The sequence below is a fragment of the Lygodium microphyllum genome, chromosome 19 (assembly GCF_053477565.2).
Source record: "Lygodium microphyllum isolate KBCC chromosome 19, Lygodium_microphyllum_v1.1.10, whole genome shotgun sequence".
NCBI classification, from domain to species: Eukaryota; Viridiplantae; Streptophyta; class Polypodiopsida; order Schizaeales; family Lygodiaceae; genus Lygodium; species Lygodium microphyllum.
The window spans coordinates 77,728,269-77,789,216 of NC_141153.1; the positions used below are offsets into that span (position 1 = coordinate 77,728,269).

A 60,948-nucleotide genomic window follows, 5' to 3' on the forward strand; every position below is an offset into this window, starting at 1 on the left:
ATTCTAGATTTTGTAATAATTTTTGGATTACACTGTTTGCAAATCTAGGCACAAAGATTGATTTCTCATCTGCATTTCATCCAGAAACAAATGGACAAACAGAAGCCACAAATAGTACCATTCTAGATCTTTTACGTGCATACACTATCTCTAAACCTCAAACATGGGATACTCATTTACATTTATTACAGTTTGCATACAATAATACACCGCACACATCTACAAAGAAAGCACCTTTTGAAGTTATTTATGGACATAGATTATCTACACCTGTTGCATCTTTGTCTAATAGAATACAAAGTGCCGATGATATTGTTGTTATGCATAACACTATTTTTGATGAGGTCAAGGATATGATTGCTAAAGCCCAACAATCATATACCAAACAAGCCAACAAGAAAAGACAAGCCATGAATTTTAAAGTTGATGATTATGTTTGGCTTAGAATAGAAAAGCGTAGACTGCAAAGTGTAGATAGACATCCAGTTGTCAAATTAGCCCCTAGATTCTACGGACCATTTAGAATCATTCATAAGATTAATGACAATGCATTCAAGTTAGAACTGCCATCACATTGGAAAATTCATAATACATTTCATATTAGTTTATTGAGACCATTTAAAGGACAATTACCTATCCACCCTGTCTATGAAAATCCACCTTTACTAGAAGAAGAGACTGAAATACTTGAACCAGAAGCCATTATAGACACTGACTACATGACCACTAGAACTGGCCGAAAGTATTCTAGATATCTAGTAAAATTTAAGAACCATCCTGTAGAGGAAGCACAATGGATGCACGCTAGAGACCTAAATGCTTTCCCCACTCTGTTAGCTCCACATTGAGCTAATAGCAATTGAGGTCAATTGCTATCCCACCCCGGGGGTATGATGCCAGGAGGCATATTCCACGGTGGATTCCGTGAGGTTTTACGGTGGATTCCGTAAACTTAGATGACCGGGGCTTATACGCAAAGAGGATTCTTTGTGCGAGAAGTTGATGGGGACGCCTGTCCTTTTCGGGCGTTTCATTAATTTAGTGTGTACATGGGTGATTCCATAGCGGGTGATTCCGCAAAATGCATATTAAATTAATAAACGTTTATGAGTTTAGAGTGCGCACTCGTAATAAATTAAGGTTAGGATTTATTTCTAACCAGTTGATTTATTTATGTAGCTGAAGACTGCTAGGTATTCACTTTTGTCGGTTTAATTGTGTTATTTTACTAACGATTGTGAATGCTTCAGTTGATGTGTAGAGATAGCAGCAGTGGCGGAGGAAAGAATTGGAGTCTAGCGGGTTTTCGACTCTTGGACTATATTTTGATAGGCGCCACGCCTATATTTTGTTATGTCTATTGAGACATCGATTATTTATTATTATTTTGTATGCGCTTATGCGCCTGGATATGTTATTTCTATTTGGACATTGAGATTGGGCGTGCCAGACTCTATGGGCACCGTCCATTAGCTTTATTTTCCTATTTTTGTAGAAAGCAAACTCAAAAGCTAAAAGCTTGTCATATTTTTGTAATTGGGCTATTATTGAGCATGAAGATTGGAAATATACATTAAAATACATGCTTTGTGAAGCGCTCACACAAGGCATGGGGGGAGATTGAACCCAATTTGTCTCTTGTCTCATGTCGTGCTTGCTTTTACATGGGTTTTTGTGCTAAAAAGTAGAGTACTTTGTTCTTGGGGACCTTCCGGGATTCACCACGTGAGCTATCTGCGTCCGATCTGCGCACCAGAGAGAGAGAGAGAGAGAGAGAGAGAGAGAGAGAGAGAGAGAGAGAGAGAGAGAGAGAGAGAGAGAGAGAGAGAGAGAGAGAGAGAGAGGCTCTAGATCTCCTCCACCACTTGTACCTTGTTGTTGAGAGAACAAAGGGGGGGTGTATGAGACCTATGTGTGTGACAAAACAAATTGAGCCAATGCAGATAGATCCAGGTGTGTGCTTCAATGCCAACGCAAATTGGGCCAACACACATAGATCTAGGTGTGTAGCCTTAGAGCATGGGCATGAAGATTGTGCTAGCACCTCATCACCATGTTTGCACGCAGATTGGGCCACACACACACACACACACACACACACACACACACACACACACACACACACAGAGGAGGAAAAAGAAGAAGAAGGGCATATCCGTTAATCTATCTAAATGTTTTCTATTAAGAGGAGCAAAATATTTTTATGAAATTTAAGTACACTCACTTTTATTGTGACTGGAAGAGGGAGGGTTGAGTTGGGGTCACCTCTACGCCAATACAGACAATTGGAAGAAAAGGATAATTAGAAGGACATGAATCTAAATTTAAAAACATTAACATATGAAAAGAAGAAGAGTAATACATGCGCGTAGGTCCAAAGCAAACAAACCAGAGTCCTCCCTTAGGCTACTTATATTTACAGCATTGCGGTGGTGCCATCATTTTCTATTTTGTAAAAACCCCGTTCAAGAATTGTCGTGCCTCTTTTTAATCATTCTAATGTTCAAGTCTTCTTTCTCAAATCTTCTTTTGGTTTTTTTTTTTTTTTTGGTTAATTTTCTTTTCTTTTTTCAAATCGCAAAAAATTGTCACCATGCCTTCAGGTTCGGGTTGGCAAAAGGAGCTTCGGTGGTTCTCGGCTTGGGACCATGAAGCCCAGCCTTTAAATAATCTAAAGAAAAGATGCACACATCGGATAACACCCCTTCCCCGTTTTCGTTCTCCCGAGTGTGAACCCAATACCGACTATCGAGACAACGTTGCCTTGCTTGAAAGGGCCAGGGCGATGGATATTCCCTGCATCTTTCCTCCCCCTTCTCCTTCCTCACCTCCTTTTCTGCTGCCACACCACGGCTCTCTTGGCTCCCAAACTCATGCGGTGTTGGCTGGTCGGCGCTTGAATTATCGAAGAATCCGTCGTTCCGTATCATCATTCAGTAAGCCTCCCAATCGTTCATAGCATCTTGATTATAATTCGCACCGAATCGGGAATGATCAACAGCATCGATTAAATGGGGTTGATGTATGCCTGGATATCGAGGGAAGTAAGGACTCCGATTCGGAGTCTATCATTGCATAAGTTTTCTGTTTGCTATATCTATAAGCAACAATCTATAAGCAACATGAGAGAGAGAGAGAGAGAGAGAGAGAGAGAGAGAGAGAGAGAGTGTGTTGGGGGGGCGGGGGTTGTATTAATGTCTACAAGAGGCCAAATCAGTTTACGAGACAAAAATAGATACAGCTCAAGGAACTATCATATTTCCAAGTAGAGTAAAGAAAACATAGCTGAAAAGAAATATGTAGCTAAGAAATAATAAATAGTTGGGACAAATGAAAACTAGAAATTCAATTGCCAGTATTGCAATGCTAATATCAGCAATGCTAAATGGGTGTAGAACTAGTATGACAAGGTGCAGAGTTAAGATTATGACAAGGTGCAGAGTTAAGATTATCAAAATCATCCCATGATGTCTCTTATGGGTGTATGCAGCATAGATGAGCTAAAGCAAGATAGATTGGTACCTCAGATGGGGATGTGAACTGGCAGGCACTGAGCGGCACAATCTGTAGGTGTTCCTTTCCCTTTTTTATCCATAGGTCTATTTGAGATGTGCTCTAGACTATCGTATGTGGCTGCATATCTATGTGGCTTCGTCCAAGGTTCTCCCCTCTCTTGTGGATCCATACGTCTATTTGAGATGTGCTCTAGAGTATCATATGTGGCTGCAGCTCTAAAATAGTCTGTAAGCGTGTGCTACTCTACATCCCCGAGGTGCCTTCCCCAAGATCACAAGAGGTGCTCTTTATGTCAATGGATCTCCAAGAGGAAGAGGCCAAGGCAATACTGATATGGAAAGGCTACGACCCTGGATAGTGGTCCAAATGCCTCTGAGAACAGTTTTGGAATTGTCACAGTGCTGGTGTAACCAATGTGTCAAAAGAGCCAACATGTCATCTGGGGCTCCTAAAACTATATGTGTGCACATTGGTTCTCCATTGCTCCTCATGTAGTAGAGACTTGAGTCAACTTGTCATTTGCTACTCTCCTCATAGTGAATCTTTGCTTTGCAAAAGTAACCACCATATAGATATATCTGTTGACTTGCTCTGTAAGAGACAAGAACCACAAGATGTGTTCTGTCAAGGTTCCAACTACTTGAAGAACTGAGAGAATGATTTCTAAGTGTGCTTCTTGTTACCATAAACATTCGTACATCAGCTTGTGAATTCTAAGAACATTGCTAGTATATTAAGGTCTCAAGATATCTGGTATGCGGTGATATCATAGAAATGTTTACATAAAGCTTTAGAGGATCCTGGAGAGGTTCAAATGATCCATTATTTTACTTGATACTTCCAAGAAACATCTTGGCTGAAATGCTGAGCTAAATGGTTTAAAGATGATAATTGCTGTATTACCCAGGGAAACTTTGAACTACATTGTGGCACTAATGGAGATATAGCGTAGAAGATAACTAATTGTGACATGAATTGATTGAGGGTATTTTTCTATCCCTCTAAATGATAGACACTTTGGGACATGCAATTTTCCTCTAAGGTGACTAAAGCTGCCAATGCTTCGGGTTGGGGACACCATGAAAGTAAACTGAAAATGTAATGGCACTTTTACTGGTGTCATTTTGTAACCAACTTCGGAGTCTAGTTCAGGTTACTGTGATTAAAGCACTGTAGTTGATTGTACATGAGAGTACAATGTGTTGAGCCACTAATATTAGGGCTTGAACTGATACATAATTAGTGTGAGCCCATAATTAATTCTTCTCAAAACAGTCCCCCAAAAGCATTTGATGCTGAATTACCAAAAACAAATGGCTTATTTTTGAAGAGTAGGACAAATGCACCAAACTCCTTTATAAACAGTATATTCTTGTGCTCTTAGCCAGGCGACCTTCCTACCAGCTGGTGACCTGATTTCTAGTGCTGCCACATTTGAGTTTCAGCCTCCAGCAGCCTGCCCTTTTGTCCACAACCTCCATCCACCTGCCAGCATTTGCATCTTGCTGCTCTGGAGGTTCAGCCAGCCATTGTCATCATCTGCACCTGCATTTTCTGCTACAGCAGGCCACACAGCAGCCGCCCAGCCTACCGACATTGCCTGGAGTGACGACATCTTAATTGCCTAGATCAGACCTGCATTTACTGCTGCTGGAGCTGTGTTTTGCTGTCATCATCATCTGTCGTCATCATTTGACATCGGTGGATTGCTGCTGCTGCATCTTAGGATTTGCCTCTCGAGTACAACAGACTCTCAAGGTTGTTACCAGTGTCTCTGACACCGCTTAGCTCACCTCATCCCTACTCATCAAGGCATGAAGGTTCAAAGCCCCTTTATAGCATATTCAACATATGGCATTCATTCATTCATTCATCTTTTGTGTTCTCTTTATCTTAAATTCTACATTACACTTTCTGTTTGTTACAAAGTTTGCATTTCTCTATTTTTGCTTGAGCATTTCTTCACATGGTATCAAAGCTGGGTACTCATATAGATACCTAAGCCTTGATCTGAGAGCTTGGCATTGAAGAGAAGTAAGAACGCAAGAGAAAAATGTCTCAACCACAGTCACCAATGCAGACCCCCTTAGAGCCTATTTCTTTGGTATCAACACCCTCTTTCGTGGAGCCTTTGAGGGATTGGTATTGGATATCCCGAACACAAGATTCTCAAATCGAAGGGATCTCACCAAAGATCTAGTTACCTACTTACTCATGATGAGTTTTGAGAGCTTTTGAGGATGTAAATGGAGAATGTGAAGCTAGGGTTAAGCCCTTATGTCACATTACCCCATGCACTATTGCTATCCCTTTGGCATATCATCTTCATGGTTATGCATACAATCCAAGGGAAGGTACATAACAGCCCAAGTATGACACTTAAAAGGATTTGGAACTCCTTAGGTGAGGGGGGCACATTGACATTGGAGAGATGCCATATCAAGTTTTTGGGAACCATTAGATTGGCTGAAAGGTAAATAGGTTCTAAATTTATGTTGTCCTTTTTTTACTTCAGTTGATGTGGCATATCATCTTCATGGTTATGCATACAATCCAAGGGAAGGTACATAACAGCCCAAGTATGACACTTAAAAGGATTTGTAACTCCTTAGGTGAGGGGGGCACATTGACATTGGAGAGATGCCATATCAAGTTTTTGGGAACCATTAGATTGGCTGAAAGGTAAATAGGTTCTAAATTTATGTTGTCCTTTTTTTACTTCAGTTGATGTGTAGGACACAAATGCAAATATTCTCGTGAACCTTAATCCATACTAGTATGTGAATGTAAAAGGCAGTGTCTCAAGAAGAAAAAAATAACATAACACCTCTCATTCATTTGTTGATTTAGGAAATGTTGCTTTGGTGCACACTATACTTTCAATTTTCACCTATCCCACCATATCAAACACATTTTGCTATTGCGCATTTACCTATCTACATATGACACACTTCCACTATACCAAGGGATACACAATACTTAGACACATATCCATAGGGTTTTTCTCTTTATCTATAGCTAGACAATGGAGGTGCATTGGTGGTGGGGCCATGACCATGTCCCCCAAACCAAGAACCTAGGAGGGGCTACACGCAAGGGTTTCACTCCCAAGTGTATCGAGCCCCTAGCACCACCTTGATGGCACCACAATTTGTGCATGTGTCTCATACCTACTGGGCCATCAAACCTCTATCAAGTAACTCGATATTCTATTGTGCAATAGACCACAAGTCACCATGCATAACCATATATGGTATTGCATTAAGCACCGGGCTCCATGTTTGCCTTCCCACCATATCCCCCTCATGTGGCACCCATACTTCATTCCATACATCTACATTTGCCAAGAATACTTTTAATGACTTGTTTCAATGGGGTCTAACTTTACTACCTGGTCAAATTTGATGTGGCATGTCTTGGATTCGCAAGACCTTTGGGACCTTGGAACCCTAGCCACCTGTTGGTTCTCATGCAAGGCTATCTGCTCTTGGAAAACCTGTAAGCACTACTACCGTAGTTGAGTTTATGCAAGGGCTATTCCTTGAATACACTCTCAATTGTGATGCTTTGATTCAACATTAGACCGGGGGGGGGGGGGGTCACTTTATTGATCACTATGCGGCTCAGATCTGTTGGATGTGTGAAGTTATACCAGGGTTTTCACTAAAAAAACATAGAATATACGAACATGATGAAAACACGATAACTTCGACAATAATGCAATAAATGCAAAACACAAATGCAAAATGGAAAAACACAAACATAAACAAAGAAGAGAGAAAACTTTGAAGCGAATGAATCAATGCTATAAATGATGGAAAGAGTGTATACGTTGCTCAAAGGCAAAGTATTGGAGTGTAATATCCACTGGAGATGGATCTCAAGTGCTGTAACCACTAGCGGGAATTGAATAATTCTGAGAATGGAAAGGGCAGCAAGTTGATAATCAAAACATAGTAGTCTAGAGATTGGATGAAACTAGTCTTCCTTCTTGGAAAGGGTGGTAATTCCCTGATTAAGCACTTAATTAGATCAATTAGCGAATGAACATAACTTGAAATGCACAAATTACCTTAATAATCTTGGACATTAGATACCCTGTGGCCTCAAAACTGGTGCCCTTTTTGGTATTTCTTTAACTTGATAGCTAATGGAATGAGTACAAGCTAAGATTCACAATCTCCTTTGCTGTTTCAAAAGCCCCTTTCCGTAGCAACAATCAGCAATCGATTTGGGCCAATTGCCCCTCAATTCTTCACCCATGACTTGCACAAATGGAACCACCAATTGGCCAAGTGTTGCTCCAATTTACAATGAATGGGTTGACATTTGAATTTCCTGACACTTACACAAATTTCAGGTGCGGAATTCAATGTATGATGCCTTTACCAATTGACACGGGTCTTGAGGTGTTTGTAAAATCCTAATTTTTGCAAAAATTTAGGATCTACAATAGAGATCTATCTGCTGTCCACCACATTTGACTAAAATCTAATCCAAAAGGCTGAGAAATGGTGAGAATGACTAAGCATAAGCTGGAGAAGGTGAGAGAATGCCAGAAGAAAGAGAGAGATTTCTGATTTTCATGCGAGAAAGGCCTGAAATCTGATTGCTGCCTATACCAAACAGCATTAAATGTTGTCATCAGCTGCTAGGAGGCCTCAAACTGCTGTCATCAGCTCTTGAAGGTCCTAGAATTGCTGTTGCTTGTATCATATGGCTTGATTCTTGCTGCTCCAGCCTCCAGAAGGTCTTCCACAGCAGAAAAGTCAAACTAGCTACATGTTCTCTCTTTTTTCCTTATCATGAATGCACTGAATCTCTCTCTCTAGCCTCCAGAAACGTTTTTTCAGTATTGTATGGGCATTTTTGCCAAGTGGCAACCTTATAAACCCATTTTCCAGCATTATCCAGTCATTTGATTAATTTTCAGAATTAAATAATGCTGAAAATTAAATTCAACCCTTCTGACCGTGTCCAAAATTAAATGTGCCCATTCATAATTAAATTAGCTAGGCCGTTTGCAACCTGAAGTGGTCGCCAACCTCTGTTGACCCTTAGATTGACATTAATTAATTAATTAATTAATGTTAGTCCCTAGTGTCACCACTGACACCACTTATTGGCCAAATGATTGCCCTAGGGTCGAATCTGATTCCAAATGACCAACAAAACGCAGTCAGCATAACTTATCACAGCTTTTGCCTTTGACACCCATTTCATCCTCGAGGTCCTTGGCCTGTTACTATGGAATATTTGCCATGTGCATCACATGTGCTTAAACAACCTTACACGTTTGATTAATAACTTAATCAAATGTTATCAGCAAGATTAAAGCATCTCAAAATTTCACACCCCCATGACATTGAATTTGGCTAAACACAGTAGTATACCACCCGAATGTGCAAGAAATTGATCATCCAAGGCTGATAATAGTTAAGCAATAGCTAGATAAGGCTGTGCTAATGCGGGGCGGCTTAATCAACCACAATATGCAGGTTGAGATAGGCGTTGGATGAAGGCAGTAGACTATGACAGCAAATGCAAACTCTAGGACACCTCTTGGATGATAGCAACAGGTGGTAGATGTCCTCAATTGTAATTAGAGAAGAGGGTGGCAGCAAATTGGAGTGAAACAAAGGTTCAATAGGTTGCCAAGTCCATGCGTATCAGTTGTGGATCATTGTAGCAACAATTGGAAAAGGTGCCTGATGGAAGGAGGGCACTAGCTGATGGTTGAAATCTGTTGACGATAAAGATGGCCAGCAGAAAAGGGATAGGGCTGAATGAGGGGCAGCTTCTCTACTTATAGATGAGTGGTGTTAAAAGATGACGTGCCAGCGAGATAGTAGGTTTTGCGGGGAGGAACACGAAGTGAACTTGACAAACATGGAGAAGAGAAGAGAAGAGAGAAGAAACTCTGATGAATGGAATGATTGTGATAGAAGGGAACAAGGGTGCCGTAGCACAAGGAAGATGATGAAGACAGCTATGAACCACGAACCGCAATGTCCTCCTGAAGGGGTGTAAGGGTAGTGGAGAGGTTGGAGAGAAGAGGTGACAGACTGAATGAATCAGCTGTAAAGAATGAGTGAGAGAGTGGTCTATAAATAGGCAGTGTCAATCTAGGATAGTGTCCCTTTTTGGGGCTACAAACCCTAAACGCAAAACGCAAAAATGCGAACTGCGGGTGAAGGGTTTCTCAATACCCCCTCTCAGGCCCAAAAAGGGGAACAAGAGAAGAGTGAGGTGGAGATGCAATGCTACATGCTGAAGAATGCTCATGCAGTAGGTGCCACTTCGACAATGTCCCTCGTGGGGAAATTGTTCACTTGCCCAAGCACCCTAGTACAAGGATGATGAAATCATGCAATGCATTGGAGGAATGTCAGACTTTGTGTGGTGTCGAGAACCATAAGAATATGCCCGTACTCCATCTCAGGAGGTGGCTTCATGCTGACCAAGGGACGAAGAAGATCCACCCTGTAAACTGAGATTACCACTTGAAAGGAGACCTTTGAAGATAGTCAGGAGACTGGATGAGCTGTAGAACCCAAAACTCAACCTCGAGAGAGAAGCCACTAGCTCCGTGACTCCATGTTGGAAGGAATACGAAGGCCTAGCTGCCAAGTTGTTGCTAAAATCCCAAGGGTCCTGATCTAGGTAGATCCTCTAGATCCTGGGTATGAGTAGAGGAAATGATTGCTCAAAAGAGAGCCACTCCTTGAAAGTGAAAGGTGGTGGTGTGTGAAGAACGTCATGGCACATAGAGTCTCGCTTTGAAACAGGAGTAGAAGTAGGAGTCCCCCCCTCTGAGGGCGAAGTAAGAAAACCCCCCTCTAAATCCTAGTCTGAGAGAGAGGGAATCCAACCAGACTGCAAAGCATTTGATGACAAAGGAAGTGCTGCCAGTCGTGCCGAAGAAGGTATCTGGGGCTCGGAAGAAGAAGCCGAAAAGCACCCAGAAGTGGCCTCTTGAACCTGAGTGGAAGAGGGTGGGGAAGAAAGAGGCTTAGGATGAGCCAAGGGTGGGGAACAATCGCAGGCTCTCAGGAGAGTGGACTGTGGAGAAGATGTGGGCCATGGAAGCCACTGTACCTGGAAGTGGGTGGGGGAAACCTCCGCGCAGTGGGGTGGTCTCCAGGAGGGCTTATCGCCTCATAAGGTCGTAGAGCCTCCATGTGCTCGAAAGGACTTAGTGCGCATCGGGTGTGGATTATTTGCCTTGAGCATAATACTCCGATAGCCGAAGTAGAACAATCTCTGTGGCCCAAAAAGGAGAGGTGGCACAAAAAGTGCCTGGTGGAAGAGGCATATACTTTGGAGGGGCAGGGAGCAAAGGTCGAAGTTGATAGTCTTCAGTGGGATGATTGTTCGTGATGCAGTAGGAGCACCCAGTAGTTTGGTGATCTATTGTGGAAGAAGCCATGGGTGCCAGTGTGCCTTGCTGAAGAAGGAAGAGGTCAGCCACAAACCACAAGCCACAATGTCCGCCTCAAGGGGTGGGAGGGTAGGGAAGGGTTGGAAGTGGGCTAAACCACTAGTGGTTGGGAAGAACCACTAGTACTTAAGGTGTAGCTGTCGGTTGTGGGAAAAAGCCGCCAGCTGAGGAAAAACAGTGCCGATTGTACTGCCAGCTGACTGGCTGAGCCACAGTAGCAGCCTGTGCAAATGCAAGAAGATAGGGAAGAACTGCCTGCTGTAAACACAGATCAATAGAATGAAGAACCACCACTTGGCTCGATAGAACAACCAGTCTGTAGCTAGTGCTGTCGGCTGGCTGTGCGGAACTGCCAGTTTGTAGCCAGCGCCGCCAGAAGAGCAACCGCGTGAAAAACGCAGGGAGATTGGGTGTAGCCGCCAGTAGTATGAGTTGAGCTGCTGGCTGATAGGAAACAGCTGCCAGGATGCAGGGTGGAGCAGGCCACTGGTAGAAGACAACCGCTAGGGGCTGGGCGGAGTAGACCAGCGGCAAAAAAACAGCCGCCATGAGCTAGGCGGAGCAGGCGGAGGTCAGCTAGGTGCAAACATAAGCTGGGCTGAGCCTTGGGCTAGTTTGGCTGAGCTGCAGGCTGCAAATGCAGCTTAGAACAGCCGCTAAAAAAAGTGTTGATGCAATAGAAGAAGAAGAGAAGTGGATGCCGAACCTGCCATTGGTCTTTGCCTTCATTGGAGTAGAGGATCTTTGCCGTTGTTTGAGTAGACCCAGCTATAATACCATGTCCAAAGATGACGTACTAGAGAGACAGTAGGGTTTGCGGGGAGGAACACGGAGTGAACTCGACAAACATGGAGTGGAGAAGAGAAGAGAAGAGAGAAGAAACTCTGATGAATGGAATGATTGTGATACAAGGGAACAAGGGTGTCGTAGCACAAGGAAGATGATGAAGACAACCACGAACCACGAGCCACAATGTCCTCTTGAAGGGATGTGAGGGTAGTGGAGAGGCTGGAGAGAAGGGGTGATGGACTGAATGAATCAACGTAAAGAATGAGTGAGAGAGTGGCCTATAAAAAGACACAGTTAGTCTAGGATGGCGCCCCTTTTTGGGGTTGCAAACCCTAAACACAAAATGTAGAAACACAAAAACGCAAACTGCGGGTGAAGGGTGAAGAGTTTCTCAACAAGTGGAGCCTCCCAAATTAGGGTTTTGCTTATGAAATGCAAAAACTCTCTATGAACACATTTCTTTTTTAATGAAAGTTTTGGTAATTATATGTTTTGGGTTTGTGTAAAAGAGCTAATTAGTTTGTAATGCATTTTTCGCTCAACACCCTCTCTTAGACCCAAAAGTTGAACCTAAAAGGGACTGTAAGAAAAGCTCAAGCCCGTTTTTACTCCAAGGTTGTGATGATGATCATGCAATGCAAAGGGGAGGTACAACAAGAAAGGGGAATTGATGTGGAAGACAAATGACGAAACTTGTAGAATACCAAGAAAGAGTAGGAACCCCCTTTCAACCATGGATGTCGATGCCAAAGGAGGAAGAGGGGCTTGATATCAGTCTTTGTGTGGTGTTGAGACCATGAAGAAGGATGAAGATGAAGCACCCTAGCTGGAGAAGCTATTGCTGACATAATATCAAGAGAGGTTGCAGGATTTGTCAGAAATGGTGCAGCAATGGAAGCATAAACATGTGCTGAAACACAAGACAAAAGAGAAAGGGAAAGAAATAACACAATACAGATGAGAACTCAGATGTATGCTTGGAAAACAGAATCCATATGTCAGACACGAGATTGTCACATACAATAGTGAGTCACTGGCTGTGTGGGCACTGGCACCGGCTCCTCTCTCCATGAGACCTTCAGGTGGTGAACTAACTGAGGAGGAGCCCAGAATATATAGGCATGAATAATGCCATAAAATATGTCAGGTCGGCCAGCAATAAATGCCATAAAGCATGAAATGATACACAATAAAAATGCCTAAAATATCTATATAATGTGCCTAGTGCACAATACATGCTCAGACTCACACATGAGTTGATATACTCTAATAACACCCTCTCTCAGATCATGGTTGATCTGATACAATACAGTGATACAATAATATATGACTCATCATAGTCCATACAATAGAGAACCACCAAGTAGAACCATGGATACCCCGGCAATGGGTAATCAAGCCACCACCAAGGTGCCTCGGAGAGAACCTGATGTCAATGTCGATCGTACCAACTCTTGAAGATAGAGAAGATCATAGCAGCTCTCAATGTTTGTCAACAATGCCTCTGATGTAGCACATGTGACCATCCTGACACCAATGCCGTAGTGCATAAATGACCATGGATCCCCCTTCTTTGGCAAGACCGCTAAAGTATCCCCTTATGTGAGCTCCAGACGAAAGCCACCCACTCTTTGTTAAGTAATCAGCCCATCATGAACCTAGATGTCAATCCTAGCTCTAGGATTTGAACTTGCTAGACTTTGGTCGATGCGCCAGGGACGTCCCTCTCTGGATCCTGTGTATCTATATAGAAATATAAATGAGGCACGGCTGCCCCATCTCACCACCCTCTCACACTCCCTCTCTGGCACTGGAGAGTTGTGAGGGATGACCTTATCACCACCACTAGAAAGCAGCTGAGGAAGGGGCCACCAAGCCCTTCCCACGATCCGTAGAACATGATCCTTGCCGCGCCTTGGACTTCACCTTGGCAGAAGGATTTAAGTCGGAATCTAAGGTAGAGGATGACTCGTCGGAGGAGTTTGCATCCCGCTTCGTCTTCGGCTCCTTTTTCTTCCTAGAAGTCACTAACTCTTTACAGTCCTTCCGCAAATGGCCTTTCTTGCCACAGTGGTAACATTGGGCCTTTAACTTCTTCGTCTTCAAACCCCTCTCTGAGGCTACAAGAGCCTCACTTGAACATCCATAATGTGACAGAAGCCACCCCTGTAGTCGCAAAGCCGTCTCATGCTCAAGCAACATCGAGGGTAGATGAAGAAAACTGATAGGAGTTGTAGATGTCTGTGCCCGTAAAGCGTTCGCCACTCCATGAAACTCCTAAGGAAGTTTGTAGAGTACTGTACCAACAAGATGTGCCTCTGATAGGGTAGACTGTATAGTCCGAAGCTGTCAACTGCAACTTCAACCATACGTCTAAAGCTGTCCTGCAGGAGGTGACTGCTGGTAGGACTTCTTTGGAAATACACCGAAGTAAGGCCAAGTAAGCACGGGCATCATCCGAATCCCATGTAAGCACTGCTTCCTCATGGTCGTCTTCATCAAAATCAGCTGGAACAAGAGAAGGCCGTTGAGGATATGCAATAGCTCTGCAAACCACGTACCATAACCGCTTTTGGATGAACCAGGCCTTTATCATTACACTCCACGTATGATAATCAGGTCCATGGAGCTTGTCATTAGTGGATGTGAATGAAGGAGCCATCTGTAGAGGGTTTAGAAGAGAAGTAGAGAAAAGAAGGTATTTGGAGAGGGAACATAGCCAAAACACGAGCATAGATTGCAAAAAACAAGAGTTCACATATAATATAACTGAAAATCTGACCAATAGAAGACAAAAGTTGTTGCAAAAAATAAAAAAATAAGTCAAAAATTGCCAAAAATAGCAAAAACGGCTTGATAATGCAAGCGTCCAGCCAAGAGGAGATGCAATGACACCAAAACACAGGTTGAAATGGACACGCAGGTTGTACGGATGCTGACATCAGCAAAAAACGCAAGTAAAACAGGTCGCCAAGTTGGAGCAGCACTCATCTGATCAGCAAGGGTGAAAACAATGCTAAAATCAGCAAGAAAACACAGCAGGAGCACCGATCCTAAAATCTAATACCATGTCAGAAGTGGTGCAGCAATGGAAGCATAAACATATGTTGAAATAAATTGTTGAAACACAATACAAAAGAGAAAGGGAAAGAAAGAACACAATACAGACAAGAACTCAGACGTATGCTCAGGAAATGGAATCCACATATCAGACATGAGACTGTCGCATACAATAGTGAGTCATTGGCTGCGTGGGCATTGACATTGGCTCCTCTCTACACGGGACCTTCAAGTGGTGAACTGATTGACTGAGGAGGAGCCGAGAATATATAGGCATGAATAATGCCATAAAATATGTTAGTTCGGCCAGCAATAAATGCCATAAACCATAAAATGCTACACAATAAAAATGCCTAAAATATCTTCATAATGCGCCTAGCCCACAATACATGCTCAGACTCGCACATGAGCTAACATACTTTGCTAACAAGATCTACCTCAGGAGGGGAAACCTCCATGCTGGTAGAAGAGAAAGTGTCCAAGGAAGATGAAACCACAAAGGAACGATGAACTTCCCATGTCTCCAGCCCAGGAAGGAGCAATGCAAACTTGTATGTTAGTTCTAGATTGAAGTACAAAACCCTACAAAAATGATCAGAATCTGCAAAAGAGAGCTTCATAGTATGATGCTTCAAAACAAAACAAAACAAAAAGTGAAGCTAAAATTAAGAAAATATATATGTGAATGAGTGAGTGTGTGAATGCACTGGAAGACAAATGAAGGAAATCCTAAAGCCTAAGCAGCCTAATGGCATAGTAGCCTTTGGGCCCAACTCATTAGCCTAAGGAACTAACAAAAAACTAGACTAGCCCAGTGTACCCTAAGGGTGCTAGCCTAAAGTGTGTGGCCACCATTGCGCATGGCCATCCACAGGTCTCTACCAATGAAACTCATGTGGAGGCATGGAAATGGTCCTAGGCGGGGAAATGGTCCTAGATAGCGGTGTACGAGTTCCTAGAATGGATACAAAGAGTGCGAATGGAGTAGTGTTAGCAAACCGGTCACCCAATGTTTGTGTGCCACATGTCTAGTGGCATGTGCGCCGGGAAGAGTAGATGGGGCAATAGTAGGAGGCATAACCTTACTCAATTGTCTAGGTGGAGTGGAGACAATCATGGCTTTCTATGGTTTCTTAGTTGGGAGACCCTTGGCCTTGATACAACACTTGTCTACATGGCCTGATTTGTAGCAGTGTGTGCAAAACCTATTCTTTTTAGGAAGCTATTGCCAAATGGGTTTGGTCTCTTTGGTGTCTTTAGTTCCGTCCAAGGAAGGGATGTCACTCAAGTTTGATTTACCTTCCCAACTTGAGTATTCTTGCCACCTCCAGTGTTCTCCTTCATAGAACTAGTTACTTCAGCCCCCTTTGAATAGGAAAATGGGGTCTTCTTGTGGACTTGGTTATGCAGCCTTGTGTAACACAAAAACTAACATTTGAACTCATAAAAGGTTGACAATTAGACAAAATGGTGTGCTGTATAAAGTGGAAGTATTTAGAAGGTAGCTTGTTCAAGAAGAATGTAACTGAATTCGTTGTTTGACTTCGATGAGCCAATAGTGGCGAACTTGGTGAGTAACCACCTATATTTGGTCAACTTGACTTTTTGTTATCCCCTTCCTTAATAGAAAACTCCTATAGCTCATAATCGAAATTGATGCATTGGGTTTGACCTCTTGTCGCATAGTGGTCAAGAAGATGCCTCCAATGATTGAATGCTAGGGAAAAGTTTTATAAATGGGAATGGAACTTAGAAAATAGCCCCTACAAATTAACTCTTCATTTTTTGTAGCATTGCAAGCTCTCCATTGATGAATGTGATCAAGGTGGACCAACATGGACTCTTAACCAACTACTAGGTTCCAAAGACCTTGATTCAAGCACTTGTTGCATAAGGCTAGAAACTACTAGGCCCAAGGAGGAGGGATAGAGGCATGTTAGGCAAAGGATGGAAATCCCTATGGGGGAGTGACCCATGGAGTAAGTGACAACGCACCATAAGAAGAGGATGGATATCCCTACATCTGAGAGGCCGATAGATGGGGTGGTGAGTGTCCAAGGCGAGTGAGGGGAATACCCATTGTAGCTGTCCTAGGATAGACATATGTGCTCACTTGCAGGTATGTGTTAGGCACAATATTAATGGGTGGCATTTCCGCTAATGATGTGGCAAGGTACAAAGTGGCATTCACTTGTGGATAGCTAACATGTGGTGTGGAAAAAGAAAAAGTGATAGGAAAAGAAAGAGATGCTCCTAATGTACTTGATGCAATGGTGGAATTTAATCCTAAGCTACTGGAAACAAATGAAAGAGAACTGGTAGAAGAGAGTGGGATGAGAGGAAAGTATGAACCAAAAATCCCAACTCTATGCTTAAAAGAAACAAAGAATACAATTCTAGGTGCACTTGTAGCTTGTGGGCCGGTGGCAATAAGGGTCCATTGCAGCAACATCTCCTCCACCAAGATTCAATGCATTGAAAAAGTCAAGTTTCATACCAATGAGAGCCTTGATTTTGATACATTGGATGATGCATATTATGTGCCTAGCTTGGGGGGAATCCACGTTCCATCCATCAACTTTGCCACTTATAGAGAGTAGTCTTTTTCACATCAACCACTATTGAAGTCATTGATGTCAAGATTGGTCTAGTGATTGCTTTTGGCAAGGTATAGTGATACATTGAACATGATAATGACAAGATTGGTCTAGTGATTGCTTGTAGCAAAGTATAGCATAATGGCTTGTATCTAATGACCCAGTTTCTATCCTAGCCAGTTGCCATGGGCTTTGAGTTTCATTGCATGCATGGCTTGGTTGTGGCCAATTCACCTTTAGACAAGGAGTGCCTTTGACACTTTCGGTTAGGCAACCTTTGTTACGACTATATGAGTTGTTGGGGTAAAGAAATGCTCAACCACAGAAAACACAACACAATTGTGCGACGAACACACAGATTGATAAAAAAACATAGTTAGGGTTAGGGTAACTCAGAGACAATGAACACGGTGAATAATTATGAATGAATATTGAATAGAATACAATGCTCAATGCAGCAAACACACTAAGCGGTGGAGAATATTGACCTTGAACTCGTGTCTTGAGGACTGGGGTAGAGAGTATCAACTGGAGAGTATGTCGTACTTTGGCAGACCCCCAAATGCAGCAAGGCAGCCTCTGGATGTGTTTGGCAGCAGCAAATGCAGCAGTAGGATGCCTGATGATGTGTAGAAGACATGTTGGAAGCTGCAAATGTGCAAGAAGATGATGATGTGGCATTTGGCGATGCACAAGATCAGCAAAATGCAGCTCTTGGAGGTCATGATCAGACTGGTTGGCAGCAACTTGCACAAAATCCAGCACTTGGATGGCGTGGACAGGCTGGGTGGCAGCAATATGCAGCAAACACAACTCTCCAAGCTGTTGCCAGCTTCAGACGGTAGCAGAACATGCTGGAATGCAGTTTTTGGGGCAGCGTGCAGTAGTAAACATAGAAATCTGGTGATCGATTGTTTGATCAGCAGTGTGGAGATAGCTGGAAACAGTCTGAATCTGTGATGAAAGGCTGAGAAGCAGGTGCCTAATGGTAGAAGACAATGGTGGATAGCTTTGGCTAATCCTCTACATGTAGGGTGTGGACAGCAAAGCTCTAGCTCCTCCAAGCTACTATCCCTAGATTGAACTACCTCTATCCCCAAGAAATAGAATAACTAAGGTTATTCATCTCGAAGGTGGAATAAAGCTGGGCCTTAATATCCACTATAGTAGGAGAATCTGAGCCTATGATAAGTAAATCATCAACATACAAGAGAATGTAGGTGATCCCCTTTGAAGTGGTTTTAATACATAAGTTTGGGACATAAGGGGTAGAATGAAATCCATGAGTCCTAAGGAACTCATCAATCTTGTGAAACTAGGAATGCAATGCTTGCTTTAGATCATAAAGAGCTTTTCGCAAACGAAAGACCTTCTCTTTACAATCTGCAAAAGGTAATATGAGGGTTGCTTCGCATAGACTTCCTCCTTTAAGTAACAATTTCAGGAAGGCACTTTTGACATCCATCTGATAGATTGGCCAACCATGATGAGCGGCTAGTGCAACCAACAAATGGAGTGATGTCAATTGCGCAATGGGTGCAAAGGTCTCCTCATAATCTATGCTATGTTTTTGTTGAAAACCTTGCACCACAAGGCAAGTGTTGTATTTATCCAATGTTCCATTGACTTTCAATTTGGTCCTAAAGATCCACTTGATTGCGACGACTTTCTTGTGGCTCGGATGATCCACAAAGATCCAAGTCTCGTTTTGATCAATGGTCACAAGCTCCTTTTCCATGGCCTCTTGCCATTGAGGATGCTTTAGAGCTTCTTGCCAACTCTCTGGCTCAGAATGTGCTATATAATCTACTATAGAGACATATGCAAATGAAACATTGGTGGGTGCAAGCTAGGCAGATCTTTTAGGGCCTCTCGGAATGGAATTTGGTGGAAGGATCCGCGAATCTCACGTTATTTGTTGGTGTCAATGAGGTAATGTGTCTTGCGATGGAGGCATGGGTGTTGAAGGCTTTGCAAGTGGGTCAGGAGGGCAGGTAGCAGATCTAGCTCAGCACTATCTATGATGTGGAAGGAGGAGGGATCGGCTCTCAGAGGCCGATGTAGTGGTATGTACAATATCCCTCTCATCAAAGACATCTCTCTGGACAATCACCTTGTTTGTTTGAGGATTGAATAAATGGTAGGCTTTTTCCTCAGAAGAGTAGCCTACAAAAACTAGGAGATCAACTCGGGGAGTGAGCTTTCCTATCTTATCATCAAGAGTGTGCATGTAGGCATGACACGGAAAGACTTTGAAATGGGACATGATAGGCTGAGTGCAAAAAAATGCCTTGAAGGGAGTCCTTTGCGAAATTGCTGCAGTTATACATCAATTGAGGATGCATACCGAAGTGTTAACAACCTCAACCCAAAGGCACTCAGAAAGTTATGCTACTGCGAATAGCATACAACATGCCATGTTCATCACAATCCAGTTCCTACACTCTGTGAGTCCATTCTAAGAGGGACAATTGATAGAGGTGAGCTAGCAAGTGATGCCATGCTCTTGTAGAAACTCAGTAACTTGTGGGAGATAAACTCACAAGTAGAATCACTCCTCATACATTATACTCGACGACTAGTCTGATTATGTACAAGCAGCACCTATGAAGAAAGGTAGATGAATACGTCAGATTTATGCTTTAGAAAATACACTCACATGTGTTGTGAAAATCATCCACCATTAAAAAGAAGTACTGTGTGCACTAAGGGCGATAGTGGATGTTGACCTACAAAGATCAACATGAATCAATCATCCAGTATAAAAAAGAACGACAGTGCGCCACTAAGGGTGGCAGTGGATGTTTACCCACACAGATCAACATGAATCCATCTAAGAGGCACCTTAGCTTTGTGTATGGTCTGTTGAGGAAATGATGTGCAATATTACTTCCCTAGCTAATAGACTAGACAAACATCCTTGGACAGTTTTAGATAAGGAAGGTCCTCAACCATTTGACGGTGTGACAAATCATAGAGTAAGTCATACCAAGGTGTCCTAAGTGATAGTTCCAAAGGTGCTCATTGTTCGTAGACGCCTATGTGGTGACTAAACCCTAAAAGTGGTGGAACTCTGAGTCCCTCGGCTATCGGTTGGGAAAGATGTCGAAAAATGTACAAGAGACCAGAGAGATAGTAGGGTTTGCGAGGAGAAACGCAAAGTGTGTATGGCAAATACTGAGAGAAAGAGAAACTTAGAAACACACGAACATGTTGATGATGCACTGAATCATGTTGGGAAGGAAAGCTAATATAGTGGAGTCGAAACTTAGAAGATGACTGCATTGTCCTATCTGAATCAGGTGGCACACTTGTGGGGAATCTGCATAGTGAAGGAAGCGAAACGCAGTCCTTCGAGAAGTGGGCTATCAAAATAATCATTGGAAGGTGAAGGACAGCTGTCAAGGGAATGAATCATAGTCCTCTGATGTCGTCGGAGGTGATGAAGATGATCACGAGCTATCAAGGGAGCAAACCATGGTCCTCAGACACTAGGGAGATGACCTGGGCAACAAATGCAAATCCCAAAGGGTTTTGGAGTTGTATAACGTAGGGAGAGCAACACCTAGATGCTGATGCTAGGTGGAATATGATGACGCCAAATGTGGAGGATCTCCCAGGCTGCAAAACACAAATACCCGGGATGTGTCGGGTTGACGCCAGGGGTGAGAAGGTTGTTGCTAGCTGAAGAATGTTATCGCTAGTTATAGAGAGTTGACGCTAGGCAAAGAAGTTCCAAACGTAGACAGTGTGAAGAGTGCTTAGTGGGACAGGATGTCGTCAGCTGTGTAGGACTGACACCAAGTTGTGGGGAAGCTCCAAAATGCAAAACTTGATGATGGAACAAGGCGCTTGAAGCTGAGAGTGAAGAAGGTGGAAGGCAACCATGAGCCATGAATTGCAATGTCCATCGGAAGGGATGTGAGGGCAATGGAAGGACTGGAGAGAGAAGGGAAGAATGTTGGAGTGATGAGGGAAGAGGGGTGAAGAATGATTGAAGTGGGTGAAGAATGAATGAAATGATGGCCCATTTATATGCATAAGCTGTCTAGGGTGGCGCACCACTGAGTGGGCACCCATAGATGAAATGACCAAAATATGGATACCAACCCTTTTTGGGGCTGTGAGTGCAAAACCCTAAATGAAATGTGTAAACTGAAGAAGTGGTTTCTCAACAAAAGAAATTGGGTTATCATGTAGAGGCCACTAGGTTGTGCCTCGCTGCAAGCAATCACTAAACTAGTCCAAGAGTCTATGCCCTCGGTTGTGGTGGCTATAAAGAAAACTGCTCTCCCCAATCGGGAAAGATACTGAACGGACCATAAGCTCTCCCTATGTTGAGGAACATAATATACATTGTCCAACGAAGCAAGATTCCAGCCCTCATTCAATATCAAACTTGATGCAATCTAGACCATGAATCTTGATTGAGGAGTTTCCACATCGGACATTTTTGGCTGGAAGCTTGGGAGATGAAAATGTCTTGGATGGGGGTCATGTGATGGGTGGTTCCACTAGCCACGATCCAAATAGGAGATCATGTGCTTGGTTAGGTAGAGTGGGCCTATGCGGTTGCCTTGTCTGGAGGTAATTGGGAAATGTGGACTAAGCTTCAAGCCTTTGATGCCTCCATAGAGATGAGATGAGCCTCATGTCCAGCAGACCAATCAGACATGCCCTTTGGAGTTGAGAACAATAGTGGCTGTGATGGCTGACGGTGACAGAGTTGGTCTGGTCTTGCCCTGTTGTCCCTGAGATAGTTGGATTCAGATGTGTATGATTCAGCATACTCGACGTTTGCAAACATCTGGTATGCAAACGTATGAAAAGCCATTTCATACCAGTCCATTTTTTGGGTTTAAAAAAATGGCTCATGACTAGCCAGAACTGTTGCTTTTTGCCTAGCAACATTGTTTCCTGCAGTCTCAATATTCTTTCATGTGGATTAACTGCATGTGCAGCCTGCGTGCCTCAGCCTGTTCGCGTACAACCGACCAATCATCAGCTTGTACACTGTGCAGAACCAAGGTAGCATGTGCAGAAATTCAGATTTAGTGCAGCGTGCTCAGCCTGTGCAAATACAGGGCAGTGTGTGCTCAGCCTGTGCACTATGCAGTGTGCTCACTGCTGAGTGCTCAGCCTCATCCTCTCCCTCTCTCCCATGCTGCTGTGTTGAGTGCTCTACAGCCTAGGCCCTACACAAGCTCTCTCAAAATTCATACAGTCCCCTTAACAAATTCCATAGTCTTTTATGGTTGTTCTTCAAAGTGTAAGCTTTGTTGAAATGTTTACAATTTCTACCAAGGTTTAACTTATCACCCTTATATTTTTTAAAGAAAAAATTAGGGCAACGTATGATTCAGCCCGGGGTTTGAATCACACTTCAGCTATACTTTCATACTCGCACACATATGAAGTATGAAACGTATGTTATCAATATGGTCCCTGATTTTGATTGCCACCACCTTGCCTCCCCTGCTTGGGTTTACCCAACGGAGGGGCTGGGATTTGACTCTTTTGTTTGGGTCGCATGCCTTTGGCTTTGATCGACACTCCTCATCAAAATGGCCTTTGGCATATGCTAGGAGATGTTCAACATAATGCCCTTAGTGGTGCAGTGATAGCCATCTGCTAAACAAGAAGACCAGGCTGATAAGAACATGTGTGTATCAGATGCTGATGGAAAGGCAGCCACACTCCTGCTACTGGTAATGGAGGCTTGGCACCTGCTTTCGGTCAATTGTGGCACTCTTCTCTTCGCAGCGCGTGTTTTGCCCCTCCAAAGCCCACAGCACTACTGCTGCTGCTGTCAAATAGAGTTTTTCAGGCCACTATGTCATCATCTACCTCTAGACTGCTGCATTTTCCTGCTTTCCGCTGTTTCACACTGGTTGGAACCCTACAAAATGGTGAGACATTCATTCTGGCACCCGAGTGCTGGTTGGTTGCTCCATGCAGCATCTGTTCCAAGTATGGCACACTCTACTGCTTATGTTATCAATGACTTTGTTAGTCCCCCCTTCAGCCCACTGCTTGAGAGATGCTGGCTTGTTAGGGTTTTTGCTCCACCTGAACATTGAGCTTTTGCTTCAGCTCTGGCTTCATTGCAGTTGGTTGAGCATTGTATCACTCATTCACTCGTTCATTTAGTTTGTTCTCATTTCATTCCATTCTTCGAGCATTTCCTTTGTTAGTCATGTTGAAACTCAACTCCTACACCTTGTGCACTCTATTAGCCCTAGAATTCTCACTCGTGCTGCTATGGGTCCAGATTCTTAGAGTTCACTTCCTCACAGCCCATTCAGCTTTGGAACATGTTTCCATTGGGGCACATAGATTCAGTATGCAGCACAAATGGGCATGTTCTCTAGTGTTGCACAGCTAGGGCCACCAGCAGCTTTAGTGAAGGAGATTACAATCTACCTTCCACCAAGGATACAAACTAAAGGCAGGCTCTCTTAGTTCACTGTATTTCCAATGGACATAAAATCTGAGGGATGCAATGGATCTGACAAAGCTGAAGTGCATGTGACATGCCAGACTAAAGGCTATCCTACAATTGGCCAGATTTGGCCTTATCCAGTTGGGGGTGGATTATCAACATTGTACCCTTTCTCCATGTTCCTGGTAAATTAGTAATGCATATTGCTGTTTCAAGGTTTGATCTGTTCTTTTTCTGCTCAGCATTCTCTTCTCCCTCTACTGAACTTTGAACATATGAGCAAGGGGTGAGATAAAGGTTCCAATGCGCCCATACACCATGTTGTTAGAGTAGCCTTCTATGCATGCCTTGATGATGGCTTTCTATCACTTGTGAAAATGAATGCAGCAGGATATAGGAGGAGATTTCCTCAACCTTGAATTCTGGATCAATGGCAGCAGTTCCCTCTCTTGATAATTCTTGATCAGGATGATAAAACCAAGTGAATTCCAGTTGGATTTTTAACAACTTACTTTTTGTCTCCAATAATTTGCAGTTACAGTATTTCTGTTTGTTTTTTCCTCCAATTGTGACCTCTAAAGGTAATTCATGAAAAGAGGAAAGGGTTTGCTATTAGAAAGCCCTTCAAGGGCATACAATACCTTAAGAACTCATGTATCAGAGCATGTGTTTTCAAGGCTTTGAAATATAGTCTATTGAATAAGAATGAGAAAGATTTCAGGCATGCCATTAATAGTAAGAGGACCACTAAACAATTTGATCGACTACCAAAATGGAACAGAGTATTGTCAAATGCATGAAATAGGTGGCAAAAATGTTATATGAAACGTTAAGGAGAGCCAGGGTGTGTGTTGGAGGGATTAACAATTCATCTGACTTACACTCTTCAACATTTGTGCAGGCAATGCTACCGTCATGCACACAAAGGATGAAGATTCAACTGTTGTGGTTTACTGTGTTTCATATTTATGTAGTATGTGCAGAGATAAGTTTTGGCAAATCTCATGTTCATTTCACAGCCAACACACACAACAATCAACCTCTCTCGAAGATAGCAATGCATAGAATGATATCATTGCTCGATGAATCGGTTTCAATAGAGGCTTCCCCAGCTCTACTTGGCACTACTGTATGTACAAGACCTAAAAACAAACATATCTGGGTTCTCTAAATCCTCAATAAAACTTTATTATGGGTCAATCAGATAGCAGAAACTTAGAGTAAGATGGGTCATTCTTTGCATTCACTCGAGTTTCTTTTTCAAACATTGTTTCGGTCATTTCAGATGGTACCTGCTGTGAGGATATGTCTGTGTTCAGGTTTGGGTTTGGTAGACTGTATGGTACTAAATGTGTGGTTGGAAGAAATTTGTATCATGTGCCTGAACATATCCTGGATGTGTGTAGTAAATGCACCATAGACTTTGCTAACAGTTAGATTCTTCAATGTTGCTACGAACCATCTTCTGAAGTTAGAATCATTTGTAGGGTGAAAATGTCGACTTTGTAACTGTACAATTCAAAAGGCCTTCTGGAGCAGTGACAACTGACTGGATTGGCGTGTTTTCACCTGCTGATTTCAAGTATGGCCCTCTTCTTTCCTGTTCTAAACTTGCTTCTGACTATCAGATACTAAATCTTGCTTTCTCTATTCTAAACTCATTATTTAATTCTCTTATTGCCATTCAGACATCTCAGAAGGGACTTGTGACTCTTAAACTTTGAACAACATAAAACTGGAGATCAGTAAAATACGAATGATTGTCATTTGGGCTGATTCCAAATGTGTTTCTTTTGCTTGCCCGGGTTTGGTTTTGGAGATTTGAATGCATGAAGCATTCACTTGACACTACCTCATCTCCTTATGTGATGGATGGTTTAGATCACCAAGCATGGGATGTGTTGGCAGCTGAAATGTGAGATGTAGTCTTGGTAGCATCTATCAAAGCCAGGATAGATGCAGCATTCTCAGCCACATATTCCCACCTGGGCTTGTTTGTCTAGAATTATATTTACAGAATGGGGCTTGGCATCACACTTCAAAGTTTCCTTCAGCTTGAGTATTTTTTTAAGTTTATGCGGGAGGTTGTTTTTCAAATCTGTAGATGTGCTTTCAAATGCCCTAAATGCTCGGTCAATTTTCAGTCGTAATGCTGAAAAGTTAGGCTGCAGGGTACAATATACCTCAGCTAGTATGGCTCGTTTGCGTAGACTAGCAGCCTTACATGATTTGATGCAGGCTAACCTTTCCTCCCCAGATTTTGATATGTGTTTACAGGTTGACATCTGAAATGGCCTCTTCGTAAGGAACAAATTATGAGTAGTTGGCTTGCATGGATGATTTGAGAAACAATAATTGACAATCGTCCAATATCTTTGATAGATTGCATCAGAATTACACTTGCAAGCTTCTTAGGGCTAAATAGTTACACACACATAAATGATTCTGAGTTTGCGCTTGGATTGTCACAACTTTGTTTTGGGTTTGATAGAAATTATTTCAATTTTGTCAATGCAGTCTGGAGACTGTTCAGAATTTAGTCAGTGATGATGAAGTGACATAAGAATGGGCAGCAACTTTGTCTATAGATGTTTTAAAGGATGAAATGAAGTATGATTTGTTGCATCTCCCTTGTAGAAAGAGCTTGGGATGGGATGAAGCACTGAATGAACTTTTCTGCTTATGGGAAGGATCCAAGGGGACCACCAGGGTTAGTGAAACATCTATGTAGATCCAACCTGCACACGAGACACAATGCAAGTCATATTCACATAAAATGATGCATAAAGGGATGGGCATTAGACTCATCGTCGTCCAGCTATAGAGCCAAATGGATAGGATTAGTAAGATAACAGCCCAGATTCAGGTCATAAGGGATGGTATCCCATATGAGTGAACCACCAACCCACAGCATCCTTGTGTTCAATGTGATCCCCTATGGGCCTAGAGTCCAAGGGTGGTGCTCACATGAGATATCACATGAATGAGACCTTGAGTCCTATTTGTCAGACACCTTAACTGCCCTAGCCTAAGCTTGTGTTCACACCGAGTCACTTCATGACTCAAGGCTGTTACCAGCATGTAACACTTCCCCTCTTAAGAATCATGGCTGTTTTGAGAATTATTCCCAAGAACAAAGTTATGAAAGTGACTCTAGAGTGAGCGAATTGACTCTCATGTTGCCTCTATGGGAGGTGCTTTCACTTGAGTAAATAATAAAGTATTTACTCTGGGATAAATGGTCCTCTGAGATTGTGTAGTCCTATAGTCAAGAACTTCCTATATTTTAGTGGAATGTATCAAGTAGTCTATGTCTGTTCACCTTGTCCCACATGTTCTTTCAAATGGTTTATAGGATGAGCTTGGATATCCAAAGATAATGCAATGGGTAGGAGACACTACTTCTCAGCTTGGTAATTTGGAAGGGTCCGCAGTTGCTTGAAGATAATTTATAACGTTTACTAGGTACATTCTCAATTGGCAGTTGCTTGAAAATAATTCATGACATTTACTAGGGACATTCTCAATTGGTACTTGCTTGAAAATAATTTATAGCATTTACTAGGGACTTTCTCAATTGGGACAATTTGTTCACCTTATCCCAAGCATTTTTTTAAAGGACTTATATGAACATGGGATAAACTTGGATATCCAGAGGTAAATCCAATTGGTAGGACATTAATTCTCTTGGTGATTTGAAAAGGTCCATAGTTGCTTGAATATAAAATATAACATTTGGTGGTCTTCACCATGACAGAGAAATCTGATATCTTAAATCCTTTCTGGAGATCTTGAGGAGTGGAATGTAGCATGATCATGGACTGGTTTTATACTTCCTTTGCAATTCTTAGCATCTCTTGCATACCTTGCAAGAAGTTAAGTGTGGGTTGCATTTTCACTTCTTTGAGTCCAATGGCAAGTCTGTGGTTCACCTCAATCATAGTGGCAGGGGACAGTGGGATAGGCCCTGGGACATCAGGATGCTCTCCTCCTATACAGTTGCAGAGATGGGGATGCATCATATTTTGCAAGGACATGCCATGATCTGTTGTGACAAGGGGATGGCTGGGAGACATGTTCTGGATGCCACTTGTCAGGGAGGGGACAGGAAGGGATGGCTACCTATGCTGGTATATTTTTGGTGGAGCACATTTATGCATCAATAGTGCCTAGTATGCCTCTATTGCCACGCAGGTAGAGCAGACTTCATCTAGTTGGGATCCAAAAGTAAAGGAAGAGGTGGATGCATTAGTGGCACATCTTTTGTTCCATGATCATATATTCAATTTTGTGCTGCTAGGTCAGAGTACTTTAAAGTGATGTGAAAATATTGGGGAGTATGGCTCTACATATGTATCTCCGTCATCAAACATTATAGACTGTTTTGCTTGACACAGAGAAGCACCTTGTTGAGCAAGCAACATTGACAAGAAATGGGGAAAAATCAGGTCTCATTGATTGTAGATAGTTGGAGTGACATGTGGAAAAGGTCAATTCATGGCACGGTGGCCTATTCTTGTCGGAGATGTATTTCGTGTTTTCACATGATGGTCTGTAGATGCACTTACATCAGAGTGGATTACTGGCATTGAGCTGATTTTTCATGGGATTGTTGTGGGATTTGTCCTGCAAATAAAGCAGCAGGTGCTATCATTGAGGGTAACTGTCCTCATATTACTCTTGCATGGCACAATGCTTGAATAATTTGCTGAATCATGGGTCAAGCGTGCTATTGAGTATGCAACACAAATGGTAACATTGGTTTTGGATCATCAATTCATTTGATCTGAGTTTTCCAATAAGTCTAAGAAGTGTTATGCCACCTGAAATTGTCTTTAAAATTATCATATTTTTATTTTTATTTTAAAGAGGAGAAGATTTCAATCGGTAAATCCCCTTGAGACAAAGTATCCCCAGGCAAAGTAAAACTATAAAACAGCCATGTAAGGGGCTTCTATAACAAAATGTATATCACAAAGGGGAAGTCTATTACAAGCCCCAAGTGAATAACCAAATCAAAAGGTCCATAGTGCATAACTGTATGCAGTTGACAATCAAAGAAAGTGCTAGAATCCCAAGCCATGAGAAAAAAATCTCTCCTTCTCCTCATAGTCTTTGAAATGCCATGTATGCTTTCCCATCTCTTTTGGAGAGTATGGACAATCTTTGTCCAAATCCTAGAGAGAGTCTTTGTAGTGGATATTGTCCAATGAATATATAGCATGGTTGCATTTGGTAGTCCATATTTACCAAGCAATAATGCTAGCTATGAGCTCCCGTTTATGATAGTGCTCTTGTGTACACATTGTTTGTGAGAAATTTGGCGTGACAATCCTGCTCACAGGTTGCCCCAAGACAAGGTAAGCATGGCATCCCTCCCATGTACATTCTCATAACCATAGTTTGGGCCTTTCTCTATGGCCCAAGCAACCATCACCCATTTAGCAATCATAGACTCTACGGTGCTATGAAATACCATCCTAAGTGCTTTCCTCCAAACCTCTAGAGCTTTGTGTCTCCTCTAGTTGCTAGCATCTAACACAAGGAACATGGTCATTGCTCTAGCCAAGCCAAGTGTCACGGGAACGTGAAATTTTAAGATGCTTTAATCTTGCTGATAACATTTGATTAAGTTAGTTATTAAATGTGCAAGGTTGTCTAGCACATGTGATGCACATGGCAATTATTTCATGGTAATAGGTCAATGATCGTGAGGATGTAGTGGATGCCAAAGAAGAAAGTTGTGATAAGTTATGCCAGTTAGGCTTTGGGGGTTAGTTGGTGTCAGTTTTGACCCTAGGACAGTTATTTGGTCAATAAGTGTCAATGGTGACACTAGAGACTAGCATTAATAAATTAATTAATGCCAATCAACAGAGGTTGGGGATTGCTCTAGGTTGCAAATGGCCTAGCCAATTTAATTATGGATGGGCACATTTAATTTTAGGTAGGGTCAGAAGGGTTGAAATTAATTTTTAAGATAATTTAATTCTGAAAATTAATTTAAATGACTGGATAATACTGAAAAATGGGTTTAGAAGGCTACTACTTTTAGCAAAAATGCCCATGCAAACTCAGAAAACGTCTTTGTGGGTTGGCTCTCAGCCATTCAGTTAGTTTACAGCTTGGGGGGAGAGAGAGGGAGCTGCTCGTCCATTTTCTGATAGAGAACAACAATTTGCTGCAGAAGACAGCCATTTGGGGGCCTCAGCAGAGGCAAGGGACAGCAGGGAGACACCTTCCAAGAGTTGGCAATAGCATTGTTGATCATGAGACAACATTTTGGAGGTGCTTGGCAGTAATAAGTGACTGCATTCAATGCAGACTGGAGCAAGCAGATTTTAGGGTTTTCTTGTGAAGAAAATCAGATTTCTCTCTCATCTTGGCTTTTTCTCACCTTCTCCAGTAATTTCTCAAAAGATCTCAACATTTCTTAGTCGTTTGGAGTAGATCTCAGCCATATTTGGTCAAACAAGAGGATTTCTACTGTAAATCTTAGATTTTTGCAAAAATTAGGGTTTGACAACCACCTTGGGACCCTGCCAATAGGAGAAGGCATCATACATTGAATTCAGTACCTGAAATTTATGTAATTATTAAGAAATTCAGATGCTAGCCCATTCATTGTAAATTGGGGCAACATTTGGCCAGTTTGTGGTTTCAATTGTGCAAGTGTTGGATGAAAAGTCAAGGGGCAAATGGCTCAAATTGCTTACTGATTGTTATTAGAGCAAGGGGCTTTCGGAACAGCAAAGGAGATTGTGGAATCTCAGCTTGTATTCATTCCATTAGCAATCAAAGTTAAAGAAATACCAAAAGTGGTGCTAGTTTTGGGGCCAACAGGGTGTCTAATGTCCAAGATTATTAAGGCAAATTGTGCATTTCAATTTATGCTCAGTCATTAATGGTTGTAATTAAGTACTTGATCACGTTTTACCACCCTATCCAAAGAGGAAGACTGGTTTCACCAAGTGCCAACTATTAAAGTGCTTTGCACTAGTAAATACAAAAAAAGTTAATCTTTCTAGGTCTAAAGTGGTCCTCCAATCTCCTCCAGAAGTTAGCAAGGAAGGGTGATGATTTGTAATATACCAAGTGCATTCCAATGTTGAGTCACCGTTGGCATCATGTTGATCCTTCTCATTTGGATCCTTCTTTCCAACCTAGTGGTATATACCCCCCTTCCCCCCCCCCCCCCCCCAACACACACACACAAAAAAAAAAAAAAAAAAAAAAAGGAACATCCCTAGGTGTGTGTGCAAATGGATCTCTCTATACCCACTTTCCAAAGTTTTACTTTAGTCTTTAAAGAGGCCTTCTCTTGCATCCTTAATACATGTAGTTGTGTCATGTATGTCTCAAGGTTTGGGTCTAAGTACCAAGTCCCATCACAATGGGCCACAACCCTAAGTGAGAGTGGATTGCTCGACTGATGTGCTTGGTGGTGAGTGTCTAGTACCTCATAATGATGGTTGTGAGATCTGACTATGATGTATTCTCCTTGGTTGTGGCCCTGGTAGATTGGGACCTTGTGCTCGGTAAAGTGAAATGGCTGTCTATGTTGGGCATGGAGCTTATTTATGCCCAACAGGCTATGGAGGATAAAGTTCCATGATGGAGAGAGAGAGAGAGAGAGAGAGAGAGAGAGAGAGAGAGAGAGAGAGCTCTTGCAAGTACACAACAAGCTGAATAGATTGATGTGATAGTTTTTGTGATGTAAGTACGAGTGATAGGACCTAAATATATAGGTTGAGGTATCCACCTAAACCTTTGACCCTTATGAATGCTAAGTGGTGTAAAAGTTATTCACACCTAAACACACTTCTACACACAATAATGTGTGTTTACATACAAGGATAAATTAATCTAACAAGTCTTTCCTTTGGGTCATTGGTGAATGAACCCATGACACGAAACATACATGAAAGGAAAAATGAAAGGTCTTACCTCAAAGAGGTGGTGTCTAATCCTATATAACGATTCTAGAAAGGAGTTACATAAGTGAGAGAGATGCATTGTGAGGAAGATCATGGCATGGCCTATTGAGAAGCTCAAGGACCCAAAGTAAGATATGATTCAAAGGTGCATGTGCATTGCTCAGAGACTGATCAAAAGCCAACGTGGTTCAAAGGCACTGATCAAATACATGGGTATACCTTTTAGGATCAACTTAGCGGTCACGTAGAAAGAGGTTACAATCCCCCCTGAAATACAGCTCCTAATAGATTCATGAAAGGAAAATACAAATTGTTTTGGATAAAAATCCAGGCAGAGTACCCCACACAATAAGTGTTTGGAAAGGTCTTAGCACATGTATGGCCATGGTCAGTGTCTACTTCAAAACACATTATTTATTTATTTAGGATTTGATTTAAAAGGCATATTGATAGGTTTCAGGATTGTCGAGACAATGATTGAACAGATACATTAAGGGCCTTATTAGAGGTGGTAAGTGTGTTGAGAAATAAGGCATATCCTAAGCCTTATCCTATGGTTGTATTTAGTAAGTGTGAGAGAGGCTGTGTAAAGTGTTTTAAAGGTCAAAGTGTCTATCACTTTGTAAGATACTTGGAAAAGTGGACGATTGTGAAGAGAGAAGAGAAGAATGAAAAAGAAGAGAATGAAAAAAGATTGAGCATCCATATCTATGTCTCAATCACCTTCCATTGTGCATCTACATTGAATTTATCATCTACTTTCAAGGTGGCTTGTCAAAGTCACTATCAAATAAGATATTAGCAATGGTATATTGGGTGTGCTGCTTGTCTTGGTCTTTATCTTTCTTCTTGTAGCATTGATCAATAGTGTGGCTAAGATGCTTGCAATATCGGCACTTGGGCGGTTATTTCTTGGTGTAGAAGGCTGTCAGTGCAATGACAACATCTTTGTTGCGCCTTTCATCATCCAAAAGGATGGCGACCGTTTCTTCATATTTCATCTCTCAAGCCACCTTGAGAGTTGTCATGGTTTCATGGAATTGTGCTTCTTTCATTGAGCTATTAAGAAGTATAGCCTTTTTATCATCATCATCTAGATAGCTTTTGAGAGTGGTCAATTGTTGGTAAAGAAGGCTTAAATGATTGAGATGTTGCTTAAGAGTCTCTAAAGGATTGTAGGAGATACTAAACAATTGCATCTGTACAAATAATTTGGAATTATTAATATCTCCCTTAAATGTGGTTTGAAGGCCATCTCATACCTCTTTTGCCATTTGTGTAAGATCAAGGTGGTCAAGAAAGTTGTCAAAGAGGCCAAGCTTGATGATGGTGAGTGCGCTTTCATTCTTCTTGAGCCACTCTTGATGAAGTTGTGCGTTGCCCCGAACATGCTTTCATATCTGCATCGTATATCATAATATATCATGAACCGGTAGATGTAGTGTTCCTCTATCTTTGGCTCTCTGTCACATAATGGGCATATATGTTCCTCTGTCTATATACCCTCCCATTTGCTTGTCTCAATCCTCAGGTGGTGGGATGAGGTGTGGATCTAATCAATAACTGTGTGCAATCCATGAGGCAATAATCTCATGTGGGGTTGAGCTCTTCGCTCATATCATACGTGAGATCATCATGACCAATGGTCTTTCCGTATGCTCCCACCCATCATAGTATTCCTTCTTTGGTCCATCCTAATCTCCCAAAGGGTGTCTCCTCATGTGGAAGAGGCTTGGACCCCAAATAACTGCCCCATATAGGAGTGTGGGTGTAACCAAGGTGTCGAAAAGCCATAGTTTGGTGTGCGGTTCATGAAACTGTATGTGAGCACATTGCCTCTCCAATGTACCTAAGGCTGCATATGCTTTTGCCAAACAAGCCTTGGAGAGAACTATGGTTCCTTAATGTGACCCCCAAATAAGCATACTTCCTAACCATCTCCATTGGCTCTCCATTGAAAGTAAACTGGTGCTCAGCTCGTCACCCAAGCAGCTGAAGTGTTAAATACCATAACTTTAGTTTTCCCAAGGTTCACCTTAAGGTCTCTATCTCTGCAAAAAGCTGATAATGCATCCAAGTGTCTATTTAGTCCCTCACTGAGCCAAATACAAGTACAATATCGTCTGTATAAAGCAATAATGGTATCAACACTCTAGCTAGGCTGGTTCCGGCCCCACGAGTTCTATCCAGATATTCTGAAATTTCATCTATGTAGAGCCCAAATAGCGTCGGTGAAAGTGGGTAGCCTTATTTCACCCCAATGGTGCTATTGACTGTATTTGAGATGCCGTCAAGTGTCCGTACTCTCCCTGCCATTGTCTCATATAGGCATAGATACTCCACTGTATCTCTACGGGTATATGCCCTCCTAAAGCCAGCGTGGCCTTTTGATCTCAGGCCATGCATCTTGGCCCATTCACTCAATGCTTGTTCCACAATAGAGCCATATATTTTGGCCCACATGTGTCCAATCACAATAGTTCGATAGTTGCTATGTAGTGCAGGGTCTCCACTCTTAAAGAGTAGCACAATAGTATGGTCTGACCAACTAGTTGGAAATCCCTTATAGATTGCCCTATTAAAGATGTGAGCCAACATTGGTGCCAAGATATCACAAGCATGCATGAAGTGTTTTGCTAGTAAGCCATCATGATCTTGGGCTTTCCCATTTTTCAGTTTCCATATGGCATTCCTCACTGCTTTTTCTATGAAAAATCTGCAATTTGCTGGTCTTGAGGTTGAGGGGAGTGGCACAGGCTCTTGGCTAGGAACATCATAAAGTGTGCAAGCATATTCATGCCAATCGTCCGATCTAGTAATATGTATAGGTGGTTGGCTCTCATGCATCCTTTTCCATGGTCTCTTGCTGTCCTGTCCCAAGAACATGGAATGCATTTCTGTTTCTAGTTTGCTCAGGTATTCCCGCTTCTTTTTGCATACCAATCATCCAAAGAGTGTCAGTGCATGCTTGTGTGTACATATGCCAAGTGCCACCTCTCATTGAAAACATGCTCATGTCTCTTTGAACTCGTCATCATACCAGCCATTCTGTGGGGCATTACCTCCTAGAGGCTTATTTGACGGTGTTGGGTATTTCACTCACGCCTCACTTATGCCTACACTCACATAGGAGTGTTGGTGATCAGTACGACACTGGGGCACTTTTTACTCTCGGTAGGAGAGGGTTTTTCCCCCAGACTTATGATATTATTTCGTATGTGCTTATGACACACTTACGGGCACTTACCGTGTTCGGGTGTGAACATCCCCCTACAACCCTAAGGTTTAAGGTTGTACCTTGCACTTTCAGTTTACACTCTTTTAGTCTATTGTATTGGGTGTCGTGCTTCACTCTCTACTGTCTACTGGTTTTCTGTGCTGAGCTTCGATCGTGTCCTCCCTCACATTTGGTTTCAGAGCATTGGCTCTGTTTAGCTCAGGTTCTGTTCAGCTGAAGCTCAGATTCTCCTCAGCTCCGCTTAGCCTCCAGGGAGCTTCTTGCTTAGTACCGACACAGACCTTCAAGTTTGCCACAGCAGCCACCAGTCCGTCAGCAAGTCGCCCTGCACCTGCTAGGCCTCTTAAACGCTTTGTAACAACAGCTCTGCTAGCTGCGACACCTGGTACATGTGATGCCCTGCGGCTGCCCTGCAGCCTTTGCATGAGTCACCCCTGTCCTGGTTGCACTGCCTGTCAGTCACACTACCTGCAACGTTCAGCCCATCTCTTGCAGCTCCTGCTCGCCAGCGACAGTGCTGCCCAGTCCTACAGCCCGTTTATACTCCAACCACCCCTCACCAGCGACACCCGCCTGCTGAGTGCTGCCCGCCCGTTGGTCTGAAGCGCCGCCTCTGACATCGCCTGCGACCTGACCAGCGTTAGCACCACGCTGACCACCCCCCTAACACAATCCGCCTGTGACCAGCGCAACCCACCACTAGCCTGTCATTACTAAGGTATTTCAAAAAAAAACTTTTTTTAATTCCAGAATTAATTTTTGGAAGAGGGGTTTCTACCCACACAGACACAGAACAGAGGATACGTGTCCTGGACACGGTGGATGCAAATTTCTCGCCAAATTTGTTAGATATTTTGGGGCTTTTGTGTTTTTTGAGGACATTGGCACATGTGTTGCAGTTACAGTCACTGACAGACTGTTTTTGACAAACCCGAGGCAAGAAAATTTGGGGATTTTGCTGGTACAGTGTTGCTGAACACTGATTGCACGTTGGACTGCCTGCATAACAGATAGTTTTGACAGAGTGCACCTCTGTAAACTAATTGCAGAAAGTTATTTCCTGCAATTTTTAGAAATTTTTAGATTTCCAGTGTAGTCCTGCTTCAACATTGCTCTTTTGCATTTTTTGGTAATTGAAAATCATGGCAAATAAGGGAGGAGATGTTTTCACCTATATATCCAAGGAGGACAGATTCGATGGAAATAACTATTCACTTTGATCCTTCATTATGAAGAATATACTTGTGGCAAAAAATCTTTGGGATTATGTCAGTAGAGAAGAAGCTCGACCTGGAGTTGTGGCTCCAGCTACTCCTCCTCCAGGAGGACGTGCACCACGAGCACCTCAGCCTGCTCCACTTCAGCCACTTCCCCAAAGAACAACAGCTCAAAAAGCATGGGATACACGGGATGCACAGGCTTTGTCGCTGATTGCATTGGCAGTTCAGCCGGTCAATCATCCCCCACATTCGTTCAGCAGCTTCTTCATGGGAAGCTTGGCTAACTTTGGAGCAGATGTTTGCAGGCAAGAATGAGACTCGCATCTCTTTCTTAAAGAAAGAGCTAGAGACATTGAAAATGGATGAAGGTGATTCTATTCAGGATCACTTGAACAAAATTCAGAACTTACGAGAGCAACTCATGAATGTTGATGAGTATTATTCGGATGCACAGATGATATCTACCACTTTGAACTCATTACCTCCTTCGTACTTGGCTTTTCATACGGCTTTAAACCTCACCATGAGGATTGCCGTGCAGCCAATCACTTTTCTTCAGTTAGTCAGTTTGCTTCTAGAGGAGGAGCAAACACGGAGGAATAGTTGTGTAGATGCTATAGCCTCTGAGCGGGCTTTTATGGCTAGACAGAAGGGCAAAGGCAACCAAGTGAAGAATGCTTTGCAGAGTTCTGGGACTTCTGGCGCATCACAAGCAAACAAAAAACAAGGGGGCACGCAAGCCAAAAAGGAAAAATGCCATTATTGCAAGAAGCCAGGCCACTATATCACTGAATGCAGAAAACGCATTGCCAAAGAGAAGAAAAAGGAGTCAGGAATGTCTGTTTCTGATGCTCCTTCCATTGCTACTGAGTCCGTGTCCTTTGTTGTAGACAGGGACTATTGTTTTTACACATGCAGTTATCACACCTCTTGGGTAGATCGAGCATTCAGCTCTACTGAGGATACAGGCACTTGGTTTTTTGACAGTGGTGCTTGTAGGCATATTATATCTTGGAGAGATTTATTTGCATTTGTTCATGCAGCTCCAGTTGGCAAGTCTGTATAGTGTGCCAATAATGCATCATACCCTGTTAGAGGTATTGGGGAGATTGTGCTCACAGCCATTGATGGCTCTATTCTCCGCTTGTAGGATGCTTTATTTGTGCCAGGCATAAAGAAGAATTTGCTCTCTATCTCTTCTTTGGCACGTTGTGGATTGCATGTCACATTTGATGATGACAGATGCATGGTGAGAGACAAAGAACACATGACTTTGGTCTTGACATGCACTTTATGTCATGGGTTATACGAGTTGGATGCTCTTTCAGTTGATCAGTCAGCGTATTTGACATCCACGCTTACTCCTGCTATGATACAGGCAGAGTAATGGCATGCTAGGATGGGGCATGTGAACTTTGGCAGCTTGATGCTCCTACAGCATACGCAAATGCTAGATGGATTACCTCTACTGGAGAGACCTCCTGAGCACTTGTGCAAAGAATGTATTTGGGAAAAATGCATCGTTTTTCGTTTTCCCATGATGTTGCTTTTTGAGTAACAACCAAGTTGTAGTTAGTGCATTCAGATATATGTGGACCTATGCAGACAAAGTCATTGGGAGGATGTTACTATTTTGTGACTTTTATTAATGACTTTACTCGATTTTGTTGGGTCTACTCTTTGGTCAAAAAGTCAGAAGTATATGATGCATGCTCGGCTTTTATTACACTTGTTGAAAACCAGTCTGGTTGTAAAATTAAGACTCTCCGTTCGGACCGAGGGGGGGAATACATGTCCTCTATGCTTAATTCCCTTTTGAAGCAGAAGGGCATTGTCCATCAGTACACTACTGCTTATACTCCACAGCAGAATGGGGTTGCAGAGAGAAAGAATCGGTCACTCATAGAGATGGCGAGATGTATGCTGAAGGCAAAGAGCTTGCCTCACAATTTCTGGATGGAAGCTGTCATGTGTGCTTGCCGTGTTTTGAATAGATGTCCCACCAAAGCTTTGAAGAAAATTACACCTTTTGAGGATTGGAACAGCCGGAAACCTTCTGTTGGACACTTTTGTATCTTTGGGTGCCTTGCATATGCACATATTCCAAAGGTACTCGGGAAAAAGTTGGATAACAAGGCTATTAAATGCATTTTTATGGGATATAGCAGTGAGAGCAAAGGCTACAGACTCTATGATCGTGTTTCGAAAAAGGTGTTTGTCAGTAGGGATGTACTATTTAATGAAAAATCAGAATTGTCCCTGGCTAGTTTAGACACATATCAGGCTACTTGTGATGTATTTGAAGGGCTGCTGCCCATTACATTTGGTGATTCAGCTCCTTTGGAAAATGCAGAAAATCAGCCATTGGCTGATCTGAATATTCAGCAAAGTGCTGAAACTGAAATTCAGCAAGAGCTTATGCACAGTCAGGAGGCAAGACAAATGCCTAGATGGTATTTATAGACTATGAAAGATAGTCACCTGGATGCACCCATGGCTGGTCGTACTAGAAGGCAAGCTCGTATGCATGATACTGCACATACCATGGAGTTTGTTATGGCAGCAAGCACCCTTGATGAAGAGGAGCCTGAATGTTTTGAGGATGCACAACAGAGTGTGCATTGGATGGCAGCAATGAAAGCTGAATTGGATTCTATCACTAGGAATCAAACATGGGATTTGGTGTCTTTGCCATTTGGGAAGAAAGCCATTGGAACAAAATGGGTCTACAAGCTGAAACAGAATGCAAATGGATCCATTGAAAAATACAAGGCAAGGCTTGTAGCTAAAGGCTATGCATAGAAAAAAGGCATTAACTATGAGGAGACATTTGCTCCTACTTCCCGTATGGCAACCATCAGGTCTATGGTTGCTTTGGCTGCTCATTATGGATGGATTGTGCATCAATTGGATATTAAAACTGCATTTTTACATGGGGAACTTCATGAGGAAGTATATGTACAACAACCCATTGGTTTTGCAGTTGAGGGATTGGAACACTTGGTCTGCAAGCTGAATAAAGCTTTGTATGGTTTGAAACAAGCTCCTAGAGCTTGGTTTGCAAAGATAGATGCTTTCTTGCTTAGCCAAGGGTTCATAAACAGCTCATCTAAGTCTACCCTTTACGTATGTAAAGAGGGGGGATCCATGCTGATCATTTGTCTTTATGTTGATGATCTCTTACTTACAGGGACACATGCTTATCAGATTTTAGCATTTAAACAAAATTTGCAGCAAACTTTTGACATGTCAGACTTGGGGTCTTTGCATTATTACTTGGGCATTCAGTTTATACATGACGCTAGAGGTATTGGGTTATCACAGTCAAGATACATTGGTAAACTTCTTGAGAAGTTTGGCTTACAAGAATGCAAGCCAATTTGTACACCAATGGAACCTAGACTTAAACTGTCATTACATGATGACAATGATTTGTTTGATATACACACATATGCTCCAGCAATTGGATGTCTTATTTACTTATGCAACATTAGGCCATACATACAGTTTGGAGTTTCAGCCGTGAGCAGATATATGCATCAGCCACGAATGTCACATTGTCAAGCTGTTAAGCGTGTCTTCCGTTACTTCCAGGGTACTAGATCTCTTGGATTGCTTTATGCCAAAGGGGGACCATTGCAATTACATGCTTACAGTGATTTTGATTGGACTGGTGATTATGATTCACGTCACTCCACTAGTGGCAATTGTTTTTTTCTTGGCTTGTCTTGCATATCTTGGCTTAGCAAGAAACAGTCCACTGTTGCCACATCGTCATGTGAAGCTGAATACAAGGCAGCTTTCACTACCACAGTTGAATGCGTATGGATTAGACGCTTGCTTGCTGATCTGGATGTATCTGTTACGGAGCCTACTCCTTTGTTCACTGACAGTCAGAGTGCCATTGTAGTGGCACGGAACCTAGTGTTTTATGCACGGAACCCATTGAGATACATTATCACTTTGTCAGAGAGAGGCTACATGTAGGTGATATCAGCCTTGTCTATTGTCCTACCACCAGTAATGTGGCAAACATCTTCACCAAAGCTCTTCCTCGTGAAAAACTTAAAGCATTTCGCAATGCTTTAAATTTGATCTCCTTTGGTGGCGGATGATCCTTGTACTCTTGATCACTCTTCACTCCAGGGGGGTTTGTTGGGTATTTCACTCACGCCTCACTTACGCCTACAGTCACATAGGAGTGTCGGTGATCAATAGGACACTGAGGCACTTTTTACTCTCGGTAGGAGAGGGTTTTTCCCCCAGACTTATGGTATTATTTCGTATGTGCTTATGACACACACTTACGGGCACTTACCGTGTTGGGGTGTGAACACCCCTCTACAACCCTAAGGTTTAAGGGTTGTACCTTGTACTTTCAGTTTACACTCTTTCAGTCTATCGTATTGGGTGTCGTGCTCCACTCTCTACTGTCTACTAGTTTTTTGTGCTGAGCTTCGATCCTGTCCTCCCTCACAGACGGTGTAATGTGTGGGAAAGCATAGGTTGCTGAAGTATGTATTATCTTAGCCAGCTGTCCTGTTAACTCATCTAGAGAGGACTGTGTGTCTAGCTCCCTCAATGAATCTCGCACAACAGTACTGTATATGTGTGAGCTCACTTCCACAAAATCATAACGTGGTAATTTTTGGTATGTGTGACTGTGCCTCATGTATATGCCCATATTGCATTGTGAAAGCTAGAATAGCATGGTCTGCTGCTAATGCTTGATCGAGTTGCTTCCTCTCTCAAGCACTCCAATAGCTCCACGATTCTTGATGCAAGCTCGATTGGTGTGTCTGAGATTCCAAAGCTTTTTATGTGAGGTAGCAAGTTGGGTGATCCAATCAAGTAGTCCACTGTGCTTGAACCTTTCTTGTTATTCTACCACATGAAACCATTAGATCCTAGCCCCATTGTGGCAACCCATTAAGGATGACTAAACCATGTGCACTTCCCAATGCTAGTAGGTGTGTTCCATATTCTGTTCTCTCTCTATCTTGGCTGATCCGACTAATCCCACTTCATCTAATGCAATATCTCTAAACATCTCATTGCTAATGTCATTAAAAGCAGTTTGGTTGCTTTCTGTGTGTGCATTAAAGTCTCCTTCTAGTAAAACATCTCCAATGCTCATAAATCTTATCATGTCCTCATATAGTGGTGTATACGGGGATGCCTCTATAGGGGAAAACTTAGAGTATGCAAGGTGGAAGTAGCATATGGTAATATATGTCTCGAGCCCTATTTGTATGTAACCTAATCCACATGTATCTTGCCTTTGCATCTCTATGTACCACTTGGCCTATATCTTGAAGCTCTTCTCTAAATAGAATTGCCACACCTCTTGATCCCCTCGTCCTTCTAGGCCTCCTAGGCTGAAGGCAATATGTACTTTCCCATCTATATCCCCATGTACATCAAATAGATGGATGTCTTTACATTGGTGTGTCTCAATATACATAGCAATGTCTATCCCTTCGAAAGTATCCTCAAAGTAACTTGCATCTGTCTTAAGGGAGCCATTGCAATTCCATAGTGTGAACTTCAAGGTCTCATAGGCCACACACCTTCATGCTGTCATTTTCTCTATGACGATGATTCTTCCATCTCTATAGACAGCCCATTTACCTATTTTTCATGCCTCTTGAACGTGTGGCATGTTTTCCCTCCTGTGGGTTATTTGAGCTAGGGTAAGGTCTTTGTCTAGGTAGATCTTTTCTCCTTTGAGAGTGACCATCTTGGAGAGGAAGGCTCTCTTCTTTTCCAAGTCTCCAAACTTTAGGATGAGGACTTTTGTTTTTGTGTCGTCTTTCCCGACTCACTAGGCCCCAATGATGGGTACATCTATAACCCCAATTTTGGTGGCAAAAGTTGTAGCATCTTCAATTGGGGAGCTTGTCTCATCCAGTCCAACCACTCTTATGTGGAGTGCGTGTGCCTATCTTCTTGCCTCTTCTTCCAAGGTGGCATTCATAACTTCCACTTTGTTGCTATGCATTCCATTGTTCTTTTTTGCCACATCTATCCATTCTGCACTTTCTTTGACAGCATCCTCAACATTCTCCATTTTCTTTTGGGCGCCTTCCACCACATTTGCATAGGTGTGCATATCCTTTTTTAAAACATCCATTTATTTTTGCTGCTCCGGTGTGATTTGTGGTTCCTTTTGAATTTCTCAGCTTTCACCACCATGCTGGCATCTATTCTTGACTTAGTCTGCATAAGAGCTCTAGCAACCTCTATTTCCATCTCTACTTGGTCTTGTATTTCAGCCTGCTAACATTTTAGCCATCCTTTCGTCCATTAATGCCCGTGTTTTTCTGTTAACTTCTCATGCATTAGTTGCATTTCTACCTCGACCAATTTTTGAAAATTTTCATACGTTGCTTCGTTAACTGTCTTTGGCATTTCCTGGCCCCTGTTGGACCCTGGGGAGGTCATCCATTCCTGCATTTCCTTACATAAATGATCTTAAGTGTAGGGGCCTTTCTTGGTGTATTGAGTGCAGCATCCTCAGCTGCTCATGTTTGACTGCGAGTTCACTGCAGCCTGATTATCTTTTATCAATGTTTCTTCTGCTGGTTTTCCTTCTGCAAGCAACTTCACCACTGCATACAATGTAGTTCCAATGATCACTACTAAATTCACTATTTCACACTGCATACACTGTTTATCAATGCATTCACTTTTCCCTTCTACAGTAAGTTTACTGCAGCATACAATGTTCATGTCATGTATCAAGAATCCCTACTGCAATTATTGTTTCACAGGTGTATAATTGTGTGTCAATGGGTTTACAGTTGCATCAACAGACACTGTTGCATCACTGTTTACACCTGCACTGAGACTTGGAGGCATATGTGGGGAGGGTGTATGAATGCCAGGATATTTTTCTTGGATTCAGAATTATAATCAGATGCTTTCTCCATTTCTTTTTTTGATCAGATAGGAGTGATCATGTGATAATTTTGAAATCAAACATGTAAAGATGTGACCTATATTAGCTTTTGTCTACTGTTTTTCCTTCAGTGGCTCTCTTTGTACATCGGATACAAATGGAACAAACCGAGACTATGCACCTTTCTTGTGTACATCTCCAATTAAGGTTTGGAACCTTGAATGACTCTCTTCTATTTGCAAAGATTGCATCATTGCTCTCCTGAGAAATCAGTCCGATGATTGAAACACACATTTAAATTGCAGTACCAGTATGCAAACTTTTCAAATTCAAGCTATGTTGAGCTTGGAGAAGGATCATTGACTTTCCGCCTTATCAATCAACGAGCAGATTTTTCTTTTGCTTTCTTCACTGGAGGTATTGAAAATGTAAGCACTCATTCAGGAACTTTTACAGTTTTTGTGTGTCAAAAATGGAAAAAATGTCAGAATTCTGGGTTTTGTATTGGATGAAGCAAGAACACTGAAGGTTTGATGACTTAACGTGCTTTTGTGGTTTTTTCTGCATTATTGAGCAGCCTGTGCTACTTGCAGTATCAAATTCTATCAGCTTTGCAAATCCTAAAGCACCTGCATATCCACGGCTTGCACTTACAAAAAATTGGGATGAGGTACTCATTTCATTGATTTGTGTTCCTGCATCCTTAAACCGAGAGCTCTGTCAAAGCCAATGCCTATATTGCAGATTTCTGTCACTTGGACAAGTGGGTATAGTGAGACTGAAGCCTTTCCAGTTGTGAAATGGGGAAGTCAGTTTAGGGACTTAGGCACCATCTCTTCAGCTCAAACATTAAGTTTCGAACGCTCAGACATGTGTGGTGAGTTTTTCTGCTCAGTGCCTGAAGTCCAGGTGGAGATTCAGTTGGATTTTTTTCATTGCATGACTATGTGTGTACAAGGAAGGTATGCTAAATGAACAGAATGTTGTTTGATGGTGAATGCATCCCTGTTCAGAGGGAAACATAACTTATTAATTTCACTTGAAACTGTGCAAACAAGAGTATTAGCTGGGAATTGAAATGGTTGTCACAGTTCTCTTTCTGGAAATGCTCCAAAGATGGGATGAAAGAGGTGGCTTTGAGAAGAGAAGTTTTTGGTACCAGGTTTTCAGTTTCTGTTTGAACCCTCAAGTGACAATGGCACGACTGATGCCTAAACTCTTACCATCAGCTTCTCTGATCTGCATTTCTTACTTTGTGTAAGACCTAAGAATTGACTTCATTGGACATTAAGGCCTACATTGAACTCTTTTGACATCATCACCATTAAGATCTAAATCAAAAAATAGTGTAGCATCCCGTGATACTTTATGAGCCCTAGTTTGGGCATAGGCTCTAAGCTATGCAACACATTGTAAAGTATAATGACTGAGTCAGCTTAGCTAAAGAGGTTTGTGTAACTTTTAAGCGCCTTTCCTCTCTAGCAAGGTGTCACAGACTCCCATGCATTGATGATGAGTCCAGAGTGTTATAAGCCATGTGTAAAGCAAGGTTTTGCATTGAGCACAAAGTGTGTACATCATCTGGCCATAAACAAGCAGCATCATTGAAAAGCAAGAGAGTATCAGCAGTCTGTTTGCATCCATCCTGGCTGCAGCAGTCACTTTTAGCGTTTGTTGGTCCACATTTGCAGATGACTCAACTCATTCCAAATATTTTTTACATCATTACAGTAATTGAATCTGGTTCGGAGCACAAAAGATTATTTCATAGGATAGGAAAAGCTATTCTAAAAAAGAGTTTTGTAGATACTCCTACTGCAGGTTCTTTGTGGATTGGTACTAATACACTGACCAGAGTTGCTTTGTGCACCACATTTTTAGTTGCTTGGTTAAGGGAGGCTCTTTTCCATGGAGAATTTTCCTTAACCTCGGAAAATATCAGAGTCTGGATATCCCCATAAGCTGATGGAGCATGCCAAATTCCATCTATTGCTGACAATGTGGGATCTTGAGCAGCAAGAAGCAGGATCTTGAGAAAAGGCAAGGCAAAGAAATGCTAATGCCAGTCTATCTTAGTGTAAATGACAGCACCAAGTCCACTATCCTAATTTAGTTTCCTGATCTAGTTAGTATTCTTTATAATAACTTTGTAGAGGTCTCTCAGTTATCCTATGGTTTACAGGAAGACATGAAGGTCCTTTGACAAGTTTCTGTTGAACTTCTAACGACAGGGACAATGTAGCATTCGCATCTCGTGGGCGCACTTGGAGACATTGTGGCATTTTGGTCTCATGGGTCCTCCAGCCATAGGGAGAATTCAGCAGCTCTTGTGTAGCAGCTTTGATGGTGTAAGACTTAATGGACTTAGCTGGCTGCAGAATTCTAGCCAGTGAGTTTTTTGAGTTCAATCAAAACAGGATTGCTCAGTTTGGTGATAGATTTCTATTCCATCTAGACTGAAGCTAATCAGGAGGGGTTGTTACATGGTTAGGAAGTGTAGTCGAAGCATATAGCCTTGACCTCAGTGAGAGGCGGTTTTCTCTCTTAAGTGAGGGCAATTGTGAGGTCCAGTCTAATCATGCAGTAGATTGTTCCAGTCTTTGGGATAGTTGGTTGCCATTCTAGAGGGATTCTCTGATCAACCCTCTAGGTCATTCTCTGATGAGAGCAAGAGAGTTACCACACAATGGGTGAAGCAGTAGCAACTCTACATATAGCTCGAGGTTGATAATTCCTTGACATTCCTCAAGTGTAGTTATGAAGTTTTGTCCTTAGCTACCCTCCCCAGTTCATCATGGAGCTGATAGGAGCGGTAGGATTCCAGTGACACTTTAGGATTGGAGTGTTATCCACTCAGTGGGGATAGCCATTCAGTTTTTTGCCCTAGTTGGTTCCATAGTCTTTAATGTCAGTAGGGACCAGTGCCAACAGCTGCATTCCATTGAAGCAGGCAAGAGTTAGGGCATCCCATCTAGATGTGTGCAAAAGTGTGTCAATTCTCCTTAGGTGCCAGGGGGCACAGTATTATCCATGAAGGCATCCTTGGATTTCCGTTGAGCATCATCTTGAGACATATCTGTGAGAGTTGCTGTTGGCATCTTCTCAGAATTCATTTCATCTGCATTCCTTCCATCAGTATCCATGAAAACAAGAATATCACTTTTATCAGCAAGTGATCATATTAGAGCACAGTTTCCCATTGCAATTATTGTTGCAGTTCAATCTTTGCATGTCCCTGTTGCATCTTTGTGGTTAGAGAATTCAACTTTTTGATTACTTTGTACATTGTCAAAGTATATTGACAATGGTATTACCCTGCAGCAATCACAGGTGGGTTTGAAGAGAAGAGCTTGAACATGCACTACAGCAAAGCAGAGAGGCACAGAGATTCACCTTCAGTAGCTTCTGGTCGAGAGCTTCTCTACTTCCATGAGAAATACTGTAGCTGCTGGTAGAGACATTCTCTAGTCCATGAGAAAAAGGTTGAATCATGCCAAATTCCAGCAATGGCAGGCAGAATGAAAGTTCAAAAGGAGTCTGAGCAAAAGAGATGCCCATTGTAGTTTGAAGTCTCCACTCTGTAAAGTAATGGTAGATCAATGATTTTATAAATAAAAGAACTGTTGCGGTGTATTGAAGCAAATCAACATAATGCTCCAGAAAAGGGCTTATACATGAAAGCTCTTCATTGTGGTGTGCATCAATGGCATTTGATCATGTGGCTTGCTATCCAATCAAAGTTTCTTAATCACATTTATGTTGTTTGCTGTATTTGACATACAGCTGTTCTGTTTTCTTTGTTTTGCATGTTTGAAGTTTGTGTGCACTTAAATTTCTGGCTTTTATTTGATCTGCTATGGCATTTATGAATCTTTATTATCACCTCCATTTTTTAAAATATCGAGACACTTCTTCACTCACAACTGGGTGTAAAACATATACAAACTAATCATGAGTTGAGTATATGTTCTTCTTGCAGGATCACCTGCTAGATCAATCGGTTGGCGTGACCCAGGATACATACACACAGCATTTTTAAAAGGCTTAGTGCCAAATGGCAGGTGAGATACCTTCCTAGTCTTTTCTAAATGAGATCATGACAGTCACGTGTGATCTTTGTCCAGGTTGATTCCATTGTTAGAAAGATATCAAACGTGAATAGATTGGTGCCACCAGGGAAGTGCAACCTAGGGATTGGACCCATGCACCTGAAATACTCAATCCACACTCACATCCAACTGGGCTGTGACCCCATTGGTATTGTTAGAAAAATATTGGCCCTAAACCTGGTATAGTGTGTTATTATCCATGAACAAGTGCCAGTTTGTGTACTCAGTAGTTTTGCCACTTCTTCATAAGTCAATCCAAATGCCTCAAGGTTATGTAGTCGCAAGGCCCCCAGTTCTTCATATGATCCGAATGCCACTTAAACAAGGTGACACAATCACAAGGGCATGCCTAACTAGTATGTGAGGCACCTCTTGAGGCTAGACCCACATTTTTCACATGAGCTAGCCTTTAAGCCAAACACATTTAACATCATCACATTTTTTGCAAGTACTATTGTTTAATTTTATGCATCTTAGTGAAAGGTTGAAGAATCTGATGGTCTCAAGAATAGGAAAATCTCTCACAAATGCAATTTCAAAAAGGCGTAAGTAACACCACTTTTCTTATTGGAAGATTTGATGTTCCACACTACATTGTCCATCATATGTTGGGGTTGAGTTTTGAGACATTACTTTTTATAAGACCCATAATTAAAAGTGGCTAATGTCTTTTCAATTTAATGGGAGTTTTTCAAACATTGTGCTCCATAAGTCCCCATCATTAAAGGGCACTCTTGACCTTACAATGTATAATAGGGTTTCTTGAGCTGAGCAAGGTGAATCAAAAGGACCCCAGTATTAATCAGAAGTGATTTAAAGCTTGACATGGCTTAGAATTACAAGTTTTAACATGCAAATTAATTGGATCTCTGGCCAGTCTCTCTACTGACTTCTGGAACACTGAGTGAAACATCCAGTGGGAGATTATTAGAACGTTTAAATGTCTCCCCTGTCTGAGCAGCAGAAAACACTGGCCATACCTTGACAACATCTCGATTGCTGCAAGCACAATCCCATTTCTCATACTGTATATAAAGCTCACCCTGGCTTCATCCTATATATAAAGATCAACCTTGCCCAACCTAGCTTCATCCTGTGGAGAAAAGAATCTTATGTCATGGCTTTGACAAATTTCTGAAGTGATATTCCACTCAAGTAAAGAAATTGACATAACAGATACAGCAACTAATCAGTACTTTAACAATTTCATTGTTGCCAGTGATAACTTTGGATTGACACCCAATAGATATGTCCATACGGACCAGCACAGGCATAGCCTCCACCAGCTTGGATCTAAAACAAATGGTTGAGCAATTTAACAACAAGGTATCCTGATGGGCAATCGGATAGAATTTTTCACATGAGTGCACCACAAGAACAGCAAGATGAACTTTAGCTACAAGAGGACATATGAAGGCCCCAACTGTCTAAGCTGGATAGTCTTCTTCAGATCTGCAAAAGCTAAACACGCTTTGCAGCGTGCCCAACCCCCTACCCCCCCCCAAAAAAAAGGGGGGGCGGAAAAGGTGCACATGTATGCAGATGTTTCCTTTGCACTGCTACAGCTTTGCAAACCTCCTCCACATACCTGACCTCAGCATCCTAGCTTCCACACATTATCAAGGATCAGTTCTCACTTCTACTTTGTCTTTACCTAGGCAAAGTACTTCCATTTAAGCGGCTCTCTTTCAGAACTTGCACCAAAGTCCAAAGGTTTTTCGGTCACACACACATGCGCACAGAAGTATATATTTATGTCTATATAAGGCCAATGTGGCCTATGAGACAATCCAAAGTACATCCATGTCTATCAGTAAAGTGAAGATAATAATAAAACAAGTGGCCTGTGAAACAACACTGAAAATAAGTGTACAATGAGGCAATGCTAGAGTACAAGCATGCCCAGTACTGTCTCATGAGTAGAATGAAAAAGAAGTCCTGATCTGACACTACTGTGCATGGAACTGTGATGGAGACTACCGTCTGTGGCTGATCTCAAGATCTGTGCATGATGTTAGCTATGATAGAGTCTTGACCGGCTTGACTGATGCACCTGGTGGTGAGTCTCCGATGTCTCGTAATGATGGCTATAATCTAACTGTCGTGTGGCCTCCTCAGCATGGTCCTGGTGAACAAGGTCATCGTTCTCAGAGAAGTGAAATGGTTCTATCCAATGTGACTCCATGGTGTGGAATGGAGGGTGTCTGGTAGGGTGGCTCTATCTCTGCTTTTGGCTAGTAGGATCTGTAGGGTCTGATCTATGAAAAAAAGTTTGTCACTGCTCTATGTGTGGGTCCCTCTGGGTGAAATAGCCTCCTGTCTCGCAATGGTGTTGTGAGGCGCCTTTGGAGTAGGAAAAGACCTAGGTATCTCTGGTCCTTGTACTCTATAACACAGGAAAGAGGTCCAAAACCATTATAAAAGAGGCAGTGGTACTGTCCCCGCATGTTACAGTATACTGTACAGCTGCATATGTAGTGCTCCTCCATCTCAGGCTCTCAGTCACAAAGCTGGAAAATCCTATCCTCCACTAGGGTATCTGCCTGTCTCCATCTATAGCCTGTGAGAGGAGGTGTGAACCTGTCCATAGCAGCCTGTGGTCTGTGGGAGAAATGGGTGTCCATTTATAGTAGCCAAATAGTGAATCCATCATCAAAGAGGTCCAAGAGTGTCTCCGATATTGGAAAGAGCCTTCAAGCATGAAAGAAACTAAAGAATAAATGCAAAACTGCTGTTTTGAATTGATTCATGGGAGTCCAACCAAAACTTAGAGGTGATTAGTTATGAAATGACAAGGGAAGAGAGAAGTACAGTATCGGAATGCTTATAAAGATGTCCAGTGAGAAGGTCATCCTTACCCTGTACCAAATGCTTTAATAAATGAATTTTGAACCTTATTATTTTGTTTTCAATTGATTCATGGGAGTCCAACCAAAGCTTAGAGGTGATTAGTTATGAAATGACAAGGGAAGAGAGAAGTACAGTATCGGAATACTTATAAAGATGTCCAGTGAGAAGGTCATCCTTACCCTGTACCAAATGCTTTAATAAATGAATTTTGAACCTTATCATTTTGTTTTTTAAACACCCTTGCACTTAAGGAAAAATGTGGTTAAAGGCACCTTTGCACTTGAGGAAAAATGGGAAAGCCCAAGAATGAAGGCAATGGTAGGCCAGTAAATACATATGGCTAGAGCATGACCAGGATAAAAAGGCCTCTTTTGAGAGAGATCATGCTCAAATTGTTAGTTTAATCTGTTAGAACAGTTTCTTGAAGGGGTCATATTTTAGCAGGGCTTGTCAGAGTATATTTGACAAAATTTTGTGATTTTGCTCTTTACAGACGAAACCTGTTGTCTTGATTGGGATGGAAAGTTGATCAGCATCACTCTTCTGCTGATCTTTAATTGTATGTCTTGTGAACAGATATTTTTACAAGGTAGGGCATCAGCTTGCAAATGGATCCTACGTGTGGGAAAAGGAGCGTAATTTTTCTGCAGCTCCATTCCCTGGTCGAAATTCCTTGCAACAAATTATCATTTTTGGTGACATGGGAAAAGTATGAAATTTTCATGTTTCGGGCATTTGGCACAATTACAGGGCAACATTGCAGGATACTTACAGTCAGCAGTTCATGATCAATCCTCTTTAAAAGTATATCTGTGTGTTGCAGGGTGAGCGAGATGGTTCAAATGAGTACAACAATTTCCAGCCTGGTTCTCTTAACACAACAGACCAGCTTATTGATGACCTTAATAACATTGACCTTATCTTACATATTGGTGATATCTGTTATGCCAATGGGTATATCTCACAGTGGGATCAATTCACGGAGCAGATTGAAACTTTGGCATCACACGTTCCTTATATGATAGCTAGGTTTGATATGTGATTGTATATCAAGAGCATCCTGTCTAATGACTATCTGAGAAGGAAATATAGTGTCTATGCTTGTCGTTTTTTAACTTGGCCTTTCTTTTGCAGTGGAAATCATGAGCGAGACTGGCCTGGAACAGGTTCATTTTACAAAAACACAGATTCTGGAGGGGAATGTGGTGTTTTAGCACAAACTATGTTTAATATGCCTCTCAAAAACAGAGAGAAGTTCTGGTATAAGTTTAGCTAGCTTTCTAGTTTGCTGAGTAATGTTTAGTTGTTTAGTTGTCTGGTTTGCTGAGTAATGTTTAGTTGCATAAATCATGCATGCTTGCGTCAAAATATGTGGCTAATTAATTTCCCTTGGCCAACTAAGCTTGATTCTCGGTTACTTTACCATCAGGAACTTGAGCAATCATAGACACCATAAAGTAGTAATAAAAACCCTCCTGGAAAACAATAAACTCTGTTGTTTTTTCTTTTCACTTTCTCCAATTTGCAAAGTAGTTTTTTTTTGTTTTTCCATTCTGAAGAAAATAAAAGATAGTGATATAGTACAGTGATTGCCCTTTGTACCCATGATGATTGTCTGTGTTGGAATGAATAATTCCCCTGCTGGAGAGGACAGTGATAAGAAGAACTCGCGTGACAAATAGAGAAACTTTTATCGGAGAAAAGCATTAACTGACTAATAAGAGTTGCATGCATTCAACCTCGAGATTTAGAGTCATGGTAGAGTTAAGAGTTTATGTGCACACAGATTGTTATTGTCCTATACTTATCCAAGCACCTTATGACTAGCCTTCACAGAGAGAAGAGATGTTACAGAATGTTGTCAGGGAAACTTTCTTGGGATTTTAATTCAGGCGAGGCTGCATTGTGGAGATAGTGCATTTTGGATTTTGGGTGCAAAGAAACTGGGGCTCTCCGATTGAGTGATGCAACTGCTTCTCATGATAATGATCCAACAGTTAAGCAATGATTATCAAAAATTCTAAGCTTCTGTACAATCCACATGTAGTGGGATGGCAGTCAATCTCTGATGCTTCAAGACATTTTGAAAAGCAGGATCAATACTGTTTAATGAACTTCTATGATAAGCAGATGAGCCACTGTGTAAGACTGACTAATAACAAGAAAAAAAGAGTCTTGAAGAAAGCTCTACTCCATGGGAAATGTAAAAGCATAAAATTCTCAACTTGGTCTAAAATTGGTTGTCCTGTTTTGAACTTACCATTCCATGTTCCTTAACACTACCTTCTTCAGTATACACAGCACAGTTTACCATTCCATGTTCCTTAACACTACCTGTCCTGTTTTGAACTTACCGTTCCATGTTCCTTAACACTACCTTCTTCAGTATACACAGCACCGTTTATTTTTGGTGCAAGAAATAGTCTCTCCTTCGTTTATGTGCCCCAGGGATGCAAAACTGGTTTGTAGCACATAATAACATATTGCTTAATTGTACTTGTGTGCCAGGTACTCTTTGGATTATGGTCTATTCCATTTCTGCATAGCAGACTCTGAACATGATTGGCGAGAAGGAACTGAACAACACAAATTCATTGAAGAATGTTTAGCTTCTGCAGATAGACTCAAGCAACCATGGCTCATTTTTGCAGCACACAGGGTTCTTGGATATTCTTCTGATGAATACTATGGCGCAGAAGGGACCTTTGCAGAGCCTATGGCTAGGGAGAGCTTACAGAAGCTATGGCAAAAGTACAAAGTTGATTTAGCATTTTTTGGTCATGTCCACAATTATGAGCGTACCTGTCCTGTTTATGAGGTTGGTATTTCCTCTGTCTAGGCATGAAATTCAATTGAGGCTTGCTTGAGTTAGCTCTACCTGCAAGGCAGTATATTCGATCCATACATCCCTACAACTAACTTATGTTGCAGCTTAAGGGTTTTCTCAGGGTTATGTTCTAACAGGATAATCCTCCATATGTGCTGCAGAGCAATTGTGTGAGCACAGAGGCATCAAAATTTTCAGGAACTTTCAATGCAACCATTCATTTAGTGGTTGGGGGAGCAGGTGCAAGTTTATCTCCATATACTGAGATTCAAACTAGCTGGAGCACATTTAAGGACCTGGACCATGGATTTGGCAAATTGACTGCATTCAACCGATCAACATTACTGTTTGAATATAAGAGAAGCAGCAATGGAGAGGTCTATGACTCCTTTTGGATTGAAAGGCAGTACATAGACGTGCTTGGTTGTGATACCTTGAACAACTGCCCTGCATACACTTTAGCTTCCAAGTAATTTGGCTCCAGCGAATGGTTTGAACACATTCAGTGGCTTTAATAACAATACGTTGATCTGCCCAATCAACTAAAAATATTTCTGGCTTTCAAAGGAAAGAAGGTGGCATTCTTGTAAAGACAGTTGACCTCTGCATCAAAATAAAATTGCATCACTTTCCCGTGATGGGATGCATGAAAATGTCAAGCTCATCCTGCCTAGAATTGAACCAAGTACTTACAAGAATTGTGAAATCAAAGAGAAGCAAGTTAGTTGACACAGTAGTGAGCCCCTTACCGAATCACCAAATCCATAAAGAGGAGACAGAATAAGAAGCCATGAAAGAGGAGAAAGTGAAGCTTTATAAAGAAGGTGAAGGTTAAAAAAGGCTTCTCGTCCTGCATCTTTCTATGAAGAAACATAAGTGTGTGTGAGTAAAAGAATAGATTAAGAAAGCTTATGAAAAGGATATTTGAGGGCATGAAGCAGAAGAAAAGTAAATAAATATAAATCCGTCATTTTCTTTTCGTTCACACTCTCTCTTTCTTGAGGGCAATTGCATTCAAGCTCACATCAAAATCTTGAACTACATCCACATCAACATGGTGGGAGGCTTCAATTTTCATAAGAAATGTAAGAAATGAGATAATGTTGAGACTATAGGGTGCCATCATGGGGTAATCTTCTCAAGACCCATGCATGATTTGTAATTCTTTGGAGTATCATTGAAGTCCAAACCTAGCAAATAAAATCCCAAATATGTCTGGCACCTAGTCATGAAACAAAAAGATGAGATGCAGTTTTCACACATGTAGTGCAAGATATACAATGTCTGCTTGCACTCTTGGGCCACCACACTATATCACTAGAAGTGAGGTCCCCAACAAGAACTCCCCAAACAAAGATCTTGCCGTAATATAAGATCTTTTGACTTTCATACCTGTAATAGTCCATCATGCTATTGTGTGCACCTATCTATTCATGACCACACCTTATTAGCCTTTCCAATAATCCATCCTTCATCATCTTATGGTACATTGCATTTGTTGAAATTTGTAGAAAGTCAATAGGCAAGTGAAACTCAATCTTGCCAAGGATCAGAATCCTCAAAATTAAGAACAAGAATATGTTGCCCAGTTTTCTCCTCCAACCTAGACCACACAAACAACAAAGTCTCTTGCCATCCTCTAACTCAATTGTATCACTCTATTTATCTTCATTTTTCAAGAATGATTTATTTGGCCAATGCAATGATCTAAAAACAACCAATAGCTCAACTTGTAAGAAATTGGCATTTTGTCTAGACAATGTGTGATAACCAAACTAACTTAGGGCATTTAAACTTAGGCATTTAACTCTTTGAGTCAAATTCAAAACTTGCCACCCATGGTGAGTAGAAGATAATAGGCCTTGCCAAGAAGTCATCAAGTGTGTTAATAAAACTAACCCAATGCATCTAATTCTCTAAGGCACCGTGAGTTAATCCCCAATTGAGCATTAAGTATACTTTGCAAAGTATTTTGATCCTTATTAAAACCGTCTTGTTAAGGATGAATCAATGTAGGAAGTATTGTATAAAACTTGTTTGTGAAAACCTTAGTAAAGATTTTCTACAATGACCCCATGAAAGAAATGCCTCTAACACCTGAAGTCAATCGATGCAAGTACTTTGGGCAAGAAACAAGAAGTTCATGTAAGCTTCAAATAGTTCATGTGGCAAACCATCCCTACTTGGACTGTTTTTATGAGGGAGATGCATCCTCTAAAATATCCACATCGAAATTTGTTGCCCAGTCATGTGTGGCTTGTGAAGCCCAAATGAAATGAATCACAAGCCATGCACATACTAAGAATAGTTTGTGATTGTCTTACCATGATACTCGCAATATTCTCTCGTGTGTTTTTCATGCACTCTTGCAAAGAAATAATTGGATTGACAATTATTCTCCCTCAAAGCATCTATGCAAGCCAATAACCTTGCATGTTTTGTATTATCGCTCTTGCATGGAGGTCACTTGGCATTTCACCCACTGCAAACAAGTTTCCAATTTTGAGCAAGGTAATCCAATTCTTGTGATCCTACCAATAAACCTTGCAAATGCTATAAAGGATATTTATTCACGAAAGCATATTGCATCTCATTCACATGGGCTAGCTTTCAAGCATTTTAACTAAAAATACACCACATTTAAGCACTCTGAATGCGTATGATGGCCGAATTTGAGAACCACATATTGCATACAATCAAAAAAATGATCTTGTTGCAAGAAAACTTGATTGAAGCATCCTAGCAGGCACCCAATGAAGCTTTAAAAGCCTTAACTACCTAATGCAACATTCCAACCCAACAGAATAATGACCAAACGAATGAAAACTTCATTTTCACATATATATATATATATATATATATATATATATATATATATATATATATATATATATATATATATATATATCCTCTGTAATTGAGTACAAGTGTCAATATGCTATTGAGAATGGTAAATATATGAGGGATGCAACCAAGACCACATGCCTTGTTTCAAACATGGCACTTCCAATACATCCCATGCTTAGCGCTCCATACCATCCATCACAAAATGAGGCGGTGTAGAATGAGCCAACATTCCCACATATTAAAATCTCCCAATATGAACCCTAGACAAGCCGAAAAAAGACATTTTAGATTGGCCCAAACATTGACAACATTGTAGAAGCATAAACCTGCACCACCCCTAGCAACTCTCAAACATAATTTTCACAATGAGATATTTACCATGGGCATCTTATCTAATCAAAGAAGTCTACAATGATGATTAGATGGCAAACATAACCACCGGTTGAGAGGATACATTGCTATAAAACACCATAATCCTTATGAACATAGGTGCTACTTATAAAATGCTCTTGTTTATGCTCATTAGCATTGAAAACATCCCAATTTCCTTCAAGCATACTTCTTTGCATCTGATACTACTTAATTTGGGAAGCAACATCCTTCACATTCCAAAGTCAAATCTTCATAATCTTAAATTTACCGACATCATGATCTCTAATCCCTTCCCTTTATCCTTAACTTGTTTCCATTGCTCAAATTTTGCCATCTCCATTATAACAATTTGGATCAAATCCACCTTGTCTGCTAGATCCATCCTTATATGAATACATATCAAGCTAAGCATGGAAACTATCTCTAAATGTCACAAGTCTACCTCAAGAATCAAACCACATAGATGAACTTCATTGACCTTTCATGGGTCCACATCAATGCATAGACTAATGGGTTTTAGATGGCTACTCTAATGGCAAACCCCCTTGGTGTTGTCTTGCATAAAATCCCTTCCCTTTTTGATAGAGATTCTGTGTTGGAGCTAAAGATGGAATAGACTATTGAGCACATGGCCCCTGATGAGCATTCCTCTTAACCTCTATCACCCACTAAAATTCATCCCCCCCATCCTCACTTTAAGCTTGTTTCCTCCTTGTAACCAAACACCACATAGCAAAAGATAACAATGGAGACAAGTACAAGTGAAATAGGAGAGAACAAGGAAAATTATTTCTCAAGCTAAATGCTAAAGCACATTTTTTTAAAGCTTTGATGGTGATCTAGATGGATTGCAAAAGATAGCAATGGAGACAAGTACAAGTGAGAATAGCAGAGAACAAAGAAAATTCTTTCTCAAGCTAAATGCTAAAGCACACTTTTTTAAAGCTTTGATGGTGATCTAGATAGATTGCAACAGATAACAATGGAGACAAGTACAAGTGAGAATAGCATAGAACAAAGAAAATTATTTCTCAAGCTAAATGCTAAAGCACACTTTTTTAAAGCTTTGATGGCGATCTAAATAGATGTTGGATAGAGGACAGTGAGTGTACAAGGAATGTGAGTACATTCTCAATAGCTACGTGGTTTTTATATACACAACCACCTCATAAAGAGGCTAGCATGGTAGGTGAGGAAAAGGTGGATCCATAAAGTGGATGGTGATCTAGATAGATGTTGGATAGAGGACAGTGAGTGTACAAGGAATGTGAGTACATTCTCAATAGCTACGTGGTTTTTATATACACAACCACCTCATAAAGAGGCTAGCATGGTAAGTGAGGAAAAGGTGGATCCATAAAGTGGATGGTAGAGCATCCACGAAGTGAATGGTAAGTGAGGAAAAGGTGGGCCCATAAAGTGAGAGGTGGAAAAGGGAGGTGGATGGATAAGATTATTGAAGAGCACGATATTAAATATCCTCCAACATGGTTCCCCTTGACTCAATGCTCACATGGTTTGCCATAACTCACCACCCCCATGGTCCATCTAACCCACCAACACCACTTGAGAATATGAATATTTCCCAAATAATACTCAATATGTATCACTACCTTCATTAGCCATCCCATAACCATCTAGTCTTTAAGATTAGACCCTTTCTAGTGTCTGAAGTGAGAGGCCTACTGATTTCCATTGCCTAGCATAACTTCTTCTCATTTGGGATCCTTACAATGTCTGTCACTTAGATCATATTCATGTGACTGAGAGCTTGGCATTTAAGTAACTTCCAACACCCTCCCCTTCAATGTCCACCAAAAGCGAACTACTTGTTCTGTCCAACACCAAGTCAATGAAGATGCTAGGCTAGTTAATCCTTCCTAAGAGCCTTGGTAAATATATCAACACAGTTGTCCTCTATAGGACAATGTTCCATCTCCACAAAGTCATCCTCAATGAGCTCCTACACATTGTGATATTGAATCTCTATATGTTGTGTGTGGACATGAAATACACAGTTCTTTGTAATCGCCATACAATTTTTTATTTTCACACTTCATAATTATTTCATTTTGACTAGAACTCCCATGTCTCCCAAAATCCTCCTGAGCCAAATCACTTCACAAGCAACAAAGTGTGCCAGAATCACTTCACAAGCAGTGGAGTGTGCCACCTTGTATCTAATCTCTATTTAAAATAATGCCATCATAGGTTGCTTCTTGTTGATCCAAGAGAAAACTCTTGATCCAAGTGTGAAGAAATATCTAGTCAAACTAGTTTCTTGAAATCAATATCTCATGCCCGATTTGAATCATAATGTCCAGCTACCATCTTTTTTGATTTGTAGGTAATGACATATCTTCAAGTACTTCAACACCTGCATCCATGCTCTCTAGTGATTATTTTAATCATTTGAGAACCTCTTTAGGACCCCAATTGCATAACTAAGATCTATCCTAGTGCTATCTAGAAAGAAAAGACTTCCCATAAGCTTGCTTTAATGTGTCCACAGGTGATAAAACATCCTCTAATGAGAGTTTTGCATTTATTTCCTATGGTTAAACCACTACCTTAACTCGGTTGTCTCGCATGCCTTTAAAATCTCCCCAACATGTGTTTGTGCTAAGAAATGAAGATCTTGTCAACTTCCTTGAGACACCTCAATGCCGAAGAAGAAATGCAAAAGCCCCATTTCTATCATTTCAGATTCTGAACTTAGCATCTCCCTAGTCTTCTAAGCCTATGCTCATGGTCTCTTATGATTATCAATTCATGTACACACAAAACAATAAATTGTCATCCCGTATAAACAACATAAATTTTGGCACTAGAAGTAGTTCCCATAAACTTAATGCTTTTAAAATTTTCATCTAGCCTTTGATGTCCTTGGGGCATGTTTCAACCCATATAGAATGACTTTCTAAGCTTGCAAATCTTATTTTCCTAACCAAGCACCTAAAATGCTAGTAGGTAGGCCACATATACATCCTCCTTGAGGTGTGTCCATTCAAGAATGCAAACTTCACATCCATCTCAAAGACTAGCCATTTGTTATGACCAACCAAGGCTAGTACCACATGAATAATGGTCATCCTAGCCGTAGCTACAAATGTTTTCTAAAAGACAAAGCCTTCTTTCTATGATTAGCCTCATGCTACAAGTTGGACCTTGTATATTCAAAGACCCATCTGATTATACTTGGTCTTCCAACACCATTTTGTACCAATTACTTTCCTATGGTCTTGTAGATCAACCAAGTCGTAAGATTAATTTTTTATGATACAATCATGTTTTGGTAACTTTCCAAGTTGGAATATCTGTAGCTTCATTCAAACTTGTGGACTCCTACACTTGCATTACCTCAACTAACAAAGCCATATTGACAATGTGTTCAAAAGTCGTTATCTATCCTCTTTGACCTACAAAGTCCATCAACAAATGGCTCCTCCTTAGAGCTGGAATCTTCTCATTAAAAGAAGCTATTTTTCCCTCTTGTGAAGTGGCCTTGTAATGTATAAGTAGGCTGTTGTGGTTGACGAACTGCATCATCTTGGAGATCCCCCTCCTCCTTCTTTATAGAAACTTCAAATATTTGGTGTAGGCACATGGTGGGTTACTTCTATTTCTGATGATAAGGTAGATGACCCTTTCTCATCCACTACATGTGCCTACTCCATTAACACAGGATTTCACCTAGTACTTACCTTCGTAGCCTCACAATTATATAACAAGTAAGATTTAGATTCCTGACTTTAACAAATAAATATACATTTCTTACTCTTAGCTTCTAGCTTGGTCCTTTTCTTATCTAGAATATGAATGTAACACTCACACCTAAATGTTCTAAAATGCACAACAAATGCATTTCGTACCAAAGTAGGCCTCTTGAGGTATTTTTCCCTTCAACCTCTTAGTGTAGCTCTAATTAAGTATCTATATTGTTATGTTGATTGCTTCACTCGAGCAAGAGTTTGATAATCCTTTTCCATTCAGTGTACACAATGTGATCTCCATGATAGTATGGTTTGTCAGGATTGTGGGAGAGAAGGAAGGAGTCTCACTTGAAGCTTTCTTGCTTGCACAATGGGGAATACACACAAGGGTGGAGGCTGAAAACAGTTTTCCTCTTCTTAGTTGTGTAAGCCAAAAGAACTCTAGTACAAAGAGATAGAAGAACCCTAAATATGGGTCTCAAACCAAACTCAACTAACTAAGGTGGCATACTAACTGAGCCACGAACTAGAGTAGATAAGAATAGCTGTCATCTAGCTATTATTCATGGGCGGTGTACCAACCGCATCTACAACTGACAAGTCGGTGACATAAATGCACAACGGTCACCCTGGCGTATCACGAGTGGAGCTCGATATCTCAACACTCCCCCTCGAGCTCAATCCCAATTCCTGCACACCAAGCAGGTCTCTGAACTTGCGCAGCTTCTCTGCGCCCAATGCCTTCGTGAATATGTCAGCTACCTGATCCTCTGTGCTGACATAAACTAGATCAATAAGACCTAGTAAAACCCTCTCCCGCACATAGTGATAATGCACCTCAATGTGCTTTGTTCTAGCATGATAGACTGGGTTATTTGCCAAGTGTATACTACTCATGTTGTCACAATAAATGACAACTGGCCCATCTGTAGACTGATGCATATCATAAAGTAGCTTATGCAACCAAGCTACCTCACATGCAGCCATTGCTGCACCTCTGTACTCAGCCTCTGTGCTCGACAAGGCAACTGTAGGCTGTTTCTTGCTGCTCCAAGTGACTGGAGCACTCCCAAAAGAGAACACATATCC

At 41.5% G+C, this 60,948-nt stretch overlaps 1 protein-coding gene across 1 annotated transcript; it reads left to right on the forward strand.

The window, feature by feature from the left end:
* The first annotated feature begins 2,727 nt into the window (after positions 1 to 2,727).
* Positions 2,728 to 53,985, forward strand: LOC148020061 (putative inactive purple acid phosphatase 1). Its single transcript, XM_087700337.1, has 13 exons — positions 2,728 to 2,936; positions 24,747 to 24,974; positions 25,333 to 25,427; positions 43,273 to 43,348; positions 43,447 to 43,569; positions 43,719 to 43,811; positions 43,886 to 44,018; positions 47,121 to 47,202; positions 50,677 to 50,809; positions 50,924 to 51,129; positions 51,235 to 51,360; positions 52,609 to 52,918; positions 53,089 to 53,985. The coding sequence occupies exons 2-13, from the start codon at positions 24,750 to 24,752 to the stop codon at positions 53,398 to 53,400; spliced, it is 1,914 nt and encodes a 637-aa protein (XP_087556463.1). The 5' UTR covers positions 2,728 to 2,936; positions 24,747 to 24,749; the 3' UTR covers positions 53,401 to 53,985.
* The last annotated feature ends 6,963 nt before the right edge of the window (positions 53,986 to 60,948 follow it).

Excerpts from the sequence above, each read along its gene's own strand:
- LOC148020061 (XM_087700337.1), top strand. The coding sequence starts at position 24,750 with ATGCTACCGTCATGCACACAAAGGATGAAGATTCAACTGTTGTGGTTT. Across the intron at positions 43,349-43,446 it reads TGTGTACATCTCCAATTAAG|TACCAGTATGCAAACTTTTC; the intron begins GTTTGGAACCTT and ends TTTAAATTGCAG. Across the intron at positions 43,812-43,885 it reads TTACAAAAAATTGGGATGAG|ATTTCTGTCACTTGGACAAG; the intron begins GTACTCATTTCA and ends CCTATATTGCAG.